The following is a 70794-nucleotide window of genomic DNA, read 5'->3' on the forward strand; positions in this document are numbered from 1 at the left end:
ATCAGCTCGTTCTTCTCATTCCGAACCACCGTCATGCCACCCTTCTTTGGAACTACTTGCACAGGGCTCACCCATGCACTATCAGAAATAGGGTAGATCATGCCGGCATCTAACAGCTTAATCACTTCCTTCTTCACCACCTCTTTCATCACAGGATTAAGCCTCCTCTGTGGTTGAGCAACCGGCTTGTACTCATCCTCCATAAATATTTTATGCATGCAATAGGCTGGGCTGATTCCCTTGAGATCAGAAATAGACCAACCAATTGCCCCTTGATAGAACTTCAGAACTCTCACAAGTTTCTCCTCCTCCAATGGGGATAAGGAGCTACTTATGATAACCGGCTTGCTTCCACCTTCATCTAGAAACACATACTTTAGATGAGAAGGGAGTATCTTCAACTCTAGCTTCGGGGTGATCACCTCCCCATCATCCTTCGAATCTTCCATGTGCACTGAGTCCGGTGTCACCTCCTTATATGAGTCAAGGCTCCTCAAACATGCCTCAACCTCTCTATCTTCTTCTTCATGGAGGTATTCAACCATATTGACTAAGACTTTTTCCAAAGAGTTAGTGAAAGAGATATGCTTCCTGGAGTCTTCAACAAGTTCATCAATGACATCAACCCGGAAGCAACTGCTCTTGTCCTTGGGGTAGTGCATGGCATCAAACACATCAAAGTTAACCTCTTCATCATTCACTCTCACCTTAAGCTTCCCATCATCCACATCAATTAGAACTCTTGCAGTCTTCATGAATGGTCGGCCAAGAATGAGAGGTACATCAACGTCCTCTTCAATATCCATCACCACGAAATCAGCGGGAAATAAGAAACGGTCCACCTTCACCAGAACATCCTCCACAATGCCATGAGGATACTTCACAGATCGATCCGCCAACTGCAAAGTCATGCGAGTAGGCTTCACCTCCAAATCGCCAATCCTCTGAAGCATAGATAAGGGCATGAGATTAATGCTAGCCCCCAAATCAAGCAAAGCCTTCCCAATAGCTAAACTCCCAATAGTGACTGGGAGAGTGAAACTACCAGGGTCCTTGGATTTTGTTGGCAACATCTTCTGAATAATGGCACTACACCCCGCCTCCAATGTAATGGTCTCCTCTTCAAAATACTTTCTCTTCTTGGTGAGGAGCTCTTTCATGAACTTGGCATATGTAGGCATTTGCTCTAATGCCTCGGAGAACGGAATGTTAATTTGCAGGGTCTTGAAAATCTCCAAGAACCGAGCATATTGCCTCTCCTTATCCCTTTTTGAAGGTGCATGAGGATACGGTAAGCTCTTGGTGGGTGGCACCTTCACAATATTCCTCTCCTCCATGGGCGCCTTATTCTTTTCTCTACTGATTCTTTCTTTCTCTTTTTCAAGTTCTTTTTCTTTCTCCTTCTTTTTGTCATTTTCAATTTTTTCTTTATTCTCTACAACCGACTCACTTCCTCTACTCCTTCTCCACACTCCTGGGCCCTCTAAGATGATCTCTTCATCAACACTATCATCTTCATCTTTGCCTGTGTCATTCTTCTCCTTGCTCTCATCATTCTTCTCGCTCTCCTTCACCACAAACTCCCGACCATTCCTTGTAGATACTACATTCAAGTGCCCCTTCGGGTTTTGTTCAGTGTTGGCTGAGAAAGAACCTTTATGCTGCTCTGCTAGCTGCTTTGCTATTTGCCCCACCTGTATCTCCAAATTTTTAATTGAGGCATCAGTGTTCTTTTGGTTGGACATAGACAGTTGCATGAATTGTTGCAAGGTGTCTTCCAATTTGGTGGTTCTCTCATACAAAGGTGAGTGTTGGTGTTGATGTGGAGGTCTGCTACTTGATGAAGCATTCATGTCTGGTTTGTTTCCACCATAGTTATTTCTCCACCCCTGATTTGAATTTTGCGGATAGGGATGTTGAGAGAAATTTTGCCGCCCTTGATTCCCCATGTAATTCACTTCTGCACCTTGGGGATCAGAAGATCCGGCACAATAACCATTAGGGTGGTCACCTCCACAAAAATCACATGCCATCACTTGTTGCATAGGAGGAGCATTAGTGTGCATAGCTTGAAGTTGTTGAGGAAGCTTGGCCATCTGTTGATTCAAAGCTTCAATTTGTTGGGAAAGTATCTTGTTTTGAGCCAACACCGCATCTTGAGTGCTCAACTCCAAAACTCCTCTCTTGGTTGAAGAATTTCTACCATGCTGGCTCCTGAAGTCTGTGGAAGCCATGGACTCAATGATTGTGATAGCTTCTTCAGCAGTTCTGAACATGACTGACCCTCCAAAAGAAGCGTCCAATATCATCTTGGTTTGAGGTTGTAGCCCATTACAGAAAGTTTGAACTTGAAGCTCCACCTCAAAACCATGATTCGGGCACCTCCTCAACAATGATTTGTACCTCTCCCATGCTTCACATAGTGGCTCATCAGCACCTTGAGCAAAAGTAGCAATAGCAGTTCTGGCTTCAGTGTTCTTAGATGGGGGAAAGAACCTGGCTAAGAATTTGGTCTCCACATCCCTCCAAGTTGCCAGGCTTTGGTTTGGCTGAGAATGAAGCCAAGCCTTAGCCTTACCATTCAGAGAAAATGGAAACAACCTCATGAAAAGTGCCTCTTCATCAGTCCCAGAAACTCCAACTGAACCACACAACTCATAGAAAGTGTAGAGATGAGTGTGTGGGTCTTCATGATCTAGGCCAGAAAATTGATGAGAGCTGATAAGCTGTAGCAGTGCAGGCTTCATTTCTGCTAGTTTGTCGTTCATTGTAGGCCTCACAATGCTTGAGAACTCCCTCGGGCTAGTGTAGGTGAAAGTATCACCTATAGTGCAATTTCATAGTTTGTGCAGTGAATGCAAAGTTGTGACTATTGGAATGAAAGCTGTAAATAAATATTGTTTTATGAATGGAAAAGGTAAGGAATGGTATTGTGGTATTGTGAGGTTGTGGGGGTCAGATTTCACCGAACGTAACACTAATGTATCCTTAATCTCTTGTTGAATTCATTGCTCAGTCAACCATAAATTTACTCAGACCTAATTCCTTAGAGAAAGAGTCTAGGTGCAAAATATTGAATATCAATCCCTTGAGTACTCAATACCTCCATCCGCATTACCGGTTAGGGTTTTAAGATTACTAATGGGTCAAGCCCTATCCCTAGGTACAATTCCCACTAGGCATATGTTCATAACTAGTTTCAAGGATATTTCCCAATACTCAATGAAACCTTAAATCATGCAAAGGGTGATCAAGCCAAAGCAAGCATTAAGCATAGAATCATACACAACAAGGAATGGAACAAAACATATATAACATTAAACACAAAAGGATTACAATAGAGTTTGTTGGTTACATCAAAACCCCAATACAATGGATAGAACCTCTCAAAACAAAGAGGGGAAAACTAAAATAGAGATGGAAAAGGAAAGGAAGAACCGAAGGAAAGACCCACACACGAACGGCTTCAAGCTCCGAGAATCCCTTCCACAGCTCCCAAAACGCGCCCAATGTGTGAATGAGGGAGAAAACCCTCGAAATTTTCCTTTTATGCAGCCTGAGGAAACAAATTAGGGTTATTGCGCCCGGCGCGTTACACTTCGCGCCCGGCGCGGGCTTCCCCTGATGCTCAATGTGCTCTCGGCCTTGAATTGCGCCCGGCGCAATTATAAATTGCGCCCGGCGCGAGGTTCCCAAAGGCTGAGAGTACTCTATTTTATGCCCGCCCGGCGAGATTAATACGGCGCCTGGCGCGGTTGCCTGCTCTGCTCCTTAATTCTTTTGATTTCCACTCCTTTAGCCTTGTTATCCTCAATTCTCTACTTGAATACCTGCATATACAAAAGAAACCAAAATGAGAACAATTATATTACAATAGTTCAAAGGGTGCGTGGAATTTGTTCAATAAGTCTCATCAAAAAGGAGGTAAATTTGAGACTTAACACATTATTGTACTTAATTATATAAAATTAGTTTGAATTTATTATAAGTTAATATGTAATAAAATATTAAAATAATAAAAAATATTATAAATTCATCATAAATTTTAAAAAACATTGATCCCTTCCCCACTTCAACTTTGCCGACATTTCCAATGATGATTGCAACAATATATTAAAAATAACAAATTAGAAAATTAATGAGAAAGGTATATATATATATATATATATATATAGACTAATTAATTTTATAAATTAAGAAAAAGTAAAATTATTTTTAATTTCTTATGAGAATTATAAAAATGAAAACTCCAATTTAAATTATTCATGAATCATGAAATTAAGAAGAAGAGTGAATACACCTAAACACGATAAAGATTAAAATTATGACAACAAAATGAGAATTGCAAATTAAAACATTGATGAATAAGAGAACAAATATCATTTTTGATAATACTATTCAATAATTTTTAATTTAATGTTATTTTCTCAAAATTCAATATTAAATTAAAATTTTATTTCACTTAAATTAAATATATAAAATTTAATATTAATAAAAAATTATTAAATATCTCATTCATATAGATTAAAATTAATATAATATATATGTTTTTAAAAAATGTAATAAAATACGAATAGTTAGATTACTTTTTTATCGTTGTTAAATTTTAACAAATTTGTTGACATATATTGAAGGTAATAGAAAGATTCAATCTAAAAGTGAATTTTAAGAAATTTGATATAAACACAAATTTTAATTTATAGAGAGAGAGAATGAGAAGAGAATCCACTTAATTTAAGTAATTTTATTAAATAACTTTTGATAAATTTATTTTAATTAATAATTAATTCATATTTTATGTTAAGTTATAACCATTTAACCGTTATATTAAAGGTAAAATTTTAATGTATACTCTAATTAATCCTTAATGCCATGTTTTCTTGAGCAATAAATGTTATAAAAGGATTTGTGGCGTTCCAGGGGATTTTTCCCCAACAAAAACATGTAATAAAATTATATATAATTGCAGGTTAAAAATTTCCATGGCATGCAGATAATGCTCGATGATGGACCAGATGTTGAAAACATTTAATTAGATTGAAATTTTTAAAAATTTTAAATCATTTTTTATTATAAAAAGTCTCGTAGTATATAATTAAAAAAAATTAATATAAAAATTTATATGATATTTAATTATAATTTTTTAAAAATATATCAAAATCTAATGATATTTAAATAAAATAATTAAAATATTTTTTTATGAATATGTTAAAATCTAATAATTTAATTAATATTTTTTATTTAAAATTTTTTTGTCAAGATATTTAAAAATATAAAGATTTAATTAGATTATTTTAATGAATTAATTTCATGAAATTTTTTTAGTGTAATTAATATATAATTCATTCATTCAACAATTTCAAAAATATCGTTAATATTTTACATGAATTTTTTTCGTTTATTTTTTTTTGTCTATCTCATCTTTTTTTTTTCTCTCTTTTTCACATCTTCTCTATTTCTTTGTGCCTCTTTTCTATCTTATCTTTTTTTTTTTCTCTCTCCTTTCTCATATCTTTTTTTTTTATCTCATTCTTTTTTCTTTCATCTCTCTCATTTATTTATTTATTTGCTTCTTGTTCTCTATTTTTTTTCTTATCTTTCTTTTTTATCTATCAACATTTTTTTGTTATATTTTAATCCTATCTTATGTTACAGGATCTTTTATTTTATTCTCCCGCCATATTTTTTACAACAATTTCTATATGTAGAGAAATTATATTATTTTTAAAAAAATTTATATTGTCCTTTGAAATATAATAAAATCATTTCAAATCTTATAAATTCTTAAACTACAAATTCATTAAAATTCATATTACAAAATCTTGATTAAATTTTTTTAAAAAAATCTTAAAAATAATTAAAGTTTCACAAAAAATTTTAAAATTCTCAATACTAAAAAAGTCTTATAAAATCTTAATTCAATACATCCGTAAACTCCCAATGCTTATAAATTGGTACATGCAAGAAGGAACTGCACAACACATTTGTATAGTTTGGTTCTTTGGAAATACTAAAATTAAAGAATGGCCCATGTTAAGCTTGCTCCTTTGGTCGTCTTCTTGCTTGCCACTTCTTGTATGTAGCTTACATTATTTTTTATTTCTTCTTGATTTCAATTATATATTTCAGGACTATGAGATATTAGAATATGTATATATATACAAACGTGTGCATTTGTTGGAACTTTTGATATATGTATGTTGTCAGTAATGTTTTCCATGAAGAAGATTCCATGAAGAAGATAGAAGCAGTTGTTTGTTCAGGTTATTGTTCGCTGCATGAATCATGCGACAATGATGGTAATTGTATTTGTCACCCTACGCGTGTGGGAGCTATCGTTGTTGGTGCTGGGCCGGCTAGTCCACCTGTTCCTCCACCATAGTATGATATTGTCCGCTTTACCGATGTGGGACTTGGGATGAATCCCAACAAACCTCCTCCTCCCCTCAAGCGATAATCCGTCACCATCTTGTATCGCCGTTAACTGTACGGGGACACGCCGCCTGAACACCACAATATCAGGAAGACTTTCGACACAAGGCACCAAGTTCAGATCTCGTCACCATCTTGTATCGCCGTTAACTGTACGGGGACACGCCGCCTGAACACCACAATATCAGGAAGACTTTCGACACAAGGCACCAAGTTCGGATCTCTTCTCCATCGCGAGGCACAACACTGAGGGTCTTCCCGCATCGAACCCTAGTCGAACCACTTGCTGGGCCCGCTAGTCCACCTGTTCCTCCACCATAGTATGATATTGTCCGCTTTGGGCCCAAGCCCGCACGGTTTTGTTTTTGGACTCCTTTCCAAAAGGTCTCATACTATGTGGAATGGTGGACACTTATAAACTAACTAATGTTCCTTCATTTTACCGATGTGGGACTTGGGATGAATCCCAACAGTTGGTACCTGCATTCATAAAAACTATATTCCAACTCTTTCAACGATATTTAAAATTTTGAATTATTATAACGATACTAGAGATGTTTGTGTTGACATGGGCCCACATGAACATTGTCATCAAATCAGTGCCACACATAAAATTTCAACACTTGCCAATGATGTTTTGTTTTATTTTTAAATTAAAATTAAAGTCATAAAGTAGGAGTACTTGAATCTTACCATCAAAGGTGGTAATAGCTTTGCTTTAAATATCGTGTCACGTCCCTTTGCAATTTGCATGCATGGTAGGTAGAACCTTCACAAACATCGATTCTCACTTATCATGTTTTCGTATTATTACAAAAATGTGTTGTTTTAATTATAAATAATAAAATATGCCTAAAGAAAAACAAAAGTAATTACTTAAATAAATGAGGTTTAAGCTATTCGACCCCCAAAAAACCAACAGAGAAACCCAAACAAAGTACCTTAAGTGAAAAAGATTTCCTAAATCACTAGGAGCATGTTTTAGCGATGGACCTTCAAGGTTAAGTACTTTCAAAACCCTTGACTTTGAAGATAATTGAGCCATAATAGGCTCAAGCAGTCCTCCTTTTCCAAAAGCATGAAAAGCACGGATGTGTGTCGATATTTCTCTTCAACACTATGTTGGAACTAGTGTCTATGGATAGGCGTCTTGATATTCCAACTCTGGTTGTGGCTGTGGCTGTGGCTGATTCATCATCACCTTCTTCTACAAAATGGCAAAAACTTAAGTCCTTTGCTTTACTTACGATCATGTCATGTAATAAATCATGGACTTGACAACATTTAACGTTCCCTGCAAAGCCAACTGTCGAGACTTGAGCTAGACTTCTATAAATTAACTCAGTTAAGTACTCATCTGCAACTTGTTCCAAAGTTCTTCTCCCATCAGATTTGACAAACCCTTCTGCTATCCATTGTCGAGTTAACTTGTTATGATGAATGGAGTAGTCCTCCGGATAGATACCAAAATACAAAATGCATGGTTTCAAATGAAAATATTTGTCCTTGATGAACTGTAAATAAAAATTATCTTCTATGTGGATAATTTTAAGAAAGGAATGAAATTGGTAATATTGTTTCTATTTGTAAATAATAAAAAGTAATTTATGATGAAATGATTTATAATTTATTTATTTTTAGTAATGTCCAATAAGTATGTTTTTAATTTGGATTTACAAAATAGCAATTATATATTTAATATTTATGAATTTTAATCAAAATTACAAGTACACAATTATTATATTGTATGAACATTGATATATATGATGACACGTATCTTAAAAGTATCGTATTCTATATATTTTAAAATTATCATATCGTCGTATCGGATACGTGTCGTATCCGATACGCGTATCGTATCGGTGCATCATAGGCCAAAGCTTTGCTTCAAATTATGGCTGAGAAAAGTATTAAATTGTGCTTAACATGTCCTCTATTGGATAACTTGGGACAATTATTCATTTATTAAAACAATATAGAGTTTTTTGGAGTTTCTGAAATTCAGATTTCTCAAATGAGGCAAATATTGTAAAACACAAAAGGAAAAGAAAATTACTATCGTTTAATTAGTAATTTTCCTTTAACAAAAAGAGAAAGAAAAAAAAAAACCCTATTCTAGTATTTGACAAAATTAATAACATTTAAGCTTTCTTGTGGTTGTACAATTAAGTTAATTTATCTTTTAATTTGTTCATCTAAAGACAAAGGAAATTGAAAAAAAAAACATGATATGGTACCTTTAATTGTTTGACAGTGCTAGCCTTGTGTGTACGCGAGAGTGATGCCTCAGAGTGGAGTCTACAATGAGTGAACACACATTACTACTTCACTTTAAATCTTTTACTATTTTATTTTACAAACATCATCTTTTCTAATCTATACACATTTCTTATTTCAAGGATTTCACAATTACCAAATACAATAATTCAACGTAATGTTTCCTTTTTTACATAATTCTAATCTCTTTAAAATACATTATATATTTTTCTTTACCTTATGTTCCAACAAAGTGGAATTCACTTCCAGTTTGATTCATATTAAAAGGACAAGAGAGAGTATTGGGTAAAAAAAAAATCAACACTTATTAACAAGTGCCTTTAGTTAAAGATCCATGTCAACAGTGACTAATGAAGCACCTTTTTTTGAAGCAGTACAACTTCTCATTTTTGAACCATTACCTTTGAATCCATCCCGAAGAGCAACTATAACTGACTACAATCCAATAGGTGAAATAAGTTCTGCCAAAAAGGGAACATGTTAATCAGTTAAAGAGCAAGCAACAATCATGGAATTGTTTTTGCTGTAATGTCCATTAATTCAGTTCCAAATGCACAGTCACTTACTGAACCAGCCTTCAATCATTCAGCTCATTTTTCTCCAAAGTGGAGATTCGTGGCACTGGTAGTTCAGGCCCTGGAAACAGGAAAGCCTTCCCATATAAGTTTTTAAGACACTCAGCATTGGTCCTTCAATTTCTCTACAACTTTAAGTCTTATTTATTTATTTATTTCATCATAACACTACTTTTGAAAGTTCTATAGTTCAATTTATTCTAGGTCTCTTATTCATGTTCTTCATCAAGCTTTCTTAAGTTGTCATTGCCTACTGATTAGTTACCTTGTTGCCAATTAGTGGAAACAGAGGATGTTTTCAAGTCTAAGTAGATGTTCCCATGTCATGATAAGTGTTAACTCCATGTTGATGGAGACGAAATTTTGGGTTTCTATGATATTCTTTTGGTTTGAGACAAAAATTAAGAGTAAGAGTTAGACGCCCTCCGTCAACCTAACATTTTTTCCTAAACCTCGTAAATAGAATATTTAATAATTCACTTTGGTAAATTGAAGAAACGAGATAGACATCCACATTTACTTCAAGTCAAAAAAATTGATTGTTGTTAAAAAATTTCTACTCTAAGGTAGTTATATCAAATTTAATAATGCACATTATTTTTCTTGAAATCTTGCCAATTGGCTATTGATGAAAGTTTTCATAACAATCCATGACCAAATATGCTTACTATCACTTTTAACAATGTTCTCAAGTAACATTTACTCTCAAAAGAAAATAAATAAACATCATCATATCATCAATATAAGATACAAAAAGCAAAGTATTTATAAATGACTATAAACTTATAATAAAATTTGTGCTTTACTGCTTAAATCTTACCACTAATGGGAAAGAATTTCTTTGATGTAATTGTGGTTGAAAAGAAATCTCTACGCTTTCCGTGGATAAGCTCAATGAATGATGTGTGGCGAATCACTTGATAAAAGCTTGCGCTTCCTAGATGAGGAATTTTTGCTGAACATCTTGTTTAAGTTTAATTGTTGAAGATCCTTCTTAAATACCAAACGATATCCGCAATTTTTCACCTCCAAATGGTAACCTTTAGGGTGGTGAAATATGACTGTTGTGAATCCCACTTTATCAAGATCAGGCATTTCGTCTTCATCTGGACTTCGAAAAGCATTGATTGTTTCCTGAGAGTGAAACGTTATGAACAAGTGATCTATTTCACCTGTGACCAGATCATTGGTTAAAAGTATTGGAAGTACCCAATCTGATTTATGCAAAACTTGTATATTTTGAAAATTGTATCCAATACTTCCAAAATTATCATGTTGCCATCTATCATTCAAATTATTAGGATCATGATGCGCCACTAACAAAGAACAACAAGCGAGACCCATCCAATTTGGGTCTTCCATAATAACAGGAGACAGGTTCACGCTTATTGACCCACCCACATTTTGTTTACTGAACCACCTTGGAATTTGAGTTCCAGGAATAACAATCCGAAGACTATGCAAGGAACGGGAGGATTGCAAGAAAGCCTGATACAAAAAAAATAAAAATAAAAATAAAAAATGATTAATATGTATAACTACTTAAAAATTGGATACATAGAAAAAATAAGATAAAGAAAGAAAGGATGGAGTCGTTACCTTAAATATTTGTATCATCCAAGAAAAAACCATATGATAACAATGTTCCATTTCACTCAAATTGGGGCAATTAAAAATATATAAACCCCCATAATATGCGCTAGATTTGTTTTTTTTGGTTGTTGGAAGCTCAGGCAAATATTTCAGCTGCTTGCAGTGCTGCAAATTTAAACGCTGAAGATTGGAAAGCTCCTTGATGGTAGTAGGTAGTCTCACGAATTTGTTTCCCCCCAAATTTAAGGTTTCTAAAGACTGTAAGGTCCCAATACCATCGGGAATTTGAAGTAGATTGCAGAAACTTAGATCAAGATATCGCAAACATGGGAAACGAGACAAATATGGCAACAATAAATCAAGTGAATCTCCATGTTTGTGAGAGGAAAGGAAATACAAAGGCAACATTAGAATTTCATATACAGAGGATGTTGATAATTGGATAACACTTGTATTTTTATCAACGTTCTCCAAATGTTCTGCCTCCCTTGATTTCTTTAGCAGACGATTATTTAGTAATTTTGAGCAGCCAGAGAGATTTAGCGCCTTAAGAGATTTGAGTCCGAAAATGATATTCAAATTGTGGAAAAGATTTTTACAATTTTTCAAATTCAGAGAAAAAAGTTCTCTCAGAATACCAATGGATGGGTGGATCCGCGTAATATTTATACATCCTTTAAGAGTAAGACGCCTAAGACGAGGAACTCCCGTTAAGTCTGGCATCTCAATAAGATTTTTACAATTTTCCAAATTCAGAGAAACAAGTTTTCTCAGAATACCAATGGATGGCTGGATCCGCCTAATATTTATACATCCTTGAAGAATAAGACGCCTAAGACGAGGAACTCCCGTTAAATCTGGCACCTCAATAAGATTTTTGGAGTGGCTAAGATTTAGATATATCAAATTTGGCAGATGCTGTAAAAGAAACAAAAGAAAGAAAGTTACAATCCATCATTTAATTTTTCATTTCTTTGACAAACAGAAAGAAAAAACGATAATCTCTGTCTTGAGTTGGATACAAGGAGAAAAAATCAATGACATTTAAGTTTTTTTATGATTCTTTAATTATGTTATATATATATATATAAATTATCTTTTTTCTGTTTCTTTAAAGATATATAAAATTGAAAACCAATAATATAGTACCTTTGTGCCTTTCCATAATTGTTTGAGATTGCTATGACACAAGATCAACTCTACTAGATTATCCGGATGAAAATTTGATGGCAAACAAATGAAAGGATATCTATGCCAAGATAGATATCTTAATTCATTAGAAAGATAGTTGAGACTTCCCAAAAAATTCACATTCCCAAGTATGAGCAACTTGAGATGCTTCATTTTTGATATAGCATTCACTGTCATTGTTGTTTCCAAATGCTCTTCATAATATTTTTTATTAATAAATATGGCTTCAAGATCTTTGGCTTCCTAAGGAATTGCAAAAAGGAATAATAATATTAGATTGCTTAATAATTTGTAGATTTTGAAAAAATGGTAGCATAAAATTTTAGATTGAAAATCTATTTTACCTCATTTTTTATCATGACATTTTGGAGATCTTTGATGTCCCATAACCCGCTCCACTTTCTTGGTTCATTGGGTGATTTTTCTCGAACAATACTTCTGCCTAACTCTTTTAACAAGTCGTGCATTTTAACCCCCCATTTATCACAAGTTATGAGTGATTTTTCAATGAGAACTTTCATGCCAATATCGGGAAAAAATCCACGATAGTCTAGAAACCTTTTTATTGTTCCCTTACTCTGTTGTTGGTGTCTATCACAAAAGAAACAAACAATATCTAAAAATATTTCTTTTTCCATTTCCTTCAATCCATCAAAACTTATTCGCAACACCTCCATAATATCTTTGTTTGGATATTCTTTTAGTCTAGCCAATGCACTTCTCCACTCATAAACATCTCGACCAAACAAAAATGAGCCTAACACTTTAATTGCTAAAGGAAGGCCATCAACATATTTTAGTACACCATAGGTCAACTCTTCATAATCATTCAAAATATCATCAGATTTGAAAGTTTTTCTACAAAATAATTGAAGAGCTTTATTTGCATTCAACAATTGAACATTGTAAACTTCATTCACTCCATAATTTCTTAAGATATGACTATCTCTAGAGATTATGAGGATTCTACTCCCTACACCTAGATATTTAGGATGCAAAGCCAATTTTTCCAATTGTTCATCTTGATCAACATTATCTAGAACAATAAGCACCTTTAAGTGGCACAACCTAGTTCTTATCAACAAGGTTCCTTGGTAAAGATTGTTTATCTCAACATTACCTTGATTTAGAGCTTGACAAAGAAGTTGTTTTTGTGCAACGACGGGTCCAAACTCCCCATAAATTTTGCTTACATCATCAATGAAACAACAAGCATCATATTGATGAGAGATTTTATCAAATAAAGCAGTAGCGAGTGTTGTCTTTCCTATTCCACCCATCCCACTTATTCCTATTACTCGAACAACTTCATTTGCATCTGGATCAACAAGTTCCTCTAATTGTTTTACACGAGAGTGCATGTCAACTAAATCATCTCCAAAATTCAAAATTTGATTATGACCCAATAAGTTGATTACCTCTTCAACAACTTTTTCTATTTCTTCATGTTGTAGCCTGAAAACCAAAGTGGAGCAAAAACATTGATGCATCACTAACGGTGAGACTTCTAAAAAAAAACCTCTATATATAATACAAAAAATATGGCCAGGCACTTACTTATTCAGTACATCCCACCCACAACGGTTGGCAATTGCCTTCATAGCTTCCCTCAATTTTTTTACCATTTCCAAATCATCTCTAAAGCTTTCTTCGTATTCGGCAAAAGCTTTTTGAAACTCTCCACTTTGTTTTCGAACTTCAGAAGGAGTGACATCATAGAAAATAGGAAGAACACTTTGACCTGTTTCTTTAACCCAATCAAAAATCATTGTCAACTCTTTCAAGCACCATGAGGATGATGCATAATTCTTTGAGAAGACAACAATGAAAAGACGTGATCGTTTGATTGCTTGCATGAGCTCAGGTTCCAAGAGTTGCCCTTTATTGATATTTTGGTTATCTCTGAAGGCAACAACACCTTTCCTTCGAAGAGCAGCAAAAAGATGATCAGTGAAATTATTACGAGTATCCTCACCTCTAAAGCTCACAAAAACATCAAAATTCATTGTGCGTGATGAAGAACCGTTATTGTTGGTTATGCAAGCCATTGCAGAATTTGAAGATTGAAAACTCACTTGCTGAAGATAAAGTGTAATGTAATGAATAATAGACTCAAGGTAGTTGTGGGAGGACTAATCTTTTTATAATAAATGACAAAATGCGTAGAAAGTTTATATAAATCACTCGAAGACGTGTTTTAAGGAGAACAAGAGTCATAGCGCGGAACCATATATTAATATAAATATTGATTAATAAATTGTTATTGTAACGCATTTTCTTCTCGGTTTCTCTTGTACCTGTCAACTGTAATTAATATTTTATTTTTGAAAAAACTAATTAGAAAAAAACAAAAAATAGCAAGTATGTTGGAAAGAAATTGAAGAAGAATGCGTCAACGGCATATATTGTCCTTCACCTTCATGGTAACTTCTAACCATGCCTGTTCGACGACCTATATTATAGATATGCATACACCATAGAATACTGCTAGTCTTTGAAATCGATTTCAATAATTGTAACCCTTAAGTTGAATCGATATTTATTAAATGTTGAAAATGCAAAATGGGAAACTTCCTAGAAACAACGCCTAAACATTAGGTAAAACTTTCCACAAGATGACAATGAATATATAAGTGCATATACAAATATAAAATATGCTAACGTATTATTGTCAGATAAAATGTTTACTTATAAAATAATGATATTGTTTTGTTTATAAAAAAATATTTTAAAAATAATATAAGTTTATTTGATTCATTTACATCATATATTTTTTGTCTGCCGGCACAAGATGGAAACATATCATTTAAAAAGAAAAAAAAAGTCAGGTTGGTCACATTCAAAGGCCATGTAATGTTAAAATCATCAAAACTAATATGATATGAATGTGCAATGTTAGAATTATTTTATGATATTTATTTGACGGGAATAGGAGAGTTATGACTTTGTTATTTTTACAAGGTTATTTTATACACAATTTCATGATAATATGTAATCTTATTTGTTCACTTTAGATTTAAGTCTTTACAATTTTATTTTTAATTATTATTTGGAAGACCTCTCAATTATTAGATTATGTGTTTACTTTATAAGTTATTATTATTTTTTATTTTATTGATGTATGACCTTATTTATATATCCTAACATATAAATGTTAAATGAAATCAAGGGACAATCAGACCTAGCAAAAATGAAATTCATTATAGATCCATCACCCTTTTTGTCGACATCATAGATCTTTAATATTTGGCAAGTTCCTCACTACTTCTGATACTCAAGTTTAAGTTAAGAGTTAAATAAGAAAAAAGGTAGAGTAGAAAAATGTTATTTAGATGAATAAAAAGATCTCTACTTATTATCTAAATAAGTAAAAAGATAAAGTACATACAAAAACTATTTTAATATTAATTAAAATGTAATTGTTTAATCTTTTTTATAAAACAGAATTGTTTTCTAAAACAATTATCTATATTATAAACATTAAAACAAGAAAAAGAGAAAAATCCTTTCTCTCGTATTCTATTACAAATTAAAGGAAAAAAGTGTGTTTTTTTTTTTATATCCTAAAGAAATGTTTTCGTTAAACTTTATTTCTATGCAAAGAATGGTTGTTATTCTTCATTTTCATGGCTCTCCGAAAGCACATTATTGACACAGTTCTTTTAACTATATATGAGTTGGATCGAAAAGACTTCAAATAAGGAGTTGAAAACGTTCACGACAATTTCTCTTGAGACATCCATGGAAACACCACACTCGCAGTTGTACATAGCTATGTACCCATGGGACACATATCACCATATCTTCACTTAGCCAACAAATTAGCAGATAGAGGAAACAAATTAAATCTCTTTTTTCATACCCAAACGAACGAAGGTAAAGGTGAAAACATTACGACCTCTATCCACTTTTAATAAATAAAAAAAAAATATACATATATAAAGTGACTCCCCTAGGCCTAATAATTCACCATTACTTTTTTTTTTCTTAATGCGCAATCCAACAAAATATAGTAATTATTTACCGTTTATTTATATAATACTATAAGATATTATGTTTTCTAATAACATCAATATTGATAAATAGTAACAAATCAAAAAATTTGGTAAGTGAAACCTTACTTGTTAAATTTTACAATTTTGTTACCAATATTGATATTATTAAATTTGATAATGTATCTTATAATATTTTGTAAATAAATAATAAATAATCACTCAAAACTTTGTTGAATTATACATAAAAGGGAGAGCAACCCAATACTAAAGCGTATCACTTTATATATATGCATTTTTCAGGAACAAGGAGAAGCGAGAAGAGGAATCGATTGTATTTCCTCCTTTGTTCCCCATAGCAACTGGGGATAAAAAGCACCAAATTTGATGACTTATTAAGGGAAAATCGCTTTCTTTATCTTGTGGTCGACTGCAATTGAAAGATTCGTTCCTGTTTTAGGATTGGGGCGGCGTCCGCCCACTAATGTAAAGATTGGTCGGGGGAGAGGTCTTTTCGACAAAAGAGAATTTCTTTTTGATTGAGTTCCAGGCTTAAGAGCCGAATTAGCCATTGGGATTGGTGTACAGACAAGACTGATTAAGATTTGTAATTAGCTGCAATAAAAGAACAGCTGCTATTCCGACATCTGATTATAGCACCATCTGATTAGCAGCAATCCTTGATTGCTTTTGACTAGTTAAGTTAAGGCTGCTTTACTGATGAGGATTTTCGCAAACCTATCACTTGGCAAGTGAACCAAGTTTCGAAGTAGTATTTAAAGATCGTCCTCAGGGATTTGAGTGATTAGTAATTCTTACTCTAATGATTTATAAGAAAATGATGTTCAAATTTCAGATGAGTGAAAATAGATTAAAACAACACAATAAAACAAATGTAATAAGGACAATGATTAAGAAACAAGGATTGGTTCGGAAGCACTTGCTAACTCATAGATCTTCTTAAAATAAATGCTATTCTAATTCCATTATTTCCACGTTCATTAAGTAATCCAACAAGATTCCTCAAGGTTGAATCCTAAAGTCATTAAGCTCAAAACATGATTCCTCTATGTTTTGAGTTCAACACTTCGCATTAAGAACAAGAACTTGAACAATGTGACTAACCAAATCAAGTCTATCCCTAGAACAAGAATTGATTAGGTGCAAGATTCAGTTCGGGTTTTCAAAAACGTTTTCCAACTGGATTCAAAAACCAAAAATTCATACAACGGGTGATCAAGCCGATATAAGCATTAAGTAAAGAATCATACACAAATAATGAGATTAAAATGCATATATTTAAGAAGGAGAAGAGTTAGTAGTTACATCCAACCAATCCTCAATGAAATTAGCCACTCATGGCCATTACAATTTCTCCAGCAATTTCCATAAGAGATTACAAAGTTGGAAGTGAAAAAACCAGAGGTTTTGGGAGCTCCTGTACGTGACTCCTAGCTGCAGCCCCCAATCAGTTAGTTTTTAGCTGTAGTCTCCAATCAATGTATATACAGCTGTTTTTGCATTATTGGTTCAATTAGTGGTTTTTCCACTAATGATTTTCCCCTTTTTCCTTGTTTGTTTCTCCTTAATTTAAGGCTCCTTGTCTCTCTTTTTAATTGAGTGCTCATGTGCTTCTTGTTTCTTTCTTTAATTTTGTACCCCACTGTTTCTCTCTTTTCCTTTGTTTATATCAGCTTTAAAATAGGGGCAGAAAAGTGATTTTTATCTCCACAGCTACAGCTGTAGATTCACAGCTATAGCTCCAACTTTCTGGACCCTTTTCAGACTTCCACAGCTCGAGCTCCAAATTTCCAGATTTCCACAGCTCGAGCCCCAGATTCACAGCTCGAGCTCCAGATTCACAGCTCGAGCTCCAGATCTACAGCTATAGCTTCAAGTCTCTGGAACTTCACAATTTCTCCCCAAATTTTCACAGCTCGAGCTCCAGATCCACAGCTATAGCTGTGGATTTCTGCCTAGCCAAAAATTCTGCAAAAAATATGAGGAAATTCCTTAAAATTGCTACTACTCCTCTACTCTTATAATATAACTTAATTATTTAAATAAAAAGAGTGAAATAACATACATATTATCTCTAATTACCCAAAAAGAGTGCCAAAAGTTGAGTGCAAAACAAGCCTAAAAATGCACTCAACAACTACCCCAACTTAATCTCTTGTTGGTCCCCAACAAGATACCAATCAAAAACCAAAAAGGTTACTTCCTACCATAAGATTTCTTCTATATCAACAATAGGTAAACACTCAATCAATTCACCATCAAAAACCAATTTCTACTCACTGAGGTGCCCACAACAACAACCATGCCCAAACACAAAAATTGCAAGGCAAATCATAGCATGAACATTACAAACCAATATCTGAACATACTCTCTCAACAATGGCTCTCCAGGGTGAGTGTTTCTCTCAAGTCCATTCATCATTTCTATGAACATAAGCATTGATATCATCTCTTCAGTACTACTCTTTGAGAGAAATTAAGGATCACAAGGACTTTTTTTGGAAAGTTGAGGGTTGACTGAGGCTTGGTTAACAAAGGAATGTGGTTTTTCAGATTAACAGGGTTTAAACTCAAGATAGTAAAATGAACATGAACCAAACACTCCACTTTGCTCACTCTAAATATTCAACTCCAACCAAATCTCTCAGCCCAAAATCTTCCTCTAATTACACACCCTCTTTCCTTAAAGTTCTTTGCCTAGATTTCAAGAGGTCTCTCTCTCTTTTAAGACTTTTTGTACAGGTGCTTGCTTATTTGGCTCTTGATTTGTTTTGATTTTTTTTTTTTTTTTTTTTTGAATACAGGATAATGGTAAGATGAAACTAACAAGCACACTTGACTATAAGTAGAAAAACATGAAAGAGAGGTGACTCTTCCCTTCAAATTGCATTGGCTTACTTTCTCCATTTTCTCTCAACTTGACAACTCTAACCAACTACCCCAACTTAATTCCCAATTCATTTTCATTTCACTCTCAAAAGTTTTGGAGGGTGATGAGTTGGCATTTGGGAAAGGTTTAAGGTGATTTGAAGGTTAAAGCTCAAACAGGTTTTGAAGAATAGATTCAATTCTGGCTGGCTGTTTGGTTCTAGGCTTAAAAAGATTTCAGTTATTTATAATGGAATGCCTTGATCCTGTCCAAAACTTTCTCACAAGAACAATCATTCAAGATTCAACCAATGCAAACACATATGCTATGATGATGGCTCTCAAAAGTGGAAATATATATGACATATGCATTGTTTAGTCACTCTCACTCACCAGCTTGGCTAAATGTTCATTTATTGATCTTTCATGCCATGCTAATCAAATAACTCACAATTTCATGATCAAACAAAGTTGGATGAGTGCAACCTCAAAACAAGTCTCAAAACAAACCATTTTAAGGTGAATCAAAAGATGTGTTTTCACTATTTGTTGATCTAAAAGCCACCTCATTTCCTACCTTTCAAGAATGATTTTCAATTTTTCCCAAAACATTTTTTTTTTCCACAAAAAGTATATAAACTACCACATAGTTCAAACAATTAACAAAACAGAACCTAAAATAACTAGAATTTAAAATGACTGGAATTTAAAATGGCATAAAATTAAAGTGGAACTTCTCTTCCTCAAAACGAGGGTGACAATGACCCTCCATCATCTTTTTCTTTATCATTGCCTGCTCATGCTCCTGCTCCCCACCATGAAGTTGTTCACCTTGATCTCCACCCCCTCCAGAAAATATAGGACTGTCCCCAGGCCAGTTCAGATGGTGATGGTGGGGATGGTGCATCGGGGATTTTATGAGTGGCTTTAGAACTTCCGTTTGAATTGCCACCTTTTGAACAAACTATCTAAAAATTTGACAACCAATTCTGGCAACCAAGTTAATCCACAGATTGATCATACAAATAAATCACAATTCTTCATGGGGCATAAGGAATGATCAATCAACATTCTAACATGTGAAGCACTAAAGTTATTACAAAGCCACCAATGAACAAGCAAATATTTCCTACTAGATCCCATGATTAACCAACCACAATGATTTTACACTTGAATTAAAGAACACAAATTCACTCAAGCATTTAACCAAACACGTGGTGTACATGAGAAAGAAAAACATCTGCATGTGAATTCTTACCATGCAAGGTTTACATTTCTTCACAAAATGAAACATTTCAGTGATCACCTTTTTTCCAAGCTTTCATTGTGTTCAAATCAAGTACTTTTCTCATTCAGGAAATTCTTCAAATACAAAATAGGCAGAAAATGAGAAGGATCATGCATGTGCAATATTGAAGAATCAAACACCCAAACTCATGCAATTCCACATTGGTGTACTTCCAAATCAATCAAAAAGTTCATAAATGATGAAAGATTATGAGAAAGGTTCAAAGAGATTAAGATCTCACAACCATCTTCATGCAACAAGGAAATAGAAGAGAAAGATGAGAGCTTTTTCTTGTAATCCATGTACCAAGAGAGGGTTTTGATGTAAGAAAAATGTGACCTCAAAATTGTTCCTCTCCTTTTTGTTTAAACTTACTCCACGCCCCACCGCTCAAGCTCCAGCACCACCGCTGCAGCGGTGGATGAGTTTAAAACCAAAAATGGTTCCAGAGGGTTGGCGTTAAGGCTGCAAATTTGGCGCTTGAGCTGGAGATTTAATATGCAAACTGATCTTAGGCAGAAACTTAGCGCCATAGCTGTGGAGGAGACGCTACAGCTGTGGAATTTTTGAGCTCAAGGGAGATCTCCAGAGACTTGGCGCTAAGGCCATGGAAACTGGCGCTGGAGCTGTGAAATTTTAGACACAAAATTATCAAACAGAGAGTTGGCGCCTTAGCTGTGGGTTCTGGCGCTTGAGCTGTGCAGTTTCAAAATCAAAGGGGAGCTCCAGAGACTTGGCGCTATGGCTGTGAAGCCTGGCGCTGGAGCGCTGAGTATTATGGCACTTACAGAGAGATGGCGCTATGGCCATGGAGCTGGCGCTACAGCGCTGGGATTTTGAACAACCAAAGTAAACTCCAGAAAGTTGGCGCTAAGGCCATGAATCCAGCGCTGGAGCGGTGAGAATTTGAAGTTCTAAAGAAATGGGCAGAGAGTTGACGCTATGGCTACAACTCTTGGCGCTACAGCGGTGAGATTTAGCATGTAAAACTGGACCAAACAGAAACTTGACGCCTTAGCTGTGACCTTGGGCGCTTCAGCTATGAGGGTTCGTGAGTTCAAGAAGGAACTCCAGAGACTTAGCGCTATGGCTGTGAAGCCAGCGCTGGAGCGGTGGAACTTAAGTATGTCATTTGTGCCAAGACAGCGAGTTGGCGCTATGGCTGTGAGCCTGGCGCTCTAGCTGTGGAATTTGGCGCTTCTATATGACAGAACTTGGTCATGTGGTCTTCATGAAAGTTGTAGCTGTGGATGTTAGCATTGCATTCGTTTTGGAATCACCCAAAAAGGAGGTCTATAACTCCAGATATGACTGTTTTAGTAAACATGGGTCAGGCTGCCAGCGTGAGTTAAAACTGTTGCGGTTTTTAGAACATTTAACATGGTAGATGAAGGAATGTGAAACTGGCTTCTTCATAAAAGTTATAGTATTTTATCTTATCTTTCTATTGACATAAATTTCGTATCATTTGGATAACCACAGACAGAGTTATGCCCCAAAAACCAAGGATTGCCAGTCAGCCCAATCTCAAAGCATCACAAAATTCCATACTAGATATTAAGTTCAACATGTACTTATCCAAAACCCATTATAACACCACAACCAACATTGAACCAAACCTCTCTATGCACAAAGATCTTTCACTCCATACTTCAAATCATTAAACTACTTACAAACCCCACATAAACAAAGATATGTAAAACATATAAACACACAACATATTAAACACACACACATAAACAAAATGACATCCAAAATCTTAACTGACAACACAAACAAAACTTACTAAACCAGAAATGTTAAACATATTCCACAACATGTAAATCATCAAGCACAATTATCCTAAAATTAAGTAACTTAATGAAATTAAAACAAAAACATGCTAATTTAATGTCTTTAGCTTGACAATCCTGTTTGTTCATGGCTCCTTCAAATGTGTGCTGGTAGTGGATCTCTCCACCTCACCACCCAAATAATGCTTGAGCCTCTTACCATTAACTAGCCAATTCCTTCCAGAGGCAGGATCTTCAAGTTCAATGGCTTCATAGGATTTGACAGATTTAATTGAGAAAAGACCTGACCACTTAGATTTGATCTTCTCAGGGAAGAGTTTCAACCTGGAATTGAACAATAATACCTGCTGGCCAGGTTGGAAGTTCCTATTCAGAATCTTCTTGTCATGATATATCTTGGCTTTGTGCTTGTAGGACTTAAAAGACTCATAAGCTTTCAATCTCCTTTCTTCCCATTCATGCAATTGAAGCTTTCTTTTCTCCCCTGCTGCCTTCAAATCATAATTTAAGGCCTTCAAAGCCCAAAATGCTTTATGTTCCAATCCCACTGGAAGATGACAAGCTTTACCAATGACCTTTTCCAATTCTTCATTAGAGATAGGCAAAACCTTCTCTAGTGGCAATGAGCTCTTGAAATCATTTTGAGTTTCCAAGTACACATCATCTAATACATCAATTCTAAAGCAATCTTTGTTGCCTTTTGGAAACTTCGTTGTTTCAAATACATTGAAACTCACTTCCTCATCTTGGACTCTCACCTTCAGCTTTCCATCATCCATGTCTATGATAACTCTAGCTGTCTTCATGAAGGGTCTGCCCAGAATTAGTGGGACTTCCGAATCTTCTTCCATGTCCATGATCACAAAATCAACTGGAAACATGAACTTGTCAACCTTTACTATCATATCTTCCACTATGCCATATGGAAGCTTAATAGATCTGTCTGCCAATTGTAAGGTCATTCTTGTAGGTCTCACTTCTACTTCTCCTATCTTCTTCAGCATGGATAAAGGCATCAAATTAATACTGGCTCCAAGGTCTAAAAGTGCCTTACCCACTGATAGATTACCAATTGATACAGGGAGAGTGAAACTGCCTGGGTCTCTAGATTTTTGAGGTAGAGACTTTTGTATAATAGCACTACAACCTGCCTCAAGCTCCACAGTCTCTTCTTCAAGAATTCTTTTCTTCTTAGTTAACAATCCCTTCATGAACCTGGCATATGTAGGCATTTGTTCCATGGCTTCAGTGAAAGGAATATTAATTTGTAGCTTCTTGATGATGTCCAGAAACCTTGCAAATTGTCTTTCCTTCTCTTTCTTAGATGGGGCATGAGGGTAAGGTAAGTCTTTAATAGGAACAGTAGAACTAACTTCCTTGCCCTTCTTTTTATTCTTCTCCTTCTCAATCTCATTTTTCTCTCTTATTTTCTCATTATTTACACTCTCACTCTTATTTTTTTCTTCCTCATTCTTCTCAATCTCTTCCTCAACCCCCGTCAATTCAACATTTTCTTTCTTTTCATTTTTCTCACTTACCCCAACATCACTACCTACCACCTTTCCACTTCTTGTTGTTATGGCTTGGCAATACTCCTTGGGGTTGGTCTTGGTGTTGGCTGAAAATAGGCCTTTAGACATGTCAGCTAATTGCTTAGCTAGCTGACCCACCTGCACCTCCAAATTCTTGATAGATGCCTCTGTGTTCTTCTGATTGTTCATAGACACCTGCATGAACTGGTTCAGAGTATCCTCCAACTTGCTGGTTCTTTCATGCATAGAAGGATAAGCAGGCTGATGTTGCTGTTGTTGTTGTGGTGGTGGCCTATTGGATGGTCCAGCTTCATTCCTCCATCCATAACCTTGGTTGTTGTTGTTGTTTCTCCAACCTTGATTCCCCTGCATATAATTGTTAGTGTTATAATTACGGGAATTAAAATTACCTCCTTGTTGTTGGTTCCCCACATAGTTGACCTCTTCTTCATTTGGAATTTCTGAACAGTGACCATTGGGATGATCTCCTCCACAAAAATCACATTTTAAGGAAGGATTTTGTTGGGTTGAAGAAGAAGCAATAGCATGAAGCTGTTGCGGAATCTTGGCCATTTGCTTAGTCAATGCTTCGATCTGTTGAGACAGCAGTTTGTTCTGAGCAAGAATTGCATCATTAGTGTTAAGATCGAGAACTCCTCTTTTATGAGATTGATGTCTCCCATGCTCTGCTTGGTGATCAGAAGATGCCAGAGATTCTATGATTTGAGTGGCTTCCTCTGGACTCACAGTCATCATAGTGCCACCAGCTGCTGCATCCAATAACATCTTCACCTCAGGTTTGATTCCATTGACAAAGAAATTAAGTTGAGCTATATCTTCAAACCCATGGTTAGGACATTTTCTGAGCAATGACTTAAATCTCTCCCAGGCTTCACAGAATGGTTCATCTGCACCTTGCCTGAAAGTAGTGATTTCTGACTTGGCCTTAATATACTTGGATGAAGGATAGAATCGGTTCACAAACTTATTTTCCACATCACCCCAGCTTGTCAAACTTTGATTTGGGTGAGATTGTAACCAAACTTTAGCTTTTCCTGTCAAAGAAAATGGAAACAACCTCAAATATACAGCTTCCTCATCAGCCTTAGGAATTCCCATAGTTCAACATAACTCATAGAAATTTGATAGGTGTGAGTATGGGTCTTCATGATCAAGGCCAGCAAATTGTTGTGAGCTAACCAAGGTAAGGAAGGCAGGTTTCATCTCCATGGCTCTAGAAGTGTTTGGAGCTGCAATGCTAGAGAAATGTCTAGGACCCTGTTGTTGTGCATAATCACCTAGGGTCCTTCTGGGAGGCCTAGTTGGTCTATTTCCACCATTATTATTTCTTGTTCCGTCTTCAGCCATTGGTTGATTTGATGAAGTAGAAGAACTTGGAAAATCCTGCTGTTGTTCTAGGATTCTCTCTAACTGTCTCAGCCTTCTTGTTCTGCTATTATTCCTCCTTGCTGTTCTTTCAATTTCAGGGTCAAAATGCAATTCTTCAGCTGGAGTTTTTCCTCTCATACAATTTTTAAGAAATCTGCACAGGAAGGTGAATCCACAAAACACAACAAGACAAATATCTCTATATTGTAGCTATTCACAAAATGGATTATCTACACAATTGCAAAATCACAAGATTAAAAATTACTAATTAGCACCAAATCCCCGGCAACGGCGCCAGAAACTTGATGAGGATTTTCGCAAACCTATCACTTGGCAAGTGAACCAAGTTTCGAAGTAGTATTTAAAGATCGTCCTCAGGGATTTGAGTGATTAGTAATTCTTACTCTAATGATTTATAAGAAAATGATGTTCAAATTTCAGATGAGTGAAAATAGATTAAAACAACACAATAAAACAAATGTAATAAGGACAATGATTAAGAAACAAGGATTGGTTCGGAAGCACTTGCTAACTCATAGATCTTCTTAAAATAAATGCTATTCTAATTCCATTATTTCCACGTTCATTAAGTAATCCAACAAGATTCCTCAAGGTTGAATCCTAAAGTCATTAAGCTCAAAACATGATTCCTCTATGTTTTGAGTTCAACACTTCGCATTAAGAACAAGAACTTGAACAATGTGACTAACCAAATCAAGTCTATCCCTAGAACAAGAATTGATTAGGTGCAAGATTCAGTTCGGGTTTTCAAAAACGTTTTCCAACTGGATTCAAAAACCAAAAATTCATACAACGGGTGATCAAGCCGATATAAGCATTAAGTAAAGAATCATACACAAATAATGAGATTAAAATGCATATATTTAAGAAGGAGAAGAGTTAGTAGTTACATCCAACCAATCCTCAATGAAATTAGCCACTCATGGCCATTACAATTTCTCCAGCAATTTCCATAAGAGATTACAAAGTTGGAAGTGAAAAAACCAGAGGTTTTGGGAGCTCCTGTACGTGACTCCTAGCTGCAGCCCCCAATCAGTTAGTTTTTAGCTGTAGTCTCCAATCAATGTATATACAGCTGTTTTTGCATTATTGGTTCAATTAGTGGTTTTTCCACTAATGATTTTCCCCTTTTTCCTTGTTTGTTTCTCCTTAATTTAAGGCTCCTTGTCTCTCTTTTTAATTGAGTGCTCATGTGCTTCTTGTTTCTTTCTTTAATTTTGTACCCCACTGTTTCTCTCTTTTCCTTTGTTTATATCAGCTTTAAAATAGGGGCAGAAAAGTGATTTTTATCTCCACAGCTACAGCTGTAGATTCACAGCTATAGCTCCAACTTTCTGGACCCTTTTCAGACTTCCACAGCTCGAGCTCCAAATTTCCAGATTTCCACAGCTCGAGCCCCAGATTCACAGCTCGAGCTCCAGATTCACAGCTCGAGCTCCAGATCTACAGCTATAGCTTCAAGTCTCTGGAACTTCACAATTTCTCCCCAAATTTTCACAGCTCGAGCTCCAGATCCACAGCTATAGCTGTGGATTTCTGCCTAGCCAAAAATTCTGCAAAAAATATGAGGAAATTCCTTAAAATTGCTACTACTCCTCTACTCTTATAATATAACTTAATTATTTAAATAAAAAGAGTGAAATAACATACATATTATCTCTAATTACCCAAAAAGAGTGCCAAAAGTTGAGTGCAAAACAAGCCTAAAAATGCACTCAACATTTACCTACCTCTCCTTAACTGTCGAGCATCACTAAAGCCCTCTCTCTACCGCCTCCTGAACCGTCATAATGGACTTATAAAAAGCCTCTTCTGTCATTTTTACCGATTTGGCTATTTGAGCCGTTTTACTCATTTCTTGGATTACCAGGGCATAAGACTGCCCGCTCCACCACCTGCATAAACTAATTTTCTCATGATAGGCCAATCCGAATTACCATTTCCCATGTTGATGGCCTCCTCTTGAGGTTGAGACTACTTTTGGTGTTCCCCTTTCTTCAAGCACACTTCTATATTGAGAAAGACTTTAAACTACTTTTACTTGAGCTCAAACCCCACATCATTTTCTTTGATTTAGCATCTTGGATACCCTGTTTGACCTAGATATTAGGCATCAAGTCCTTCAATATGATATTATACGCATGATATTAGGAGCTTATGTTGAATCTATGGAGAAGCAGTGTTAGGAAAATAACTTACTTAGAGAGGTGCTGAATTTTGATCCATGCACCAAATGCATTCCTAGATTCTTCCATCAAGCTTCATGAATGTGGGTTATGCACCTAATTCAACTCTACAAAACCTGTTTGTAAGATAATAATTATTCTTTACTTATATTCTCTTTAATTGTCTTTTTTCTAATTTGTATGGAACTTAGATTTTTTTCAATATATTCCTTTACATCCAATATTATTGGACTTGATATGTGAATAAACGATAAGTGACTATTTCTAATAATTTAGGATAAGTGAAATTTAAATTTTTCTCGATAATTAACTTCATTCATTAATTTAAAGTATTATTATAGTGGTGTTTGTTTCATGGGTGAAATCATCACTAGTGCCACATTATCTGATGTAGTGGGATTTAAAGGTTGTAGAGAAATTGAGAGACAATATTGTTAAGTGTGTAGTCTAAGTTCTAAAATTGAAGTAGTCCCACATTGTTTAGTTTAACTTACTTATTAAGTCCCACATCACTTAGTTTGTAATGCTTGCCTCTTCCTTATGCTATATATATAGAGGCACCTTGTAAGGTTTAAGATACACCAAAAACAAATACTCTTAGTATTGTTTATTTCTCTCTTCTATCCTTCTATTCTCTCTTTTAATGCCAGTTGCCTAACAACTGGTATCAGAGCTCTAGGTTCGGGAGAGTATTCTTAGTATGCTCTGTGGTTGCAGTTTTATCTGATCTTCCACAACAGAAAAGAATAATCTTCAGTTTAGAGAGTGAGAGGAGAGTATTCTTAGTATGCTCTGTGGTTGCAGTTTTATCTGATCTTCCACAACAGAAAAGAATAATCTTCAGTTTAGAGAGTGAGAGCTTTTCTCAGAATTCCTCAGTTTAAGAGGAGAGAGTCTCAGTTTAGAGAGCAAGAACTTTTCTCAGCAACAGAGCAATGGCATTAGAAGAAGGGAAGGTGAAGATAGAGAAGTTTGATGGTAAAGACTTCGGCTTCTGGAAGATGCAGATAGAGGATTATCTGTATCAAAAGAAGTTATATCAACCCTTAATAGGGGAGAAGCCAGACGATATGAAACAGGAAGAGTGGAACTTGCTAGATCGACAGGCTCTTGGCGTGATCAGGCTGACATTGGCCAAGAATGTCGCGTTCAACATCGTCAATGAAAAGACAACTGCAAGTCTGATGAAGACACTATCAGACATGTATGAGAAACCATCTGCAGCCAACAAAGTACACATAATGCGTCGGTTGTTCAACCTTAAGATGGGAGAAGGTAACCTTGTGATTAATCATATTAATGATTTTAACACTATTCTTGCTATGTTAGAGTCAGTACAAATCAAATTTGAAGATGAGGTGAAGGCATTGATACTATTGTCATCATTACCGGAAAGTTGGGCTGCAACTGTTACTGCAGTCAGCAGTTCTGCAAGGGATAACAAGTTGAAGCTCAACGACATTCGCGACCTGATCTTGAGCGAAGATGTTCGCAGGAGAGATTCCGAGGAACCTTCCAGTTCTACTTCCAGTTCAGCATTAAATACTGAAAGTAGAGGAAGAACCACTCAAAAAGGTTACAACAGCCGAGGAAGATCAAAGTCAAGAGCTAAAGGTCAACCAAAATTCCGAAATGACATTGTTTGTTGGAATTGTGACAAGAGAGGTCACTTTACCAATCAATGCAAAGCTCCGAAGAAAAACAAGAATCACAAGAAACGTGACGATGATGAATCAGCAAATGCAGCAACTGACGAGATAGACGATGCATTAATCTGCAGCCTAGATAGTCCTATTGAGTCATGGATTATGGACTCAGGTGCGTCATTCCACACCACTCCTTCTAATGAATTGTTGACTAACTATGTTTCTGGAAGGTTTGGAAAGGTTTACCTTGCAGATGGCAAACCTCTGAATATTGTTGGAAAAGGAGATATTGCCATCAGGACCTCAAGTGGGAGCCATTGGACACTGAAAAATGTCAGACATATCCCTGCCTTAAAAAGAAATTTAATATCTGTAGGGCAGCTGGATGATGAAGGGCACGAAACCACTTTTGGAGATGGAGCATGGAAAGTCAAGAAAGGCAATCTCATTGTCGCTCGTGGAAAGAAGCGATGGTCACTTTACATGGTTGCAGATGAGAACATGATAGCAGTTACTGAGGCTGCCAATAATTCATTCTTGTGGCACCAAAGACTTGGGCACATGAGTGAGAAAGGAATGAAGCTAATGGCGACAAAGGGTAAGTTATCAAAACTAAAGCACGTAGATGTCGGCACTTGTGAACACTGTATCTTGGGAAAACAGAGAAAAATTAGTTTCTCAAGGCAAGGAAAGACACTGAAAACAGAAAGGCTTGAATTGGTGCATACAGATGTTTGGGGGCCAGCTCCAGTGAAATCTCTTGGAGGCTCATGCTATTATGTCACCTTTATCGATGATGCTACGAGAAAGGTATGGGTTTATTTTCTCAAAAATAAATCTGACGTGTTTTCTGTGTTTAAAAGATGGAAAACAGAAGTTGAAAATCAGACAGGTTTAAAGTTGAAAAGTCTGAAATCTGACAATGGTGGAGAGTATAATAGCCACGAATTCAAGAACTTCTGTTTAGAACATGGGATCAGAATGATCAAGACAATACCAGGAACACCAGAACAAAACGGTGTTGCAGAAAGAATGAATAGAACATTGAACGAGAGGGCTAGGTGCATGCGGATCCAATCGGGCTTGCCTAAGGTGTTTTGGGCAGATGCAATCAACACAGCAGCATATCTCATAAATAGAGGACCATCAGTTCCTTTGGGTTATCAATTGCCTGAAGAGGTATGGTCTGGGAAGGAGGTAAATCTTTCACATTTAAGAGTATTTGGCTGCGTGTCATATGTTTTGATAGACTCTGATAGTAGAGACAAATTGGATCCCAAGGCCAAAAAGTGTTATTTTATTGGTTATGGTTCTGACATGTATGGCTACAGATTTTGGGATGACCAAAACAAGAAAATCATCAGAAGCAGGAATGTCACTTTTAATGAGAATCTATTTTATAAGGATAGATTTTCTGCAGAATCTATTGATACAGACAAGTTGCCAGAGCCTTCTGAGAAAGTAGAACTTGAAGAAATTTCAGAAAGCGACATAACCAACAGAAGCCAGAGTACAGATATAGAGGTTGAATCAGAACCAGCATCTCCTCCTTTGAGAAGATCCTGCAGAGTTTCAGTTGCACCAGAAAGGTATTCTCCTTCATTGCACTATTTATTGTTGACTGATGCTGGTGAGCCAGAATACTTCGATGAGGCTATACAGGGGAATGATTCTGTCAAGTGGGAGTTAGCAATGAAGGATGAGATGACATCTCTTCAAAAGAATGGTACTTGGTCGTTAACTGAATTGCCAGAAGGAAAGATGGCTCTACAAAACAAGTGGGTTTACAGGCTGAAGGAAGAATCTGATGGCAGAAAAAGATACAAGGCGAGACTTGTGGTCAAAGGATTTCAGCAGAAACCAGGAATTGACTTCACAGAAATTTTCTCTCCAGTTGTAAAAATGACTACCATCAGAGTCATACTGAGCATTGTTGCTGCAGAGAATCTTCATTTGGAGCAGTTAGATGTTAAAACTGCATTCTTGCATGGAGATTTAGATGAAGATATTTATATGACTCAGCCAGAAGGTTTTAAAGTTTCAGGCAAGGAAAATCTTGTATGCAAGCTTCATAAAAGCTTGTATGGCTTGAAACAAGCACCAAGGCAGTGGTACAAAAAAATTTAATGAGTTTATGCAAAACTCAGGATTTAGCAGATGTGACATGGATCATTGCTGTTATGTTAAGAAATATGTTAACAGTTATATTATCCTTGCTCTATATGTTGATGACATGCTAATTGCAGGGCCAAATATGACAGAAATTAACAGGCTAAAGCAGCAATTGACAGACCACTTCGAGATGAAGGATCTTGGTCCAGCTAAACAAATTCTTGGCATGAGGATTTCTAGAAACAGACTAGAAGGAGTCTTGAAGTTGTCTCAAGAGAAATACATAGAAAAGCTTCTTGACAGATTTAATGTTGGAGATGCCAAAATCAGGAACACCCCTTTGGGAACTCACATGAAGCTCTCAAAGAAGCAATCTCCAGAGACAGTTGAAGAAAAGGACCACATGTCAAGAGTACCATATGCATCAGCAGTTGGGAGCTTAATGTATGCCATGGTGTGCACCAGACCTGACATAGCACATGCTGTTGGAGTTGTCAGTCGATTCCTATCGAATCCCGGGAAGAAGCATTGGGAAGGTGTAAAGTGGATATTAAGATATCTGAAGGGTACTTCAGGAATAAATTTGCTCTTCAAAAGAGGTAATTTCACTTTACAAAGGTTCTCTGATGCAGATTTGGGAGGAGATTTGGACACTAGAAAAAGCACCACTGGTTACATTTTCACCTTGGGGAGAACTGCAGTGAGTTGGAAGTCTAAGCTTCAGAATAGAGTTGCTCTCTCAACTACCGAAGCTGAGTACATAGCTATCTCAGAAGCAGCCAAGGAGATGATCTGGCTAAAGAACTTTCTCAGTGAATTAGGGAAAGAACAAAAGAACGCTCCATTGTTCAGTGACAGTCAGAGTGCTATATGTCTTGCGAAGAATCCTGTCTTCCATTCTAGATGCAAGCACATTCAATTAAGATATCATTTCATTAGAGAATTGATAAATGATGAAGAATTATCTCTGCTGAAGATTTCAGGATCAGAAAATCCAGCAGATATGCTAACTAAGACTGTTACAACTGACAAACTGAGGCTCTGCATTACCTCAGCTGGTCTTCAGGGATAATTGAAGATAAAGAAAGCTGCACTAGGCGAAGGAGCATATGAACTCGATGCTTACAAGGAAGCTAACTAGAACTCAGACTCCAAGTGGGAGAATTGTTAAGTGTGTAGTCTAAGTTCTAAAATTGAAGTAGTCCCACATTGTTTAGTTTAACTTACTTATTAAGTCCCACATCACTTAGTTTGTAATGCTTGCCTCTTCCTTATGCTATATATATAGAGGCACCTTGTAAGGTTTAAGATACACCAAAAACAAATACTCTTAGTATTGTTTATTTCTCTCTTCTATCCTTCTATTCTCTCTTTTAATGCCAGTTGCCTAACAAATATGCTCACTTTTAGGGTTTGTCCTACCATAGCCACCTACCTTCACTTTGGAAGAAAAATGGGCTTAATGGCTTTTAGGATTCAAGCTTGGTTCAATCATAAGTGAATGGACGCTACATCAGAATTAGTTCAAGGAATTGTTGACAGGTCTTGAGTTAACAAGTTTTTTGTTTCTTGCAAGCACTTAAAAGTGCCTAACTCACATATTATATATTTTATAGAAATTTGAGAGCCAGAGTGTAGAGTATATTAGTCATCATAGAGTTCTTGAAATCTCTTTTTTTTTGTGATTTTATTAGTCATAAGCGACTAATTCACTTATTATTAGGATTTGAAGTTGTTGAATCTACTCATGTATTTCTTCCTATTCTTATTCAATTGAGTTTTTATTCAACTAATTGTTGTTCTGATTTTCATAATGTGTATTTCAACTTGTTGATCGCCCTTTACATGATCCCATAAAATTAATTGAAATTGAAAAAAAAATTGGCAAAAAGTTGTTACTAAGCTATGAGCTAATAAAATTTGCAACCACCCTAACTAGGTTGGCATCAAAGCAAATAATAACTCAGGATAGCAAAGACCAATCATATAAATCAGGTAGAGAGAAAGCATAAAGAAAACATGGGGGGACAAAGCCAAATCCACTATAAAAGAAAAAAAAGCAGCACTATCTAAACCTATAATAGGGAAGAGCAAGTCTATCCTTAACAAAGAGAGAAGATACAAGTGATGGTGTATAATCCCACCAACAAAAGCCATGTATAGAATTATCATGAGAGGCAAGTTTATCTGCATAAATATTACCTTCACAAAAAGTATGTCCCATAATGAGAGTCATTGTACTACAAGACCAATTGTTATTATCTACGGATATTACCTATACAGAATTTTTTTTGCAGATAATTTTTAATTATCTACGGAATATTACCTATGAAATTATTTATCTACGAAAAATTATCTATGAAATTTTTTTCGTAGATAATGTTTAGTTATCTACGGAATATTACCTACGGAATTAGTTATTTGCGGAATATTACTTACAGAATTTTTTCGTAAATAATTTTTAGTTATGTACAAAATATTACCTATGGATTTTTTTTAGATAATTTTTTAGTTATCTAAGTGATGTAAAGAATATTTGGTAAAAAATAAATATTATTAAAAATTGTCATTTTAAATTTTTTATTTTTATAAATTAATGATGATAAAAAATAACATACTAATATCTGATTTTAAATTTGATATGAAAATATTATGATATAATTAGATAAGATTTTAAATTAAAATTTTATTAATGGTTGATACTTAGAAAATAAAACAAGAATAAATAAATTTTTTTAATTTTATATCCTAGATTTAAGATGAATAAATATATTAATTAAGTTAATTAATAATTTATTTAAAATGGTAAAATTTATTTTATAAAAATAATATTTTAAAAGAGAAGGGTTATAATAACGTCAGTGTAACTTTTACTAAGTATTACACCGCTCAATAACTTTATATTAAATATGAATTGTATAAATTCAACCATTAGATTGAAAGTTCATATTAAAATTCACATTTAATATAAAGTTATTGAGCGGTGTAACACTTAGTAAAAGTTACACCGGTGTTATTATAGCCCTTATCATTTTAAAATATATAAATTATTATTTAAATTTTTAAATTTATAATAAATAACTTAAATTGTATCATAATATTAATTTTAAATAGAAATAAGTAGATTTCTAATTATACAAGTAAGTATGTATATATATATATATAAAGATTAATTAAATATATAATATAATTATTATATATAATGTTATATTTTTATAGCGGTCTAGACATACCAAAATGAGAGGATCCAAAAATAGTATAAGTATGAGATTGTATAGTTGAGGATGACTTAAATGAATTAATTTGTATTCGGCTCTTCTCCGAAGTTCGTTTATGTCTGACGGGGTTTTTTTACAAAGACTATTGACGAATGGTCCTGGTTTCAAAGCTGTGGTTAGATGATGGAGTACTACTGCTGGATTGAGATCTCGGATTTCCAAGGCTGTTTTATTGAAACGATCCATGAATGCCCGAAGAGTCTCCTTCTTGTCTTGCCGAAGACTGACCAGTGACAGGGATGTCAAGCTGTGGGGCCGGCTCGTTGCGAACTGAATGGTAAACTGTGACGACAAGGTGTTGAATGAGTCGATTGAGTTAGGAGGTAGCCGAGTGAACCAACTCAAAGCCCTGCCTTTGAGAGACATTGGAAAGATCCAACACAAAGTCGCATCATCTGTGGTGCTCAAGGTCACCTGCGTAAGAAAAACATCAAGATGTTCGTCAGGATCCGAAGTACCATCATATTTATCAATCGGCAGCAATTTCCAGTTATCCATTAAAGGCAACTGCATGATAGAGGGTGTAAAAGGATGCCACTGTGATCCCACTGTTGCTACATCGGTGGGACGTCCAACTGTAGGCAGGGCCGATTGAAATTTTTGTGGTGCCGCAGCCGAGGCATGTATAGCCGAGGTATGGATATCGTGGGATTGGAAAGATCCGTGTGTTTCAGTGTTAGTAGGCTGGGTAGGTTTCCATGAGGAGTCTTGACTCCTTAACGCCTCATTTTCGGCTCTCAAGGCCGAAAGTTCCTTTGCATCCTTCTCTCGCTGCTGCTTCATTGCAGCCATCTCCTGCTTGAGCAAGCGCACGGTCTCGATGAGATCGGTTTCGTCCTCAACTTGAACGTGCTCTTCCTTGGTTTGGTGATTTTCAGTGTTCATTCTCCTTGTCTTCGTCATAGTCTTGTCAAGTCTTCAAGTCTTTCTCGGTTCGGCCCCACGGTGGGCGCCAAAATGTACCTGTCAAAAGGATACACCAATAATCTTCTCGTATTCTGAGGGCCGAACGAGTACTCCGATCCAATGTAAGTAGAGGGGGTGGTACCTGCAAAAGGCACTCCAACGCCCAAGTCAGGACAAGCACAGATATCTAGGATAATTAATGAACAGTGACGTTACCTTATGACATGAGCTATTTATACTGACATTTATGGGCCCTGACCTGGTTGGGCCCTGTGGCAAGATTACCGTATTAGGTAATACGCCTCTAATCGGTTTATTAGTATGATTAACTCTTAATCCTAATTCTTTATTAGTGAGTCTGGATTTATGGGTCATCTGGTTGCTGATCGACCACCCGGTTCGGCCGTTCGGGTGCCGAATGGGTGTCGGCTACCAGGTGGCCGAGTAGCCTTACTAGTACATGTATAATTACTTAAAAATTGTATACATAGAAAAAGTAAGTTACAGAAAGGAAGGATGGAGTCGTTACCTTAAATATTTGTATCATCCACGAAAAAACCATATGATAACAATATTCCATTTCACTCAAATTGGGGCAATTAAAAATATATAACTCCCCAAAGTCGCATTGTTTGGTTGTTGGAAGCTCAGGCAAATATTTCAGTTGCTTGCAGTGCTGCAAATTTAAACACTGAAGATTGGAAAGCTCCTTGATGGTAGTAGGTAGTCTCACGAATTTGTTTCCTCCCAAATTTAAGCTTTTTAAAGACTGTAAGCTCCCAATTGCATCGGGAATTTGAAGTAGATTGCAGAAGCTTAGATCAAGCTGTTGCAAACATGGGAAACGAGACAAATATGGCAACAATAAATCAAGTGAATCTCCATGTCTGTGAGAGGAAAGGAAATACAAAGGCAACATTAGAATTTCATATACAGAGGATGTTGATAATTGGATAACACTTGTATTTTTATCAACATTCTCCAAATGTTCTGCCTCCCTTTGTTTCTTTAGCAGACGATTATCAAGTAATTTTGAGCAGCCTGAGAGATTTAACACCTTAAGAGATTTGACTCCGAAAATGATGCTCAAATTGTGGAAAAGATTTTTACAATTTCTCAAATTCAGATAAAAAAGTTCTCTCAGAATACCAATGGATGGGTGGATCCGCGTAATATTTATACATTCTTCAAGAATAAGATACCTAAGACGAGGAACTCCCGTTAAGTCTGGCATCTCAATAAGATTTTTGGAGTAGCTAAGATCTAGATATATCAAATTAGGCAGATGCTGTAAAAGAAACAAAAGAATGAAAGTTACAATCCATCATTTAATTTTTCATTTCTTTGACAAACAAAAAGAAAAAACGATAATCCCTTTCTTGTTTTGGATAGCAGGAGAAAAAATCAATGACATTTAAGTTTTCTTATGATTCTTTAATTATGTTATATATATATATATATAAATTATCTTTTTTATGTTTGTTTAAAGATAAATAAAATTGAAAACCAATAATATATTACCTTTGTGCCTTTCCATAATTGTTTGAGATTGCTATGAGACAAGATCAATTCTACTAGATTATCTGGATGAAAATTTGATGGCAAACAAATGGAAGGATATCTATGCCAATATAGATATCTTAATTCATTAGATAGATGGTTGAGACTTCCCAAAAAATTCACATTCTCAAGTATGAGCAACTTGAGATGCTTCATTTTTGATATAGCATTCACTACCATTGTTGTTTCCAAATGCTCTCCATAATATTGTTCAATAACCATGGCTTCAAGATTTTTGGCTTCCTAAAGCATAGCAAAAAAGAATGAAAATGTAGATTTTTTAATAATTTATAGCTTTTGAAAAAATGGCAACATAAGATTTTATATTGAAAAGTTATTTTACCTCATTTTTTATCATGATGTTTTGTAGATCCTTGAAGTACCATAGTCTATTCCACTTTATTGGTTCATTAGGTGATTTTTCTCGAACAATGCTTCTGCCTAACTCTTTCAACATGTCATGCATTTTAATCTTCCGACAATTACAACTTATGAGTGATTTCTCTAAAAGAACTTTCATACCAATGTCAGGAAAAAATCCGCGATAGTTTAGAAGCTTTTTTACTAATCCCTTACCTCGTTGATAGTGTGTATCACAAAAGAAACAAGTAATATTTAAAAATATTTCTTTTTCCATTTCCTTCAATCCATCAAAACTTATTCGTAACACCTCCATAATATCTTTGTTTGGATATTCTTTTAGTCTATCCAATGCACTTTTCCACTCATAAACATCTCGATCAAACAAAAATGAGCCTATCACTTTAATTGCTAAAGGAAGGCGATCAACATATTTTAGTACACCATAGGTCAACTCTTCATAATCATTCAAAATATCATCAGATTTGAAAGCTTTTCTACAAAATAATTGAAGAGCTTTATTTGCATTTAACAATTGTACATTGTAAACCTTCATTCACTCCATAATTTCTTAAGATATGACTATCTCTAGAGATTATGAGAATTCTACTCCCTACACCTAGATATTTAGGATGCAAAGCCAATTTTTCCAATTGTTCATCTTGATCAATATTATCTAGAACAATAAGCTCCTTTAAGTGGCATAACCTAGTTCTTACCAACAAGGTTCCTTGGTAAAGATTGTTTATCTCAACATTACCTTGATTTAGAGCTTGACAAAGAAGTTGTTTTTGTGCAACCATGGGTCCAAACTCTCCATAAAATTTGCTTACATCATCAATGAGACAACAAGCATCATATTTATGAGAGATTTTATCAAATAAAGCAGTAGCGAGTACTGTCTTTCCTATGCCACCCATCCCACTCATTCCTATTACTCGAACAACTTCATTTGCATCTGGATCTACAAGTTCCTCTAGTTGTTTTACGCGAGAGTGCATACCAACTAAATCATCTCCAAAATTCAAAATTTGATTATGACCCAATAAGTTGATTACCTCTTCAACAAATTTTTCTATTTCTTCATGTTGTAGCCTGAAAACCAAAGTGGAGCAAAAACATTGATGCATCACTAAGTTTGAGACTTTTTTTTTAAAAAAAAAAAAACTCTATATATAATACAAAAAAATATGGCCAAGCACTTATTCAGTACATCCCACCCAGAACCACTACTAGATTTTAATCTTTTAGCAACATTTTCTTGTTTACATTTGTTAAAATGTTACTATATATTAAATAAATATTATTTTGTAACACTTTTTTTAAAAATGTCATTATAGATAGAGACATTTTTTATTTCAATATTATTCTTTCTAATTGTTTTCAAAATCAAAGTCCCATATCGAATAAATTTTTTTTTACATAAGTTATTTTGCAACATTTTTTGGAAAAATGTTACTACAATTGCTTCTAAAATCAAAGTCCCACATCGAGTAAAAAAAAGTATATTTCTCTTATATCTAATTGTAACTCATAATTAAAGTCCCACATCGAATATATTAATGACTTATAAAGAGTATATATACTCATATAGTTATATTTAAGATAAATGAAATTTGATATTCTATATATAATTAATGGTGATTAACTAAAAATGTATTTCCCTAAAAACTTAAGGAACTCTTAGAAGTTTAGGAAACATAAAAATATAATAATTGATAGTAATATTTAAATTAAAATTAATTTTTATTTTATAAGATTAACAAAATATTGGTAACATCATTAAAATGTTACAAAAAATTATTAAAATGTGACAAAAATACTACTTTGGTAACATTTAAAAAATGTTACCTAATTATGCAAAAATGTTATTAAAAGTCTTTAGCAACATGGACTATATACAACATTTGATAATATGTTGTTAAAACAAATTAGTAACATTTATACATAATTAAGTAACATTTTTCAAATGTTACTAAATACTATTTGTGTTGTAGTGAACGGTTGGCAATTGCCTTCATAGCTTCCCTCCATTTTTTTACCATTTCCAAATCATCTCTAAAGCTTTCTTCGTATTCGGCAAAAGCTTTTTGAAACTCTCCACCATAGAAAATAGGAAGAACACTTTGACCTGTTTCTTTAACCCAATCAAAAATCATTGTCAACTCTTTCAAGCACCATGAGGATGATGCATAATTCTTTGAGAAAACAACAATGAAAAGACGTGATCGTTTGATTGCTTGCATGAGCTCAGGTTCCAAGAGTTGCCCTTTATTGATATTTTGGTTATCTCTGAAGGCAACAACACCTTTCCTTCGAAGAGCAGCAAAAAGATGATCAGTGAAATTATTACGAGTATCCTCACCTCTAAAGCTCACAAAAACATCAAAATTCATTGTGCGTGATGAAGAACCGCTATTGTTGGTTATGCAAGCCATTGCAGAATTTGAAGATTGAAAACTCACTTGCTGAAGATAAAGTGTAATGTAATGAATAGTACACTCAAGGTAGTTGTGGGAGGACTAATGAATAGTAGACTCACAAAAACATCAAAATTCATTGCGCGGAACCATATATTAATATAAATGTTGATTAATAAATTGTTGTTGTAACTCATTTTCTTCTCAGTTTCTCTTGTACCTGTCAACTGTAATAAATATTTTATTTTTGAAAAACTAATTAAAGAAAAAACAAAAAATAGCACGTATGTTGGAAAGAAATTGAAGAAGAACGCGTCAACGGCATCACCATGAGTATGATATATTGTCTTTCACCTTCATGGTAACTTCTAACCATGCCCATTCGACGACCATAGAATAGTGCAAGTCTTTGAAATCGATTTCAATAATTGTAACCCTGAAATTGAATGATATTTCTTAAATGTGGAAAATGCAAAATGGGAAACTTCCTGGAAACAACGCCTAAACATTAGGTAAAACTTTCCACAAATGACAATGAATATAAAATATGCTAACGTATCAAATGATTGATGTTATCGTCATATAAAATGTTTACTTATAAAATAATGATACTGTTTTGTTTGTTAAAAATTATTTTAATAATAATATAAGTTTATTTGAGTTATTTACATCATTTTTTTTGTGCTGGCACAAGATGGAAACATCATTAAAAAAAAAAACTAAGATCATTTTTCATATTCAAAGACAATACATCAATACATTTGTGAAGGTTTAATTAAAATCATCAAAACTAATATATTAGAATGGGTAATATAATGTTGAGGTTATTTTATAATATTTATTTAAGGGAATATTTATATTTATTGAGAAAAAGAGGGTTATGATTTTATTATTTTTATAATATTTGTTTCTACAAATTTCGTTGCGAAATTTTATCTGTAATACCCTCGTGGATAACATATTTTTGCAAATTTTAAAATTTACAAGAAATTTTCCTACGAAATTTCTTGCAAAAAAAATTCACAGTAAAGTTTTTTACAGAAAAAAATTCGCAGGAATGTTTCTTGCGAATTTTTTCGCAAGAAATTTTGCAAGAATATTTTTTAAGAAAAAAATTAAAGAAATTACTATAAATTCTATCGATAATTCTTCAACTTTCAAATGCTCACAATGAATTCATCTAAAGCATTTTGTAACAAGTCCCACATCGGGGAGGTCTCCTTACCAAAGAGGCCTTATAAGGCGGGAGGTTCTCCAACCTCTTGGGCCGGCTTTTGAGGGATGGTTCCCCTCCTTAGCCTTATGCTTGTTACAATAGTGCTTTCATTGAGAGCCAGCCAAATCGAGAAGGGCTACCCACGGAGGGTTCTGACCATTGGAGGGTTCTGACCGGCAAGAAGGTCGAGTGAAGTGCCGGTAAGTGAAGTACCCTTTCGAAGGGGGTGGTAATGTAACAAGTCCCACATCGGGGAGGTCTCCTTACCAAAGAGGCCTTATAAGGCGGGAGGTTCTCCAACCTCTTGGGCCGGCTTTTGAGGGGATGGTTCCCCTCCTTAGCCTTATACTCGTTACTCCAACATGTGATACCTAATCTTTTAAATTCTAAGATTGTATATTATAAGTCTGACACTCAACCATACAAATCAACTTGTAAGGTAAGTGTTACCCCAACTTATATACTCTTTAATTGTTTTATTTTCAATCAATGTAGGACTTGAAGTTTTTTTTAAAATATTAAATTTATAAATTTAATTTTTTTTTTATTTTTTCTACGGATTAAAATTGGCAGGAAAAGTTACCTGCAAATTTTTATACTAGTTAGTAAACATTATTTGAGAATTTATTTTTGCAAGAAAATCTGCAAAAAACAAAATAAAACTCTTATAATATTTTATGCAAATTTTTATGATGGAAATTTTTTTTATGATCATTAAAATTGTAGCAAAATTTGTAAAAATTTCTTGTAAATTATTTTTTGTAAAAACAATTGTAAGAAATATCTGTAAATTATTTGTAGAAAATTTCTGCGAATATTTTTTTGTAGGAAAATTCGCAGAAAAATGATATTTTTCTAGTAGTGTTAGATATTGTCTGTTTTAGATAGATTTTATTTTTTATTATCATCCAAAAAAACCTCTCAATTATTGAATTATACGAGTACTTTAAAAAATATTATTTTTCTTTTATTTTATCGATATAAAACTTTATTTATATATATCTCAACATGTCAAAGTTAAATGAAATCAAGGCATATAGTCAGACCTGGTAAAAATTGGAATTCATTATAGATTCACCATCCTTTTTGTCGACATCATGGATCTTTGATATTTGGCAAGTTCCTCATTGCTTCTAATACTCAAGTTTAAGTTAAGAGCGAAATAAGAGAAAAAGTACAGTAGATGAATAAAAAAATTTATGCTTATTATTTAAATGAGTAAAAAAATAAAGTACATATAAAAAATATTTTAATATTAATTAAAATGTTATTGTTTAATCTATTTTTTAAAACATAGAATTGTTTTTTTTAAAATATTTATATTATAAACATTAAAATCAAGAAAAAGAGAAAAATCCTTTCTATCGTATTGTATTACAAATTAAAGAAAAAAGTGTTTTTTTCTTTATATCCTAAACAAATATTTTCCTTAAACTTTATTTATATGCAAAGAATGGTTGTTATTCTTAATTTCCATGACTCTCTGAAAGCACATTATTGACACAGTTCTTTTAACTAGTCCACAGAAAAGAATACAATTGTAATTCAATTATTCTACTACATACACGTGATTCGAGTGTTCATATTATATATGAGTTGGATAAGACTTCAAATAAGGACACTACTATAGATTTTAATCTTTTAACAACAGTTTTTTGTTTACATTTGTTAAAATGTTACTATATATTATATAAATGTTATTTTGTAACATTTTTAAAAAAATGATATTATAGATAGAGTAATATTTTTTATTTCAATATTATTCTTTTCAATTGTTTTCAAAATCAAAGTTCCATATCGAGTAAAAAAAAATTACATAGATTATTTTCCAACATTTTTTTAAAAAATGTTACTATAATTGCTTCTAAAATTAAAGTTCCACATCGAGTCAAAAAAATTATATTTCTCTTATATCTAATTGTAACCCATAATTAAAGTTCCACATCGAATAGATTAATGACTCATAAAAAGTATATATACTCATATAGTTATATTTAAGATAAATGAAATTTGATATTCTATATATAATTAGTGGTGACTAACTAAAAATTTCTTTCCCTACAAATTTAAGGAATTCCTAAAAGTTTACGAGACATATTAATATAATAATTGATAGTAATATTTAAATTAAAATTAATTATTATTTTATAAGATTAACAAAATCTTGGCAACATCATTAAAATGTTACAAAAAATTATTAAAATGTTACAAAAATACTACTTTGATAACATTTAAAAAATGTTACCTAATTATGCAAAAATGTTACTAAAAATCTTTAGCAACATTGAGTATATACAAAATTTGATAATATGTTGCTAAAACAAATTAGCAACATTTATACATAATTAAGTAAAAATTTTCAAATGTTGCTAAATACCATTTGTGTTGTAGTGGGAGTTGAAGACCTTCACCGCACTTTCTTTTGAGACATCCATGGAAACACCACACTCGCAGTTGCACATATCTTCACTTAGCCAATAAATTAGCAGAAAGAGTAAACAAAATCTCCTTTTTCATACCCAAACGAACAAAGGTAAAGGTGGAAACATTACGACCTATACCCACTTTTAATAGGGGTATGCAAAAAATTCAAATTGATATAAACCGATTCATAGCCGATCCGATCTGCATTGAAAAATTTGATTCATTTTGAAAAAAAATCCGAACAGATTCACTTTATAAAACCAGTTCAAATATCCAATTCATTTTTACAAAATGAATCGGTTCGGTTCGGTTCGATTTTTTAAAAAAACCGATCCATATATGAGTAAAAATGGATGACCACACTGCACCAACCAATCTAATTTCAAAAAAATCGATCTATATTTTAAAAATACCAAACGATCCACTTTATAAAAAAATGAATTGGTTAACCGATCCACTTTTATAAAACGGTTCAATTCGATTCAGTTCGGATTTTTCAAAAAATTGATCCATGAATACCCTTAACTTTTAATAAAAAAAATTATATATATAAAGTTACACCCTTAATAATTCATCATTACAACAAAATATAATGATTATTTATCATCTATTTATATAAAACTATAAGATATTATTTTTTTAATAACATCGATATTGATAAATAATAATAAATCAAAAAATTTGGCAACTCATCAAAATCTCTAATAATATCATCTTATTTGAAAGTTTTTTTTGTAAAGTAATTGAAAAGCATGGTAGGTATTCAAGAGTCATTGATGTGAGGAATCACAATCACATCACAATCCACAAAATCTCTTGCAATTAATCCCATGCCAGGGCTGTCATATTTGACATAAGTGATACGTGTTAATCGTCTTACTCATACCACACCATGCCAGGGTCACGCCCTCCCTGTAGCATCACTTACCCAGGGGCCGTGCCATCCCTGGTCATTGATGTGAGGCACCACAATCACAATCATAATAACATCCATACAACATCTCATTTCATAGATCAATTTCATATTACATACACAATTCCATATACACAACAGATAAGTCTAACAAAATAAGGGTTTACACACCCCTCAAGCAATTCACATCTAGATTATCAATTTTTAACAAGTAATATAACAATAACATTCATAAATTAATATAATAATCAACGAAATTACCAATTTAATATAATTTTAACATAACGGTAAAACCCCCAATTGTTCCAAAACCTAGCTCACAGACACTTTTCTACAGTTTCGTTCTCTCTCTCAGATCATCATTCTTACAAATTAAATATATATTTCTAATCCTCAACACATACAGAATCTAATGGGATCATCAATTCCTCAAACAGAAATAATCTAATTTTTCCAAAATTTAACCTATAGACACTTTTCTATAATTTCGTTCTCTCTCCCAGAGCATCATTTTTACAAATTAATCATATATTCATGGTCCTAAATACATACAGAATCACATAATACCAATAACTCTCCAAAAAAAAAATATTTATAAAATTATTCATAATCCTCTTCTACCCAATTCCCTCATGTAACTTTGCATACAAATAATCTCCTTTTCTCCCGTACCTAGATAAACAGCAGTTGAACTAAAATATGGATCTCTTGGTCTCCTCCTCTAAGTGCCCCTTGGTCTTCAAAGAGAAGAAGAGGAAAAGAAGAGAGAACAGAAGATAATAGGAAGAGAGAATGAGAGATGTGTGAAAATGACAGGTGAGGGGCTCTATTTATAGGATTTCAGGCTCACCTACCGGAACGGCCCGTTCCAAAAGTGGAACGGCCGTTCTGGACCCCTCGAAACTACGCAAAATTCTCAACTGGAATGGCCCGTTCCACAACCAGAACGACTCGTTCTCAATCCCAGCAAAACGGCCCGTTCTCCCACCAGAACGGCCTGTTCTGCTTCTCCAATTTTGGACATTTTTCTCCTTCCGGAACGGCCCGTTTCACTTTGAAACGGTCCGTTCCGGGCAATCAATTGAGCCTCTGACCCAGCAATTTTGGGTTGTTACAGAAATTATCAAGGATAATAAGTGTTTTTAAGTAACAAAACCTGGTTCTTACCAATATATTTTTTTAAAAAAGATTATTTATTTCCATATTTCCTCTATTAAGAACTTTACAAAGAAATTGTTTTTATGCATCAATTGATCCAAAATCCTCATAATTTTTCTCACATCATCAATTAAACAGCAAGCATCATATTGAGGAGTAACTTTATTAAACAAAATACTAGCAAGTGTTTTTCAATTTTACCCATCTTACAAATTTCGTTTGTGCCTAAATCTAGAAACTCTTCCAATTATTTCACACGAGAGCATATATCAATTAAATCGCCCCCAAAACACAATTTAATTATGACCGAATATGTTGATTATCTCCTCAACAATTATTTCAATTTCTTCATGTTGTGGCCTGAAAGACCAAAGTTAAGAAAAAAAACACCAAAACATCACTAAGGATCATATGTGTGCACACTAAAATTAAAGCATAACTATCAAAAAGAAATTGTATATAATACTAAAATTATGGGTAAGTACGTGCTTACTTATTCTGTACATCCGACCCACAACGATTGGTAATTGCTTTTAGAGCTTCTGGTCGCCCATATTTATTTAATTCGGAAAATGTTGAAAAAACCTTAGGAAACAATTTGTTGGACTACCAAAACCATGACATTGTGCATAATTAAGGAATGATGGAAATTAAATCTCACAGCATGCACCCTTAATATGTCCTCTCTAAAGATACTTACGTCCAAGGATTTTCAATAATAACTATTTTTTCCCGCCAATTAATTAAAAGAAAACATTTTTTTGTGCTCTTTTTGTTTAGAGAAAAAAAAGGAAACAAAAAAATTTATGTTCTTAAAAAAGAGAAATGTGAAAAAAAAATTAGTATTTTATTTGTACAATTTATTGGTTAATATATGTTTATTATATACAACTATAATTGATAATAAATTAAATATATAAATAAATATTATATTTAGAATTTGAAGAAATAAAAATTTTAAATATATAAACTGAATTTTCGATTTATAATAAACAATTGATATTGAGACGTATACAATATTATTTTTAATTATTAATAGTTTATTTAAAATATTAAAATTTAATTTATAAATAAATATAATAAATAAAAATTAAATAAAAAATTATAAAAATTGTCTCATCAAATAAAAATACTTAAAATCATTCTTGTTAAAGAAAAATTTTTAAAAATAATTTTATAAAAAATAGTTGGCTGTGTTTGATATATAAGAGTAAATATTAGAAAAAGACTTTTTTTAGAAGAAAAAAAAATGTTTACATAAGTGATAAGACACTTCAATGAGATATTTTTAAAAGAAAAAAATATTTTTTCCAGACCTTTATTTTTTTATAAGATTAAAAGAAAATAATTTATTTATTTAAAATTAAAAGAAGAATTCACAATACACAAGGTATAAGATAAACTACAAAGAAGTTTTTACGTTGTGCATGACACTTGAGCATGAAAAACCATACAATCAATGTTGTAGTTCGTCCTGAGATATGATTTATGTTGCATGAATATGGCATGGAATTATCATATTTTTTAGTCTAACATTTTTTTTTTTTGGAGTAAATACGTCACTGATAAGCTTCAGACACTTTGTTGTGTCCATATAAATCAGATACATCTTTATTACGAATATTTACAAAATTGACATGTTTCCGTTATGGACACCTTAAATGAATCTGGATGTAATATCTGAGATTCAAGATTTTTTTAATAAAAATAATTCAATGAAAAAAAAAACAAAGAATAGAGAATTTGAGATTTTTTTAAAAAAAGAGTAAATCTCAATAAACACATACAAAAAAAAAAAGAGAATTTGAGGATTTTTTTAAAAAGTAAGAAACTCGTTAAAATTAGAAACAAAAAAGTGAGAATTTGAGATTTTTTTTTGAAAAATGAAAAAAAAATCTTGATAATAACAAAAATAAGGAAGAGAATCATTCTCATCTCTCCTTACTTAACCTTCGCATAATAGAAAAAGAAAAACTCTTAATAAAAATAAAAATAATGAAAAGAAGATTCAAAAAAAATTTGACAGAAAAGGAAATTTTTTTGTCATAGAATATGATCTCTCTTAATAATTTATTCTTAAAACTTAGTAAGTTATTGTTATCTTAATATATAATTCTTTTGTCATTTTATTTGTATTATATATTATATATATTGTGTCCATATGTCTTATATTTTTTGATTTTGTAATATCCTTGTGTCTGTATTTGAATTTATGCTACATTGTGTATGATATTCAAAATTTAATATTTTAATTTATTTATAAATTTTGAGGCAATTAATATTTTATTAAATATCTGATAAAAAAATAAAATATTCTAATTGATGTTTTTCATTGTGCTGGTATGACAAGTATAAAAAAGAAAAAGAAAATTGCAAAAAAAAAGTGTTTCTTTAATATGTAAATGAAGGCTTAAATATAATCTCTTAAATTTAGGATAATATTATTTTTCATGTCTTACATTTAAAATTAATTTTTAATCTTGTAATTAGAAATTTAATATGTTTCTAGGCTTTGGAGCAAATGCAAACAAATAAGATTTCTAACAAACACGTAAGTAAAAGAACAAAGCAGAATTAGAAATCAGGTAGATCCCATTATCCTACAATCTTATTCATTGTCCCAGTGGATCCCACCATATCCTAATCCCTATTTTGATAACTAAATCCTGATACTTAAGTACCATTGGAAATCTTGTGTGGCATCATTAAGTCCTTCCAGGATCTCAGTTTCACCACCTTGTTATGTGTGCGATTAAAAGTGTAATTAAAACAGAGGAAGTATGGGTTAGTGGATAGCTTCTTTCATCCAAACCAACTGTGGGGTTTATTTTGCTGTGACTTTTTAACTTGGCTTCATTTTTTGAATCCATGATGTTAGTGTTAGGCATAGTAACTGTCGAGGGAGGGAATGAGTTGAATTTACAAATTTATTTTAAATTTTTAGATTTTTGTTTTCCTTCCCTGTTAGAGCTGTTAGCATTGATTTTTTTTTTTTATTCGTTCCTGGAATATCCACCGCCGATAGCAGTGACTAATCTCCTCGCTATGTTGGAGGCACCTCAAAGGGTGGGATAGCTGGCCCCAAGATTTAACGCAGTTGTATACACAAGGCAGGATTCAAACCCCTGACCTTGCTTAAGCGTGAATCAGCCCCTACGCTGAACCACACGCTTGGAGTTGATAGACATTGATTTTAACTTAACATCACACACATACTAATTTATAGTTATTTATATCTGTTTTATTGACTCTTAGTCAATATTATTAAATATTAATTATTTTTAATATAGTTTGTTGTTGGTATATACAGTTTTATGATGGTTATATTTCTTATGCAGGAAACTTGAACAAGAGTCTGATTCGGGAGAATAATGTAACAACCAAAACTTAATATACAAGTAGTTCTTAAATATACAAGTAATAATATATATATATATATATATAGGAGAAAAAGAGTCTGATTCGGGAGAATAATGTAACAACCAAAACTTAATATACAAGTAGTTCTTAAATATACAAGTAATAATATATATATATATATAGGAGAAAAATCAGTTAAAAATCATAAAATGTCTCTCAGTTGAAAAAGATACTCTTGATTATGTGATTGTGAAGATATTTTACTCTATAGGACTACTGTTCAATTTAGTAAATAATCTTCGTGAGAAAATTTTAGAATCAAGAGTATCTTTTCCTTGCACATTGAAAGAAGCTTCCAAACGATATTTCACTTTTGAATTAACACCAATGTTTGTCTGCTGTCCTTCACTAGAGGTTGCAAGGGAACACTTTTTTTCTTTGAATTCTCTACTTCCAATATGATGTTTCATTTTGCAACCTAATTTTCAACTCAACATAAGTTTCAAGATTTATGTTTGAACAATATGTAATTAACACCATTTCCTAAGATTTTTAGCAAGTGAGCCTTTATTCAAGTGTAAGATCCATTGAATAGAATTTCATAAAAGTTGTACTTGATCTGAAAATTTACGCCTCTAGAAGCCTTTCTTAATTTTCTAACATATCTCCATAGAGGTTTGATTTCATCCTCTTCTTCTGTACTCATCTCTACAATTAAAAAAGAATAATGTTCTTACTCTTTAATTATATAAAAAAAAAAATAGAGACATAAAAATTATAGATCATCATAGCACTACACTAAAATTAGTTTTTTGTGGCAATTAGTTTATTATTTAGCGGCCATATAAATGACCATTATTTTTTTTACCAGCATTTAAATAATGGCTGGTATATCCAGTGTCGCTAATACTATTACCGGCATTTATATAAAATGTTGGTAAAGATCTACTAAATTGTCAGAAAAACTTATTTTTTTTTAGTGGAAATTCTAGTAACCATTTTAAAGGCTATTAAAAGTTATTTTTTTTTTCATTTGTCTCCTTTACTTTAAATAATTCATTCCTATAATTTCCTTTTCTAAATTCATAACTTATATACTTTTTTATCTCTACTCGAAGTGAGATTTGTAAGATGAGAGTTATCTTTTATTTATATATTTTTTAGTTCATTTTTTTAATTATCTTGTCTCTTAAGAGATGTGAGATTTATAAGGTGAAAGTTGTTCTCTAATTGTTTTATAGCACTATTGAACTTGGCAACAATGGGTGATTTGATACCAATTTAGAATAGTGAATTAGGAGTCAATCCTATAAAATGAACTTGTAAGGTGATAGTTATTACTCACTTATATACTGTTTAATTATCTTATCTCTAATCGATGTAGGACTTAAGTTTTTTCTAATAAATAATTGTCGCTAATAGTACTTTAGTGTAATATAAATACATTTTTAGTGGCTATTATATATTAGCCATTAATATTTTTATATATGGCGGCAATTAAATTATTGTCATTAAATAATTGTCATTAATAACAAATTTTGTTGTAGTGTAGATTGGTTTCATGCTCTATAATTATAAAAAAAAATTAAAAAAAAGACATAAAAATAATAGAGCATCATATATTGTTTTCATGCTATGCAATTAGAAACAAATAAAATAGAGACATAAAAACATATTGGTTTCATATTCAATAATTGACAAGAAAAAACAGTGACAAAAATAATAGAGCTTCAGAAATTGTTTCATGCTCTATAATTTGGAAAAGAACTAAATGGAAAAGGCGTAAAAAAATGAAAAAGAAAGAAGTGGAAAGAAAAAAGAAAGTAAAAAAAGGGGGATAAAAAAATTAAAAAAAAATATATAATCCTAATATTATATGTAAAAAGAAAGACAATAGTAGAGAAAATGAAAAAGAAGTTTCGGAGTTAGTGCTGCAGTGCTAACTCTCTGACTTGGCCTTTGTTCTCTTCAAAATGCTTCAGGCCTCTGAGCTGCTCCTGGAGCTACAGCTCCACATTTCTGGGTCCTTGCTCTGATGCCTTCTACACTAAATTTTCCTGCCCAAAATGTCAAAAATCATGGCATAGTATGTAGATTAAGAACCACAAAAGAAAAAATTCTGAAGAGAATTAAGGAAATTTCTTATTGTAGAAAAACAGAGAAAGAAGATTACAAAACCACAAAACAAAAATACAAGGCTGACTATTTATAGAAGAAAAAATAATTATAACAACTAACTAATTGTAATTAATCACAAACTAATTGAGAAAGATAAAAAACTAACTAACAGTAAATTGTTGTTCACATTATATTCTGTAACATGCCCCCTCAAGGTGGAATGTATATATCATACATTCCAAGCTTGGAAATAAGAACTTGGAAGGGACCAAAGACTAAGGGTTTTGTCATCAAGACATCAGCAACTTGTTCCTTTGAGGTGATAGGCATCAAATGAAGAAAGCTTGATTCAATTTTTTCTCTGACAGTATGACAATCTATTTCTATATGTTTGGTTCTTTCGTGAAAAACAGGATTTGCAGCTATGTATCTTGCCGATTGATTATCACAAAACAATATCACTGGTAATGTTGATGAAATACCAAAATCCTGTAAAAGATAGACTATCCATTGAGATTCACATGTTGCTAAAGCCATAGCTCTATACTCTGCTTCTGAGGATGATCTGGATACAACGGATTGTTTCTTACTCTTCCAGGATATCAAAGATTGTCCTAAAAAGAAGCAGAAACCAGAAGTGGACCTTCGAGAATCAGTACAAGTACTCCAATCTGAATCTGTGTAACCTGTAAGTTTCATGTCTGATGCGGCTGGAAAGAAGAGACCTTTCCCTGGTGCATTTTTAATGTATTTCAACACCCTAAGGGCAGCTTGATAGTGAGCAACAATAGGACAATCAAGTGACTGACTTAGCTTACCAACTGCATAGGATATGTCTGGCCTAGTATTGGTTAGATAAATCAATCTTCCAAGTAATCTATACTTTGTAACATCTTCAAACATAGGTCCAGAAGCTTTATGAAGATGATTAGTGTGATCAATTGGTGTAGAACAAGGTTTTGAAGCCAATAAACCAGTGTCTTGAAGCAAATCTAATGCATACTTTCTTTGATTGAGACAAATACCTTTAGCAGACCTTGCTACTTCTAAACCCAAGAAAAATTTGAGTTGTCCAAGATATTTAATGCCAAACTCTTTATGAAGAATTTGTTTGACATTGTTGATCTCATCTAAATCCTCACTAGCAAGAACTAAATCATCAACATATGTGAGAATAACTGTGAGGCCTTTAGATGATTTCTTTGTGAATAATGAATAATCAGCTTTGGATTTAGAATAGTCCAATGAAATTAGAACCTCTGTCAACCTAGCTTTCCACTGTCTACCAGCCTGTCGAAGTCCATAAATTGACTTAGTAAGTTTGCAAACTAGCTTCTCATCTTGTAATTCAAGACCTGGTGGGGGCTCTATATATACTTCCTCATTAAGATGACCATGTAAGAATGCAGTATTTATATCCAATTAATGTAAGTGCCAATTAGAAGCAGATGCTATTGAAAGTAATAGTCTGATGGTTGTCATCTTCACTACAGGACTAAATGTCTCCATGAAATCTATTCCTTCAGTTTGTGTGAAGCCCTTAGCTACCAATCTAGCCTTATGATTTTCAATGGATCCATCTGAATAATGTTTTACCTTGAAAACCCACTTACATTTATAAGTTTTTTTCCAGGAGGAAGAGAGGTTAAAATCCACGTCTGATTTTTATCTAGAGCCTGCAGTTCAGCATTAATAGCATCTCTCCAACAACTATGTTGAACAGCCTCCTCAAAAGTTTTTGGTTCAGATATAGAAGAAATAGAAAAAATGCATTGTTTATGTGAGGAAGACAAATTGTTATAGGAAAGGCATGAAGAAATGGGATACCTGACAGTTGGATGGTTTGATGAGCTGCCTGTTGTGGCCAATGTACAATGATAATCTTTCAAATAAGAGGGAGGTCTTCTCTCCCTCTGAGAATGTCTCCCAGCAGTATAATGATTATTATCAACTTGTTGCACTGGATTGTGTTAGGTACAGCTGCGTACAGCTGCCACCACCTTTCGGTGGTTTTCTAATTTTATATTAGAAGCGGGTCCCACATAATAATAAAATAATATTAAAAGTTTAGGAGAAATTACGAAAATGCCATTGGGACTTTCCTATAAATAGGGAAGCTGAAAACCATAATTTTCATCCCAAATCTTCTTCTCTTCTCTCTTCCTCTCTTATACACCTTGAGATCTGTTCTCGGTAGTAGTAGTCTCCTAATTCAAAGGAGTAAGTTATAGAGAGAGAAGTGTTGTAATTTCCTCCCTTTCAGTAAATAATATTTTTACTGTGGTTATTTTCTCCCTTGTCTCTTTTTTACTCATCTCTTATTTTAGCTGTGAGTAACTATTAAGCCTACTCTGGACCTAACAGTGGTATCAGAGCCACTAGGTTGTTTATTATTCCGCTGTGGTGTACATTGGTATAGTGTCGGAGAAAATTTCTTAGTATGCTCTGTGGCTGCAGTATTGTCTGATCAGTCACATCAGAAAAGAATTATTCTTGTTACTGGATTTTATCATTGTTCCAGTAGGCGGTACTATTCTAGTGGAAGTTACTTAAGTCGGTTTAATAGAAGAAATTATGGCAGCAAAGTTTGAGATAGAGAAGTTCAACGGGAACAATTTTTCCCTGTGGAAATTGAAGATAAGAGCAATTTTGAGAAAAGACAACTGTCTTAAAGCAATTGAAGGCAGGCCATCATATATTACTGATGAAAAGTGGAGAGAAATGGATGACAATGCTGTTGCCAATTTGCACTTAGCAATGGCTGATTCAGTTTTGTCGAGCATAGCAGAGAAGACAACTGTAAAGGAGATTTGGGACACGCTCGTAAAATTATACGAGGTCAAGTCACTTCACACCAGAATATTCTTAAAGAGGAAACTCTACACTCTTCGAATGAGTGAGTCCACAGCAGTGACGGACCACATCAACAATCTGAATACGCTATTTGCTCAGCTTTCAACAGCTGATTTCAACATAGTGGAAAATGAACGTGCGGAGCTTCTACTTCAGAGTTTACCAGATTCATATGATCAACTCATCATCAACATAACAAACAATAATGTTGTTGGTCGTCTATCCTTTGAGGATGTTGCCGGAGCTATTCTTGAAGAAGAGTCCAGGCGAAAGAATAAGGAAGACAGACTGGAAAGTTCAAAGCAAGCAGAAGCTTTGACGATGATGAGAGGAAGATCAATGGAACGTGGCTCCAGTGGGAGTCAAAATCATGGTAGATCAAAATCTCGAGGAAGGAAGAACCTCAAATGCTATAATTGTGGCATGAGAGGGCACATGAAGAAAGATTGTTGGCACAAGAAGAGTGGAGGAGGGAAGAATTCTGAAGCGTCAACCTCTCAAGGTTGTGTTGCTAGTACCCAAGAAGATGGAGAAATCTTGTACAGTGAAGCAATAAGTTCCAGAGGCGAAAAACAACTCCATGAATGTTGGATATTGGATTCAGGTGCAACCTGGCACATGACTCCAAATAGAGATTGGTTTTGCACTTATGAATCAATCTCAGGAGGATCCGTATTTATGGGAAATAATCATGCTTTGGAAATTGCTGGAGTTGGTACTATCAAATTAAAAATGTATGATGGTACTATTCGTACAATTCAAGGGGTACGACATGTGAAGGGCTTGAAAAAGAATCTATTGTCCATTGGGCAACTAGATGATCTCAAGTGCAAGATCCACGTTGAAGGTGGAATCTTGAAGGTAGTTAAAGGCAATTTGGTGGTGATGAAAGCTGAGAAGATCACATCAAATCTATACTTGCTTTTGGGAGAAACGTTGCAAGAAGCAGATGCATCAGTTGCAGCAATAAGTCAAGAAGAGGCAACGATGATGTGGCATCGTAGACTAGGACATATGTCAGAGCGAGGCCTGAAAATTCTTGCGGAACGTAATCTCTTGTCAGGGCTTAAAATGGTAACCTTACCATTTTGTGAGCACTGTGTGACAAGCAAGCAACATAGATTACAATTTGCCAAAGTAACTACAAGGAGCAAACACATACTTGACTTGATCCATTCTGATGTCTGGGAATCACCAGAAATTTCCATGGGAGGAGCAAAATATTTTGTATCATTTATTGATGATTATTCCCGGAGATTGTGGGTGTACCCAATCAAGAAGAAGTCAGATGTGTTCCCAGTATTCAAGGAATTTAAAGCACAAGTAGAACTTGATACTGGAAAAAGGATTAAGTGCTTAAGGACAGACAATGGAGGAGAATATATAGATGGTGATTTTCTGGCATTCTGCAAGCAAGAGGGTATCAAGAGGCAATTTACAGTTGCTCATACACCTCAGCAGAACGGGGTAGCAGAGCGGATGAATCGAACTCTTCTAGAAAGGACAAGAGCTATGTTGAGAACTGCAGGATTAGCCAAGTCTTTCTGGGCAGAAGCAGTCAAAACTGCTTGTTATTTGATCAATCGCTCACCATCAACAGCAATTGGTTTGAAGACACCAATGGAGATGTGGAATGGAAAACCATCAAATTATTCTTCATTACATGTGTTTGGATGTCCTGTGTACGTGATGTACAACTCCCAAGAAAGAACAAAGCTGGACCCAAAATCCAGGAAATGTATATTCTTGGGTTATGCTGACAATGTTAAGGGGTATCGCTTGTGGGATCCCACTGCCTGCAAGGTTGTTATTAGCAGGGATGTAGTCTTTGCAGAAACTGAACTGCAAAAGGAGCAGGAGAATGACAGCACTATCAAAGACACTAGTATAGTGGAGATAGGAGGAAAGTCTAAAAAGGATGACACCTCTGAAACAGAACAAGAGCATGAGGAACAAGAACCAGATGAAGCCAATGATGAAGAAGTTCAACAAATAAGACGTGAGAGAAGGAGACCATCTTGGCATTCAGACTATGTTATGGCAAGTCATGATGCGTACTGTCTCTTAACTGAAGAAGGAGAACCATCAACCTTTCAAGAGGCGTTGAGGAGTTCTGATGTTTCTCAGTGGATGGCAGCAATGCATGAAGAAATAGAGGCCTTACATAGAAATAAAACATGGGAACTTGTTGATCTTCCAAAAGATCGAAAAGCCATTGGTTGCAAATGGATCTATAAGATCAAACGTGATGGCAATGATCAAGTGGAGAGATATCGTGCAAGATTGGTGGTTAAGGGATATGCTCAGAAAGCGGGCATTGATTTTAACGAGATATTCTCGCCAGTTGTCCGATTAACCACAATCAGAGTTGTTCTGGCTATGTGTGCTGCATTTAATTTACATCTTGAGCAACTTGATGTAAAGACTGCTTTTCTTCATGGGGAACTCCAAGAAGAAATATATATGCTCCAACCAGAAGGCTTTAAAGAACAAGGAAAAGAAAACTTGGTTTGTAGGTTGACCAAATCTCTGTACGGTTTAAAGCAGGCGCCAAGGTGTTGGTATAAGAGATTTGATTCCTTCATTATTAGCCTTGGTTACAACAGACTGAGTTCAAACCATTGTACGTACTACAATAGGTTTGATGACAATGATTTCATCATCTTGCTGTTGTATGTGGATGACATGTTGGTGGTAGGCCCCAACAAAGATCAGATCCAAGAATTAAAGGCACAATTGGCTAGGGAGTTTGATATGAAGGACTTGGGACCAGCAAACAAGATTTTAGGGATGCAAATTCACCGAGACAGAAAAAACAGGAGGATTTGGCTTTCTCAGAAGAATTATTTATTGAAAGTCTTGCGGCGCTTCAACATGCAAGACTGTAAGCCAATTTCGACCCCACTTCCTGTCAATTACAAATTATCCTCAAGTATGAGTCCTAGAAACGAAGCAGAGAGGATGGAAATGTCTCGAGTGCCGTATGCATCAGCGGTGGGAAGCCTTATGTATGCCATGATTTGTACGAGACCAGACATTGCACAAGCAGTGGGAGCGGTCAGTAGGTTTATGGCAGATCCTGGTAGAGAGCATTGGAGTATTGTAAAGAGGATCCTTAAATATATCAAAGGAACCTCAGATGTTGCATTATGTTTTGAAGAATCGTAGTTTTTTGTCAGAGGCTATGTTGATTCAGATTTTGCAGGAGATCTGGATAAACGAAAATATACTACTGGTTATGTGTTTACACTTGCTGGAGGAGCAGTGAGCTGGTTGTCTAAGTTACAGACTGTTGTAGCTCTATCTACTATAGAAGCTGAATACATGGCAGCTACGCAAGCATGCAAGGAAGCAATTTGGATTCAAAGGTTATTGGAAGAACTCGGGCACAAGCAGGAGAAAATTACTGTGTATTGTGACAGTCAGAGTGCCTTGCACATTGCAAGGAATCCAGCCTTTCATTCCAGGACAAAGCACATAGGAATTCAATATCACTTTGTTCGTGAAGTAGTAGAAGAAGGAAAAGTGGATATGCAGAAGATCCATACAAAAGACAACATAGCAGACGTAATGACAAAGCCTGTCAACACTGACAAGTTTACATGGTGTCGATCCTTATTTGGCCTATTGGAAACATAAGCAACATGAAGTATCAATAAAGAAGAAATGGTGTGAAGATATGATTAACTTAATCATAATCTTCAAGTGGGAGAAATGTTAGGTACAGCTGCGTACAGCTGCCACCACCTTTCGGTGGTTTTCTAATTTTATATTAGAAGCGGGTCCCACATAATAATAAAATAATATTAAAAGTTTAGGAGAAATTACGAAAATGCCATTGGGACTTTCCTATAAATAGGGAAGCTGAAAACCATAATTTTCATCCCAAATCTTCTTCTCTTCTCTCTTCCTCTCTTATACACCTTGAGATCTGTTCTCGGTAGTAGTAGTCTCCTAATTCAAAGGAGTAAGTTATAGAGAGAGAAGTGTTGTAATTTCCTCCCTTTCAGTAAATAATATTTTTACTGTGGTTATTTTCTCCCTTGTCTCTTTTTTACTCATCTCTTATTTTAGCTGTGAGTAACTATTAAGCCTACTCTGGACCTAACAGATTGTTATTATTTAAACCATCAATGTGTGTAAGGGCAGGTTCATTAGTATGAAACACATTTTCATTATCTAAATGAAAAAGATGATTTGCAAAGAAACTTTGTTGTATTGAAGGAACCTGAGTTTGATGTTCATTGTCTTTAGACTGTTGATTATGCTTCTCTAACATAGGAAAATTCTGTTCATAAAACAAAACATCCCTAGAGATGAAAATCTATCTTGTTTAAAGATCATAAAGAACACAACCCTTTGTGCCATTTTTATATCCTAGAAATATACATTTTCTAGCTCTTTCATCAAGTTTGGTTCTGTTAGAATGGATAGTAGAAGCAAAACACAAACAACCAAAGGTTTTCAAGTAAGAAATATCAGGAAGTTTATCATGTAGAATTTGATAATGTGATTTTCCTTTTATAAATTTGGTAGGTAACCTATTTATGAGAAAAACAACATGATTAACAGCATGATTCCAAAAAGATTTAGGTATGCCAGACTGAAATATAAGAGCTCTAGCAATACCTAAAATATGTTGGTGCTTTCTTTCCACAATGCCATTTTGTTGAGGTGTCTTAACGCATGAGGTTTGGTGCAAAATGCCTTTATCTTTAAACCATTCATGCATGTTAAATTCCCTGCCGTTATCAGTTCTGATTATTTTAATTTTTTTATTGAATTGAGTTTGAGTTTGAGCAACAAAAGCTTGAATCAAAGAGGCTGTTTCACTTTTTTGTTTCATAAAGTAAATCCAAGTATGTCTAGCATTATTTTCTACTATGGTTAAAAAATACTTATGACCAAAAATTGAAGGAATGGATAAAGGACCCCAAATATCTATATGTATCAAATCAATGACATCGTCACAAGTATTACTACTGTAAGCAAAAGGAAGCCTTTTTTGTTTAGCTAAATGACACACTTCACAAGGAACTTTGTCTTTATTAAATTTCACAAAAGGGTACATAGTTTGTATATTTCTGAGTTTCTCATGAGAGGGATGACCTAGTCTCAAATGCCATACATCATTATTGTGACTGTAAAAATTGTTTACACTTTTCTCAAAAATCTCTGGTTGCATTGACGGATTCATTGTATATAGACCATTTTGCAAGTTAGCTGCACAATCATCCTCAAAGAATTGTTTTCCTGAATTTGACAAATAAAATTAGAGAAAATGAATTTGCATGATAATGCTTTAGTTATCTTGGATACTGAAACCAAATTGAGTTTGAAATTGGGAAAGAAAAGGACATCTGTGAGGTAAAAGTCTTTGGAAAAGAAAACAGTTCTAGATATAGATGTAGTAACTTCACTTCCATCAGGTAGTTTTATATGAATGGTTTTAATTTTTCTGTATGTTTGAAATTGAGTAATTGAATTACACACATGATCGGTAGCTCCTGTATCAATGATCCAAGAGTTGGAATTCAAAGAATTGAAAATATTACAAACAATACCTGATGGTTTTGAACCAAGATCTTGTGCAGTGGAGGTAAATTGATTAATGGTGTGATTGTTCTGAATTCCAGGTTGTTGAAGAAGTGCCAATAAGGCCTTATGCTGGTCAGGAATAAATTCCAAACTTGAACCTTCTCCAATCTCCCCTTGAAAAAAAAAAAAAAAAAACTAACTAACAGTAAATTGTTGTTCACATTATATTCTGTAACACAAAATTTACCCAATCAACATCAAATTTGTCAAACACATAATCATGATGCTCTTTTAAGTTTTTTGCAAAATATGAAGAAAATTTCTCAAAACTTTACTCGATCAAAACATGTTAAGTGTGAATTAAGAGTTGAAAAACTTGCATTTTTACACACTTAGTAGGACACAACAATTTCAAGCCATGTCCATGCAACATAGGCCATGTATTAAAGTAAAACAAATAGTTGACCATTGTTTAAGGAATAGAGAAAAGGAAATAATGAACTGTTAATTCTAGCTTCTTTTGTGCTATTTGAGTCTTAATAACACTAGGCCATGTATTAGTTATTGTCTTTCTTGTTACTAAAATTTGAGAGATTAAGAACTTAAAATATATATACGTAGAGCCATTGGTCTAACAATGGAGACACGTGTTGCTTGTTATTGTTCTAAATTATTTGTTAGGCAATCCTATACGACAATACTTAAGCTAGCATACTTGACAACAAGTGTGGGAAGCATTGTGGTAAAGTTAGGTTCTGCATGAGATATAAAAGGAGAGGGACGGAATGAGAGAGGTAGGCAAATCATTTCAGTAGTTTTGGAAAGGTAGAGAAGTTTTCCTTCTATTCATTTTATTTCATTCTCAGTTTTTATACTTTCTAAAAATTTCCTTGTAATCATAGAGCCCTGTTGTCCCAGTAATGTTTTATGCTGTTCAAGTTTTCACGTGTTTCTTATTTATGACTTTATTGAAGGATGATGGAGCAGAATTTCTGAAGGTGTGAGAGTCCTAGAGTCTGTGTAGAGTGTGGCCTTATAGAGAATCAGTGTCAGTAGAAAAATCAGGTTTATTAGGATTTTATGAGTTAAATTTATTTCATCTGGCAAGGAGGCCGTATATATATAATAATACCCCCATGAGCAAGGGAAATGATTTAGCCCAAGCGTCAAAGTAATTGAGTACCTGACTTAGTGAGTAATAGGATTAAATAAAGGCTTATATGTGCTTGATTACAGGATTTTTCTGATAATTAAGTACCATTACAATTGTTGTGTGGCATTATTAAGTCTTTCCAGGATCTCAGTTTCACCTGTGATTAAAAGAGTAATTAAAAGAGAGAAAGTGTGGGTTGGTAGATAACTTCTTTCATCTAAACCAACTGTGAGGTTTATTTTGCTGTGACTTTTTAACTTGGCTTCATTTGTTGAATCCATGATGTTAGTGTTAGGCATAGGGCGGGGTAAAGTAATTGTCGTGGGAGGGAATGAGTTGAATTTACAAATTTTTTAATTTTTGTTTTCCTTCCCTGTAAGAACTATCAGACATTGGTTTTAACTTAACATCGCACACATACTGATTTATAGTTATTTATATCTCTGTTTTATTGACTCTTAATCAATTATTAAATATTAATTATTTTTAGTGTAGTTTGTTGTTAGTATATACAGTTTTATGTTGGTTATATTTCTCATGCAGGAAACTTGAACAAGAGTCTGATTTTGGAGAATAATGCAAGGTTTTAAAATCATCCAGATTTATACATTAATAAACACTGTTAAAGTCTCCAGTTTCTCCGGCTATTTCCTCTATTCCTTAGCTTAAAAAGTTGTATTGGTTTTTTGTAACATGAAATTGAATAGCATAGCTTATAAAAAATTGAATAGCATAGTTTATTGTTCCAGGAATCCTCACTCCCCCAATCTGATTTAAACCCTAGTTTTACCTGTAAATTTGGGTGCAAGACAATTTATACACAATTACTTATATGAGAATCTTGAAATTGTACTCCATGAGCTATAGAAAGCTTCAACACTTACCCTTTGTTGCATTTACCTTATAGTATTTTTGTTTTGCTGTTAATTCAATCTTTTATCATTCAATGCATGTTTTATCATCTTCATTCCAATTTTTATAATTAACTATGGATTATACCGAATATTTTCTTAGGAAGAATAAAAACGCAGTTACAAAATACCAAATGAAATAGCTTTGGAATGGAACATTTATTTAAAATAATCTTTAACTATGAATTAGCTAAAAATTATTATAATAATAATTATTATAATCTCAGCCTTCTGCATATACTGATTTTTATTTTGGAACTCTATTAAGCTTTTAGATCATGCCAAAGCTTTGCTTCAGATTATGGCTGAGAAAAGTATTAAATTGTACTTAACATGTCCTCTATTGGATAACTTGTGACAATTATTCAACAATTAAAACAATATAGAGTTTTTTGGAGTTTCTGAAATTCAGATTGCAAATATTGTAAAACACAAAAGGAAAAGAAAATTACTATCGTTTAATTTGTAATTTTTCTTTAACAAAAAGAGAAAGAAAAAAAAACCCTATTCTAGTATTTGTACAATTAAGTTAATTTATCTTTTAATTTGTTCATCTAAAGACAAAGGAAATTGAAAAAAATTTGATATGGTACCTTTAATTGTTTGACAGTGCTAGCCTTGTGTGTACGCCAGAGTGATGCCTCAGAGTGGAGTCTACAATGAGTGAAAACACACATGTACTACTTCACTTTAAATCTTTTACTATTTTATTTTACAAACATCAACTTTTCTAATCTATACAAATTTCTTATTTCAACAATTTCATAATTACCAAATGCAATAATTCAACGTAATGTTTCCTTTTTTACATAATTCTAATCTCTTTAAAATACATTATATATTTTTCTTTACCTTATGTTCCAACAAAGTGGAATTCACTTCCAGTTTGATTCACATTAAAGGGACAAGAGAGAGTATTGGGTAAAAAAAAATCAATACTTATTAACAATCCATGTCAACAGTGACTAATGAAGCACCTTTTTTTGAAGCAGTACAACTTCTCATTTTTGAACCATTACCTTTGAATCCATCCCGAAGAGCAACTATAACTGACTACAATCCAATAGGTGAAATAAGTTCTGCCAAAAAGGGAACATGTTAATCAGTTAAAGAGCAAGCAACAATCATGGAATTGTTTTTGCTGTAATGTCCATTAATTCAGTTCCAAATGCACAGTCACTTACTGAACCAGCCTTCAATCATTCAGCTCATTTTTCTCCAAAGTGGAGATTCGTGGCACTGGTAGTTCAGGCCCTGGAAACAGGAAAGCCTTCCCATATAAGTTTTTAAGACACTCGGCATTGGTCCTTCAATTTCTCTACAACTTGAAGTCTTATTTATTTATTTCATAATAAAACTAATTTTGAAAAGTTCTATAGTTCAATTTATTCTATATGTCTTATTCATGTTCTTTATCAAGCTTTCTTAAGTTGTCATTGCCTACTGCCTAGTTACCTTGTTGCCAATTAGTGGAAACAGAGGATGTTTTCAAGTCTAAGTAGATGTTCCCATGTCATGATAAGTGTTAACTCCATGTTGATGGAGACGAAATTTTGGGTTTCTATGATATTCTTTTGGTTTGAGACAAAAATTAAGAGTAAGAGTTACACGCCCTCCATCCACCTAACATTTTGTTCAAGAAGCTGACTGCGGTAAACATGTACCATTTCAAGACACTTACTCATTTAATATAAATACAAATTTTGTAAATCAGTTAATAGCCATCTTAACTATGAACCATAATATCAAGTATCTTACATCATGCCTGATATTATCTGGTTTTTTGTTTTACACAACGTTTTACATTTTTTCCTAAACATTGTAAATAGAATATCTAATAATTCACTTTGGTAAATTGAAGAAACGAGATAGACATCCACATTTACTTCAAGTCAAAAAAATGGATCGTTGTTAAAAAACTTCTCCTCCAAGGTAGTTATATCAAAATTAATAATGCACGTTATTTTTCTTGAAATCTTGCCAATTGGCTATTGATGAAAGTTTTCATAACAATCCATGACCAAATATGCTTACTATCACTTTTAACAATGTTTTCAAGTAACATTTACTCTGGAAAGATAAATAAATAAACATCATCATATCACAATATAAGATACAAAAAGCAAAGTATTTATAAATGACTATAAACTTATAATAAAATTTGTGCTTTACTGCTTAAATCTTACCACTAATGGGAAAGAATTTCTTTGATGTAATTGTGGTTGAAAAGAAATCTCTACGCTTTCCGTGGATAAGCTCAATGAATGATGTGTGGCGAATCACTTGATAAAAGCTTGCGCTTCCTAGATGAGGAATTTTTGCTGAACATCTTGTTTAAGTTTAATTGTTGAAGATCCTTCTTAAATACCAAACGATATCCGCAATTTTTCACCTCCAAATGGTAACCTTTAGGGTGGTGAAATATGACTGTTGTGAATCCCACTTTATCAAGATCAGGCATTTCGTCTTCATCTGGACTTCGAAAAGCATTGATTGTTTCCTGAGAGTGAAACGTTATGAACAAGTGATCTATTTCACCTGTGACCAGATCATTGGTTAAAAGTATTGGAAGTACCCAATCTGATTTATGCAAAACTTGTATATTTTGAAAATTGTATCCAATACTTCCAAAATTATCATGTTGCCATCTATCATTCAAATTATTAGGATCATGATGCGCCACTAACAAAGAACAACAAGCGAGACCCATCCAATTTGGGTCTTCCATAATAACAGGAGACAGGTTCACGCTTATTGACCCACCCACATTTTGTTTACTGAACCACCTTGGAATTTGAGTTCCAGGAATAACAATCCGAAGACTATGCAAGGAACGGGAGGATTGCAAGAAAGCCTGATACAAAAAAAATAAAAATAAAAATAAAAAATGATTAATATGTATAACTACTTAAAAATTGGATACATAGAAAAAATAAGATAAAGAAAGAAAGGATGGAGTCGTTAAAAAACTAATTTTGAAAAGCTTCCTAGATGAGGAATTTCTACTGAACATCATGTTTAAGTTTAATTGTTGAAGATCTTCCTTAAATACCAAACGATATCCGCAATTTTTCACCACCAAATGCAAACCTTTAGGGTGGCCAAATATGGTAGTTTTGAATACCATTTTATCAATATAATTCATTTTGTCTTCATGTCGACATCGATCACAACTGATTATTTCCCGAGAGACAAAAATCATGAACAAGTGATCCATTTCACCCATGACCAGATCATTGTTTAAAAATATTGGAAGCATCCAATTTATATTTTCAAATTTGTAATCAATACTATGAAAATTATCATTCAAATTAGTAGGATCATCATGTGCCACTAACAAAGAACAACAGGCGACACCCATCCAATTTGGGTCTTCCATAACAGGAGACAACTCCATGCTTATTGACCTACCCACATTTTGTTTACTAAACCACCTTGGAATTTCAGTTCCAGGAATAACAATCCGGAGCCTTTGCAAGGAAAGGGAGGATTGCAAGAAAGCCTGATGCAAAAAATAAAATAATAATTAATCATTAATATGTATAACTACTTAAAAATTGTATACATAGAAAAAGTAAGATAAAGAAAAGAAGGAAAAGAAGGATGGAGTCGTTACCTTAAATATTTGTATCATCCAAGAAAAAACCATATGATAACAATGTCCCATTTCACTCAAATTGGGGCAATTAAAAATATATAACTGCCCAAAGTCGTATTGTTTGGTTGTTGGAAGCTCAGGCAAATATTTCAGCTGTTTGCAGTGCTGCAAATTTAAACATTGAAGATTGGAAAGCTCCTTGATGGTAGTAGGTAGTCTCACGAATTTGTTTCCCCCCAAATTTAAGCTTTCTAAAGACTGTAAGCTCCCAATAGCATCGGGAATTTGAAGTAGATTGCAGAAGCTTAGATCAAGATGTTGCAAACATGGGAAACGAGACAAATATGGCAACAATAAATCAAGTGAATCTCCATGTTTGTGAGAGGAAAGGAAATACAAAGGCAACATTAGAATTTCATATAGAGAGGATGTTGATAATTGGATAACACTTGTATTTTTATCAACGTTCTCCAAATGTTCTACCTCCCTTGGTTTCTTTAGAAGACGATTATTGAGTAATTTTGAGCAGCCTGAGAGAATTAGCATCTTAAGAGATTTGAGTCCGAAAAACATATTCAAATTGTGGAAAAGATTTTTACAATTTGTCAAATTTAGATAAAAAAGTTCTCTCAGAATACCAATGGATGGGTGGATCCGCGTAATATTTATACATCCTTCAAGAATAAGATCCCTAAGACGAGGAACTCCCGTTAAGTCTGGCACCTCAATAAGACTTTTGGAGTAGCTAAGATCTAGACATATCAAATTAGGCAAATGCTGTAAAAGAAACAAAAGAATGAAAGTTACTATCCATCATTTAATTTTTCATTTCTTTGACAAATAGAAAGAAAAAACGATAATCCCTTTCTTGTTTTGGATAGTAGGAGAAAAAATCAATGACATTTAAGTTTGCTTATGATTCTTTAATTATGTTATATATATATATATAGAGAGAGAGAGAGCATATCAAGTAAGAGGAAACTTATTATGAGAGATGAGAGGGTTAAAATATAACCCTTAGATTAATCAAGTGAGAGAAAATTTGGGGTTTAATCAAGTGAGAGGAAATTAATCTAAGGGTTATATTTTAACCCTCTCATCTCTTATAATAAATTCTCTCTCACTTGATATGCTCCTATATATAGAGCATATCAAGTGAGAGAAAATTTATTATGAGAGATAAGAATGTTAAAATATAACCCTTAAATTAATTAATTAAGTGAGAGAAAATTTGGAGTTTAATTAAGTGAGAGGAAATTAATCTAAGGATTATATTTTAACCCTCTCATCTCTCATAATAAATTCCCTCTCACTTGATATGTTCTATATATGAAAGCATATCAAGTGAGAGGGAATTTATTATGAGAGATGAGAGGGTTAAAATATAATCCTTAGATTAATTTCCTCTTATTAAACCCCAAATTTTCTCTCACTTGATTAATCTAAGGGTTAAAAAATTTCCTCTCACTTGATATAACCTCTATATATATATATATATAATATTTTTCTGTTTGTTTAAAGATAAATAAAATTGAAAACTAATAATATATTACCTTTGTGCCTTTCCATAATTGTTTGAGATTGCTATGACACAAGATCAACTCTACTAGATTATCCGGATGAAAATTTGATGGCAAACAAATGAAAGGATATCTATGCCAAGATAGATATCTTAATTCGTTAGAAAGATAGTTGAGACTTCCCAAAAAATTCACATTCTGAAGTATGAGCAACTTGAGATGCTTCATTTTTGATATAACATTCCCTGCCATTGTTTTGTCGTCCAAATGCTGTCCATAATAAATAACCATGGCTTCAAGATTTTCGGCTTCCTAAAGCATAGCAAAAAGAATGAAAATGTAGATTTCTTAATAATTTATAGATTTTGAAAAAATGGCAACATAAGATTTTATATTGAAAAATTATTTTACCTCATTTTTTATCATGATATTTTGGAGACCCTTGAAGTCCCATAGCCTACTCCACTTTATTGGTTCATTAGGTGATTTTTCTCGAACAATACTTCTGCCCAACTCTTTCAACAAGTCGTGCATTTTAACATCCCAATTATTACAAGTTATTAGTGATTTCTCAATGAGAACTTTCATGCCAATATTGGGAAAAAATCCACGATAGTTTAGAAGTTTTTTTACTCTTCCCTTACCTTGTTGATGGAATGTATCACAAAAGAAACAAGCAATATCTAAAAATATTTCCTTTTCCATTTCCTTCAATCCATCAAAACTTATTCGTAACACCTCCATAATATCTTTGTTTGGATATTTTTTAAGTCTAGCCAATGCACTTCTCCACTCATAAACATCTCGATCAAACAAAAATGAGCCTAACACTTTAACTGCTAAAGGAAGGCCATCGACATATTTTAGTACATCATAGGTCAACTCTTTATAATCATTCAAAATATTATCAGATTTGAAAGCTTTTCTACAAAATAATTGAAGAGCTTTATTTGCATTCAACAATTGAACATTGTAAACTTCATTCACTCCATAATTTCTTAAGATATGATTATCTCTAGAGATTATGAGGATTCTACTCCCTACACCTAGATATTTAGGATGCAAAGCCAATTTTTCCAATTGTTCATCTTGATCAACATTATCTAGAACAATAAGCACCTTTAAGTGGCATAACCTAGTTCTTACCAACAAGGTTCCTTGGTAAAGATTGTTTATCTCAACATTACCTTGATTTAGAGCTTGACAAAGAAGTTGTTTTTGTGCAACCATGGGTCCAAACTCCCCATAAATTTTTCTTACATCATCAATGAAACAACAAGCATCATATTGATGAGAGATTTTATCAAATAAAGCAGTAGCAAGTGTTGTCTTTCCTATTCCACCCATCCCACTTATTCCTATTACTCGAACAACTTCATTTGCATCTGGATCTACAAGTTCCTCTAATTGTTTTACACGAGAGTGCATATCAACTAAATCATCTCCAAAATTCAAAATTTGATTATGACCCAATAAGTTGATTACCTCTTCAACAATTTTTTCTATTTCCTCATGTTGAAGCCTGAAAACCAAAGTGGAGCATAAACATTGATGCATCACTAAGGTTGAGACTTTTAAAAATAAAATTGTATATATAATACAAAAAATATGGCCAAGCACTTACTTATTCAGTAGATCCCACCCAGAACGGTTGGCAATTGCCTTCATAGCTTCCCTCCATTTTTTTACCATTTCCAAATCATCTCGGAAGGTTATTTCGTATTGGGCAAAAGCTTTTTGGAACTCTCCACTTTGTTTTCGGACCTCAGAAGGAGTGACATCATAGAATATAGGAAGAACACTTTGACCTGTTTCTTTAACCCAATCAAAAATCATTGTCAACTCTTTCAAGCACCATGAGGATGATGCATAATTCTTTGAGAAGACAACAATGAAAAGACGTGATCGTTTGATTGCTTGCATGAGCTCAGGTTCCAAGAGTTGCCCTTTATTGATATTTTGGTTATCTCTGAAGGCAACAACACCTTTCCTTCGAAGAGCAGCAAAAAGATGATCAGTGAAATTATTACGAGTATCCTCACCTCTAAAGCTCACAAAAACATCAAAATTCATTGTGCGTGATGAAGAACCGCTATTGCTGGTTATGCAAGCCATTGCAGAATTTGAAATTTGAAAACTCACTTGCTGAAGATAAAAGTGTAATGTAATGAATAGTAGACTCAAGGTAGTTGTGGGAGGACTAATATTTTTATAATAAATGACAAAATGCGTAGAAAGTTTATGTAAATTACTGGAAGACGTGTTTTAAGGAGAACAAGAGTCATTGCGCGGAACCATATGTTAATATAAATATTGATTAATAAATTGTTGTTGTAACTTCTCAATGAAGTTGACTCGAAATTCTTGCTGAGCCAAGAAACTATATCTTTTGAGATACTGTAACGCATTTTCTTCTCAGTTTCTCTTGTTCCTGTCAACTGTAATTAATATTTTATCTTTGAAAAAACTAATTAAAAAAAAAACAAAAAGTGCGCGTATGTTGGAATGAAATTGAAGAAGAACGCGTCAACGGCAATAATATTTCACATCACCATGAGTATGATATATTGTCCTTCACTATAGAATAAGTGCAAGTCTTCGAAATCGATTTCAATAATTGTAACCCTGAAGTTGAATTGATATTTCTTAAATGTTGAAAATGCAAAATGGGAAACTTCCTAGAAACAACGCCTAAACATTCGGTAAAACTTTCCACAAGATGACAAAATATATATATATATATATATATATATATATATATATATATATATATATAATATGTTAACGTATTATTGTCATATAATATGTTTACTTATAAAATAATGATATTGTTTTGTTTTTTAAAAATTATATAAGTGTTAGTACCGAAAAATGAATTCGGAGGCACTCGAAATACAGAGGTGCTTTAAATCCTAGGTGATCGGAAAATGGCAAAGAAATTTCTGAGGAAGGACACGAAGACACTTTTCGTGAAACTCTCGAAATCATTGTACCAGGAAGGACACGAAGACACTTTTCGAGAAACTCTCGAAATTATTGAACTAGGAAGGACACGAGACACTTTTCGAGAAACTCTCGAAATTATTGAACTAGGAAGGACGCTGCACAAGAGAAAGGCTCAGAGACTCACAACCTCACAAAGTACAAGAAAAATCAGGAAACACTCGAGTATATTTTTCGTTAGTTACTCGAAATCCCAAGAATCCGGACATACACGAACACACTTCGCAACCTCTCGGAATGAAAAGCTTAAAGGAGACACGATTTAAGAGCGGTTGAAGTAAATCATGGGATAAGTGTCAAAGGTTGCAAAACGGTTTGGGGAAGTTAATGAGCAGTTCCAAGAGTTATCCAAAGACGTGCCCGGGAATAAGCCACGACGTGGAAGTTTAGAACGGTTATGCGCTTCCGGGGCACGTCAGAAACAGTTACCTTTCCCAGATTTTTGTCTATAAATTAAACGAGCCATGCTCGTAGCAGAGGTCGAAAATCTAATTCCCACAATACCTCACACGCACTCCGCAGCCTGTGCATAAGGCATACTGTGCATACGAGACAGCTTTGGGTACGATTTCTCGACCACCTTTCTTTTTCATTTTTTAGGAGTAGCGTAGCATAGCATAATCTAGTCTAGTGTAGTGTAGTCATTCTAAACACATTTCGTTATCCTTACGAATTGTAATTCTGTTACCATTTAATGAAAACTCTATTTCTTACTTGTACGATTTTATTTTTTCACTGAAAGTCTTCAATTCTGTCATGTCACGAACACGCATAAATTGAAACGTGAAATCGTGCTAGTTCGAATAAAAAGGATCCATAAAATGAAATCCACCGTAAACAAATTGGCACGCCCAGTGGGACCCGTTTGGTGAATGATAAGTGTCTAATTAGCTTAATTTAACATTCATTTGAGACACTTATCTAATAGTTTTTGTGTTGTTATTAATGTTATTTTGATTTATATAGGCATGGAATCAAAGAGATACTCTTGATCAATGTTAGCACATAGAATAGGAAGCCTTTAATCTAATTTTGTGCTTATTTTGTAGGAGTTGAAACCTGGAGAAAAATGGCTCAGCCATTCTGAGGCGCTCAGCGGAATAAGAACAGAGAGTTTCCACAATGAAGGCGCTCAGCGGATCATATCCGCTCAACGAATTGGTCCCTGGAAGAAAAGGAATGCTCTCTGCCTCCAATCCGCTCAGCCGTTTCCAATCCGCTCAGCGGATTTCATCCAGAAATGTGAAGGTGCTCTCTGCCTCCAATCCGCTCAGCGGATACAAGGCGCTCAGCGGATGTGCATCCAGAAACAAATGATACTCTCTGCCTCCAATCCGCTCAGCGGATACAAGGCGCTCAGCGGATTGGTCCCAGTATGTTTACTGCCTCCAAGGCGCTGAGCGGATTTAAGGCGCTCAGCGCCTAGTTTCCTTCATGGTGAAGAATTCAGGTTTCTTCATGGTGAAGAACTCTCAATCCGCTCAGCCGTTTCAAGGCGCTGAGCGGATTCATATCTCTCTTGCTTACTCTGTTTTCATATATAAGGAAAGAAAGAGAGAGAAAAGAGACAGACACGAAAGGAAGAAAAA

General features: G+C 33.8%; 6 protein-coding genes, 1 long non-coding RNA gene and 2 other non-coding genes across 37 annotated transcripts; 2 read left to right on the forward strand and 7 right to left on the reverse strand.

Moving 5' to 3' along the window:
• Window positions 1-550: 550 nt before the first annotated feature.
• On the reverse strand, window positions 551-2768 carry LOC145950266 (uncharacterized). Its single transcript, XM_083061337.1, has 3 exons — window positions 1451-2768; window positions 687-1375; window positions 551-598 (listed from the first exon to the last, which is right to left on the reverse strand). Exons 1-3 carry the CDS (start codon window positions 2766-2768, stop codon window positions 551-553), a joined length of 2055 nt encoding a protein of 684 aa, XP_082917463.1.
• Window positions 2365-2470, forward strand: LOC145951008 (small nucleolar RNA R71). The gene has a single exon (XR_014428834.1). It is a non-coding gene; the product is annotated as a small nucleolar RNA R71 (small nucleolar RNA).
• A 2492-nt stretch (window positions 2769-5260) lies between the features above and the next one.
• LOC109792038 (TMV resistance protein N) lies at window positions 5261-14463 on the reverse strand. 20 transcript variants are annotated; one of them, XM_083062789.1, is made up of 11 exons: window positions 13626-14462; window positions 12413-13523; window positions 12027-12311; window positions 10884-11795; window positions 10105-10772; window positions 9276-9345; window positions 9111-9170; window positions 8670-8730; window positions 7374-7837; window positions 7126-7201; window positions 5272-6912 (listed from the first exon to the last, which is right to left on the reverse strand). In XM_083062789.1, exons 1-5 carry the CDS (start codon window positions 14114-14116, stop codon window positions 10176-10178), a joined length of 3396 nt encoding a protein of 1131 aa, XP_082918915.1. In that variant the 5' UTR covers window positions 14117-14462; the 3' UTR covers window positions 5272-6912; window positions 7126-7201; window positions 7374-7837; window positions 8670-8730; window positions 9111-9170; window positions 9276-9345; window positions 10105-10175. The 20 variants fall into 20 exon arrangements, with proteins under 20 accessions (XP_082918924.1, XP_082918922.1, XP_082918919.1 ...); XM_029270031.2 differs by having other exon boundaries at window positions 5272-6927; XM_083062794.1 differs by lacking the exon at window positions 7374-7837 and having other exon boundaries at window positions 5267-6927.
• Window positions 14464-22155: 7692 nt separating this feature from the next.
• On the reverse strand, window positions 22156-24681 carry LOC145950267 (uncharacterized). Its single transcript, XM_083061338.1, has 3 exons — window positions 24167-24681; window positions 23919-23928; window positions 22156-23832 (listed from the first exon to the last, which is right to left on the reverse strand). The coding sequence occupies exons 1-3, from the start codon at window positions 24679-24681 to the stop codon at window positions 22156-22158; spliced, it is 2202 nt and encodes a 733-aa protein (XP_082917464.1).
• Window positions 24404-24509, forward strand: LOC145951000 (small nucleolar RNA R71). Its single transcript, XR_014428826.1, has one exon. It is a non-coding gene; the product is annotated as a small nucleolar RNA R71 (small nucleolar RNA).
• A 1134-nt stretch (window positions 24682-25815) lies between the features above and the next one.
• On the reverse strand, window positions 25816-27053 carry LOC145950907 (uncharacterized). Its single transcript, XR_014428739.1, has 2 exons — window positions 26623-27053; window positions 25816-26525 (listed from the first exon to the last, which is right to left on the reverse strand). It is a non-coding gene; the product is annotated as an uncharacterized LOC145950907 (long non-coding RNA).
• Window positions 27054-35532: 8479 nt separating this feature from the next.
• On the reverse strand, window positions 35533-37131 carry LOC145950268 (disease resistance-like protein DSC1). The gene is made up of 2 exons (XM_083061340.1): window positions 36622-37131; window positions 35533-36388 (listed from the first exon to the last, which is right to left on the reverse strand). The coding sequence occupies exons 1-2, from the start codon at window positions 36880-36882 to the stop codon at window positions 35573-35575; spliced, it is 1077 nt and encodes a 358-aa protein (XP_082917466.1). The 5' UTR covers window positions 36883-37131; the 3' UTR covers window positions 35533-35572.
• Window positions 36995-38150, reverse strand: LOC145949278 (disease resistance protein Roq1-like). The gene is made up of 2 exons (XM_083061341.1): window positions 37571-38150; window positions 36995-37476 (listed from the first exon to the last, which is right to left on the reverse strand). Exons 1-2 carry the CDS (start codon window positions 38148-38150, stop codon window positions 36995-36997), a joined length of 1062 nt encoding a protein of 353 aa, XP_082917467.1.
• Window positions 38151-50200: 12050 nt separating this feature from the next.
• On the reverse strand, window positions 50201-68531 carry LOC109792035 (disease resistance protein Roq1). 10 transcript variants are annotated; one of them, XM_083062802.1, is made up of 10 exons: window positions 67827-68531; window positions 66614-67724; window positions 66236-66514; window positions 64701-65459; window positions 63271-63938; window positions 62269-62338; window positions 62104-62163; window positions 61678-61738; window positions 59047-59188; window positions 58509-58735 (listed from the first exon to the last, which is right to left on the reverse strand). In XM_083062802.1, the coding sequence occupies exons 1-5, from the start codon at window positions 68315-68317 to the stop codon at window positions 63342-63344; spliced, it is 3237 nt and encodes a 1078-aa protein (XP_082918928.1). In that variant the 5' UTR covers window positions 68318-68531; the 3' UTR covers window positions 58509-58735; window positions 59047-59188; window positions 61678-61738; window positions 62104-62163; window positions 62269-62338; window positions 63271-63341. The 10 variants fall into 10 exon arrangements, with proteins under 10 accessions (XP_082918930.1, XP_082918928.1, XP_082918926.1 ...); XM_083062800.1 differs by having other exon boundaries at window positions 59047-59193; XM_083062805.1 differs by having other exon boundaries at window positions 59047-59193; window positions 62062-62163.
• Between the last annotated feature and the right edge of the window lie 2263 nt (window positions 68532-70794).

This window comes from Cajanus cajan, chromosome 8 (assembly GCF_000230855.2).
Source record: "Cajanus cajan strain Asha chromosome 8, NIPB_CcT2T_4, whole genome shotgun sequence".
Classification (NCBI taxonomy): Eukaryota; Viridiplantae; Streptophyta; class Magnoliopsida; order Fabales; family Fabaceae; genus Cajanus; species Cajanus cajan.

Excerpts from the sequence above, each read along its gene's own strand:
- LOC145950266 (XM_083061337.1), bottom strand. The coding sequence starts at position 2,768 with ATGAACGACAAACTAGCAGAAATGAAGCCTGCACTGCTACAGCTTATC. Across the intron at positions 1,376-1,450 it reads GTGGAGAAGGAGTAGAGGAA|AGAAAGAAAGAATCAGTAGA; the intron begins GTGAGTCGGTTG and ends AACTTGAAAAAG. Across the intron at positions 599-686 it reads TGAGAGTGAATGATGAAGAG|ACTCCAGGAAGCATATCTCT; the intron begins GTTAACTTTGAT and ends AACTTGTTGAAG.
- LOC109792038 (XM_083062798.1), bottom strand. The coding sequence starts at position 14,116 with ATGGCTTGCATAACCAACAATAACGGTTCTTCATCACGCACAATGAAT. Across the intron at positions 11,796-12,026 it reads AATTATGGAAAGGCACAAAG|CATCTGCCAAATTTGATATA; the intron begins GTACTATATTAT and ends TTTCTTTTACAG. Across the intron at positions 10,773-10,883 it reads GGATGATACAAATATTTAAG|GCTTTCTTGCAATCCTCCCG; the intron begins GTAACGACTCCA and ends TTTTTGTATCAG.
- LOC145950267 (XM_083061338.1), bottom strand. The coding sequence starts at position 24,681 with ATGGGAATTCCTAAGGCTGATGAGGAAGCTGTATATTTGAGGTTGTTT.
- LOC145950268 (XM_083061340.1), bottom strand. The coding sequence starts at position 36,882 with ATGGTTATTGAACAATATTATGGAGAGCATTTGGAAACAACAATGGTA. Across the intron at positions 36,389-36,621 it reads AATTATGGAAAGGCACAAAG|CATCTGCCTAATTTGATATA; the intron begins GTAATATATTAT and ends TTTCTTTTACAG.
- LOC145949278 (XM_083061341.1), bottom strand. The coding sequence starts at position 38,150 with ATGCATCAATGTTTTTGCTCCACTTTGGTTTTCAGGCTACAACATGAA. Across the intron at positions 37,477-37,570 it reads AAATTATGGAGTGAATGAAG|AGTTGACCTATGGTGTACTA; the intron begins GTTTACAATGTA and ends ATGATTATGAAG.
- LOC109792035 (XM_083062804.1), bottom strand. The coding sequence starts at position 68,317 with ATGGCTTGCATAACCAGCAATAGCGGTTCTTCATCACGCACAATGAAT. Across the intron at positions 65,460-66,235 it reads AATTATGGAAAGGCACAAAG|CATTTGCCTAATTTGATATG; the intron begins GTAATATATTAT and ends TTTCTTTTACAG. Across the intron at positions 63,939-64,700 it reads GGATGATACAAATATTTAAG|GCTTTCTTGCAATCCTCCCG; the intron begins GTAACGACTCCA and ends TTTTTGTATCAG.